Below are 72,089 nucleotides of genomic sequence, written 5' to 3'. Positions count from 1 at the left end.
AGGGGGGTTGTTAAATATATATATAGTTTATATTAACAGCTGTTAGTAGTAATGCAGCAAAGTCAATTATATAGCTCAGCAGTAAAGTAGTTGGGCAGTTAACAGGTTTTCATTTATGCTTTTAACAAACCAATACACGGTTTTAGTACTATACAGGAGCTATTCTTGTAACACAAACTCAAGTTGAACATCCAGTAATACAAGTGCTCTGCAAGGCTTCTCTTATATTACTTTTCTTCTTCACTGCTTATGCAATATATATAACACAAGCATCAGTTGTATATATAAGTATTCAAGCAGCTTTCTTTTCAATAATCATATTATTTTGTGTAAAATTTTATATATATAACACTACTCTTTTTATTGTATTGTTCAAATGTTTTGGTGATACGAATCATGTTCGAGAGTTTGCTTTCTCATATTATAATAACAACTTAAGTTTGAGATTTTCGATCTCAAAAGGAGATGGACTCCATCAACTCAAAAACTTTAACCATTGCGTATATACAAAGATAAGCTCAAATGATAGGTTCATCATCTATTGTCTCATATACATATGGGTTCGACAAAATATTTTGAGTTGTAAGCAAATTAATATTGTCATATCAGAAAAAAACTTATAAACATAAATCTTTGATGCAGACCATCCTAGACTCATTATTTGATCATCAACTTGCTATGCTTAAATTATATAAAAAATACAGGAACTTCCATACAAAACAAGTAATATAATTCCGTTTATGAGAACTGATTGTTCTAAATTTTTTCCCATGATTGAATAACTGAAAAATAATACAAGTTATCCAAAAACATTAATATGATATGATGCGCAAAGAATAATGAAAAAGCGACTAAAGCTACTACTGAAAACAGAGTGGCTGCAAATTACACACTGTGGACATTGAAGCCACTAGTGGAATCAGACGAATTATCAGCATTACTGTAATCCATCATCATCATCCACTTCTTGAACTCATCATCCGCCATTACTTCCCAGAACTCCTTTTCTTTGTTCACCCCCATTTCCATTTCCGTCTCGAATTTTCTAGAATCTTCTTCTTGTAATTGTCGTGGCGGCGGAGACACAGTTTTTTGCTGCTGCTGATTGGGAATGGGATTATTTGTGTAATCAGCGAAAGAGAAATTGAGCTTTGCTCTTGGCCCTCTAAATTCAATGGCGGCTTTGTCGTAAGCCCGAGCTGCATCCTCTGCTGTTTCGAATGTTCCGAGCCACACACGTGCTGCCTTTCGTGGATCACGAATCTCGGCTGCCCATTTTCCCCACGGCCTCTGTCTCACTCCTCTGTAATTCTTCTTCTTTTTCTTCTGTACCACGCCAATGTTGCTGCTAGAACTCGCCTCGTTATTTTTTTTTACGGAAACAGGACTCCTGCTGGAAACAGGACTCCTGCTTTTCGGAGCCGGAGTCACGTCTGCGTACATGTTACTCTCCTCAGACTGCATTTGCGTCTGAAATATTTGATTTTGTTGCGTCACCTCGGTTGGCGGGACAAAAAAATCACACCCCAAACATCCGCTAATTCTGCAGTACTGACACGTGTTCGGTTCCAATTGGGCCACGAAAGTGCTGGAATAACCCGAAGAGGACGAGGAGGAAGAAAAAGAAGAAGGAGAATTGTCGAAAGCAAATTGCGGTGGCATTTCCGTTGCAGAGCCGCCAAAGATCACTTTCCTCAATGCATTAACCATGAACGAAACTTCTTGATCGTCGGCGAGTCGTAGCGGTGGAAGGTGGTTGTTGGGCACGGTGGCGATCAGGTCTTGGTGGTAGATATTTTGCATGCTTTGGGAGGACTTGTAGATTGTAGTTTGAATGAGAAACTATGGTCAAAGCAAGTCTTATTTATATAAGTGTGATTCTACAGAGGAAGGAAAAATGATCTACGTGGATGCCAACTGGGACACACATTATGTACACGGAATATATTAATTTAAACATATGCGACATTTTAAGACGATTTGGATCACGTGGGAAAATAGTGGGGTGAGTGTAGAGATGTTCAAAAAATCCGAAATCTGAAATCCGATCTGACCCGATCTGGAAAAAAATCTGAAAAATCCGATCCGAAAAAAACCCGGTCTGGCCCGGCCCGGCCCGAGGGCCTAAAACAGGCCTAATATTTTCAAAAAAACCCGGATAAAATCCGGATTTTTGAAAAATCCGGGCTTTTTATAACTAAACCGGGCCTAGTATTTTTGGAAAAGCCCGGCCCGGCCCGGCCTGATTTTTAAAAAAGCCCGGCCCGATCTGGTTTGAAAAAAATCCGGATTTTTTTGGCCCGGTCTGGATCTGGCCCGAACAGATCTTTTGTGCATCTCTAGGTGAGTGACAGTTACTCCCTCCGTCCCAATGAATAATATACATTGGGATTGGAAACGGAGACCAAGAAAAAGTGTAAGAAATGAGTAAAGTTAGATGAAAAGTCGGTAAAGTGGTGGGACCCATTTATTTTTAATAATATATTTGAGATAGTGGAGGAAAGTAGTGGGTGTAATAGTGTTTTGATTATTATAGAATGGAGACAGTGGGAGAAAGTAGTGGGTGTAATAGTGTTTTATATTATTAAAAGTTGCTATTTTGGGAATGTATAAAAATGATGGGACATCCCAAAAAGGAAACTGTATAGAAATGACCGGGACGGAGGGAGTAAGTTAGGTACACGTGTCAGAGATTGCGGGGATAAGGACGAGGATTGATAAGTATGTGAATCCAAATTGTGTTTCAAAATATTAATTCCAAATGACGCTCTAATTTTAGTTTGATTAGTTTAATTCTATATAAAAAAATTTATTATTGTTATTATTATTTTGATTAAAACCAGTTATAAATTCCAAATAGACTTGATTAAAGAATTTGGATGTTTTTTAATTTGTTATCCTAAATCACAATTTTGAGAAATTTGTTAAAAAATTAATTTGAAGAGGGTCATAATCATTTCATAGAAAATTAGGAGCATCCTTTTATTATTAATTTACTAGATAATGACTAACAAATTTTAAATTTATTTCTAAAAATAAATACTCCTTCTGTCCCCCTCATTTCTTTACCTTATTTTTTGGCACGTTTTTCCACACTCATTTAAAGTATAATTCTATAATATATTTTTTTAATTATTTTCTCTGAATAAAAGTTTGATGTTTAAATTTTTATTAAAAAAGAAAATATTAAATAAAAATTATGAAATTATACTTTATAAGAGTCTCAAAATGCGTGTATGTAAACTACCACCGGGACGGAGGAAGTATTCGCTTCTCATTATTTTTATACTGTTTACAACTTTCTTTACTTTTATCTTCTTATTAATAGATTTTAAATTATTATAATAATAATAACAAATAACATGAGTAATAACTATAGAGGTTGCCATCATCGAAAATTAATTATATATAATATATTTACACTTATTCAAATACTGCCTGAAATGCTATTAAAGATTACTGGTGACGGTAGTAGTTGTAGTACTAATATTTAGGCACGTGAGTAAAATGAAGGGGTAAAAAATAAGGTGGGCTATGGTGACGTCTTGTCTTACATAAAAAGGGAATAACCACAACTCCTCAAGTCTACAGCCACAGAGACGAAGTGACATGTCGGTCGATAAAGACTTTGAAAGCACAGAGATTTATCGAGAGTATTTGTGGTTTAAATTTTATAGGGTTAAATTCCTGTACATCAATATTTATTTAAATATTATACCTTTTGCTTCTTTTCATTTGTCAATTTGACTTTTTACACGTAATTTAAAATGATTAAAAACATACTTCCGCTCATTATTTTTAAAATTTTCTTTTTGTGATTAAAAATATAAAATATAAATTTTAATTCAGAAAAAAAAATTAAAAATAATATGCGAAATTATGTTTCTTAATCAACTTAAATTACGTGTAAAAAGTCAAACTGACAAATAAAAAGGGTATGTCAATCAAATATTATGAGTGATAATTATATCATGAGTGAGTTCTGCGCAATAAATTACTAATTTGTTATGGAATTTTAAGATGATACTCCCTCCGTTTCAAACTAGATGTCCACTTTCAAAAAATCACACAGTTTAAAAAAAATGATTGTTCACAAATTAATTGCATTAAATGAACATAATATGTGGTGTGAGATTGATCTAGGAAATATAAATAAGAGATATGTGGAGGAGAATTGACTTTAGAAAATTTGATTTTGAATTGAAAGTTGAAGTGGACAAGTAATTTGAAAAAAAAAATAATTTGAAAGTGGACATGTAAATTGAAACGGAGGGAGTATATTATTACAAAAATAATATGGATCTTTATTAGTTATAAATTCATAAATTGAAAATATACATCAGCATAAAATATCAGTGCTAACATCGGATCTATAACTTTTTTTTTGAAAGGCAAAAAGGGAATATATTACTCCCTCCGTCCCTATTTATCTGTCCACTTTGGAAGTAAAAATTTGTCCCTATTTATCTGTCCATTTATACTTTCAAAACTAATTTAATGATAGTTTTTCAAATATATCTCCATAATTTCAATTTTCAAGGCTTGACTTATTTAAAACTTGATTGAATTCATGTTTTGAAGACATAAAGTAGGGGTATTCCACCATTTTCAAGATATTAATTAGAGGTATTTAATGAAAAAGTTTATACAATCAAGTATTCCTTGGTATGTGTTTTTTTTCCAAAATGGACAGATAAAAAGGGACGGAGGGAGTAATAATAATGGACCAGTACATCAGAGTAGATCAGCAAAACATGTCCAAACGAGACCCTAGCAATCATTACATTTAATTCCAGCAGACAAAATACCCTTCCAAAAGCTGCAATAAACTAAACACCACTGCTACTAATAATCTACTACTACTAATGATAATAGATAAGATATAACTAAAGACCCTTTCCATGTTGTTCCAGAACAAACCCTTAAACTTCCATAGTTACTCCAGCTCAATGATCTCAACTCCATTCACATTTGCGACAGCATCCATAGCATTTTGAGCACCATCATCAACGGCCGGTGCTTGCCCCTCAGCATCGTCCACCACAGCTGGCTCTAGATCAACCTCATGAACAGCAACAAAGTGAGGACCAGCTTGACCTAAACCCATGTCCAAGTGCCAGAGCTCAAACACCCTACCAAAGGGATGTGCCATAATCACCATAACTTTGAAATGATGCGCTCCATATTCTGCCAAGTACTCAGCCAAAGCGTTAGCTTCAAGATCACAGAGAGAGATATCCATATCAAAGTTTGCATCAGCCTTGCGTTGGTTGAGTTGTTGTATAATAAACTGATGATCCGGGTGGACGCCTTCAAGATGGGAGTTTCGCCATTCCCAGAATGACTCAAAGTGATTTGATTCCAGGATAAAGCTTTCCCAGCCTTCCATGAAAGCACATTTACAACCTTCCAACATGGCCTGAAACTCATTCAACCTGCGAGACTGGATACCAAGAGAGCCTGAAATCATACGCAAGATTTTCCCACGGCTGTTGCGAACAACCACACCAATACCAGAGACGTTGCCATTAGGTAGAGCATTGACAAAGAAACAGCCATGCACATTGATTTTGACCTTACCCTGACGAGGCATAATCCACCGAGGAAGGGCATCAACCAACTCAGGCTCAACCATTAGGGGAAAATGTTAACAGAGGAGAGGGTTTGCTGAGAAGAGAAGGGAGAAGTGAACAGTGAGTGAATAGTGCTAGAAAGATGATTGCAAGGGGTCGAATATATAGCACCAGGGGGGAACAAACTGCAGTCTAAAACACATTGTTCAATAAGCTAGGAGAGATTGGCCAATACTGAGCGATGACCATGCATCTCCCTATGCCCTCTGAACAAAAGCACTCAAGTAATACACATTTACATATGAGATATCTGAAAAGTTACTGCCCCCTTTTATGTACCCGAAAAAGCTTTAACTCTTTGGATTTGGCTCCTCTTTTGGCTAAAAGATCCGCTCTAAAGTTGAGCTCACTCGATATGTATTTTACTCTGATGTTTTGGCAGCTCAAGAAAGCGTGCTCCTTACTATTTCCCAAATGATGAGCCTTAATTGATAGTTCCAGAAATTTGCAATAAACCTGACGAGAGTCTGTGAAAATTGTTAACTGAAGAGAGCTCCATTCAGAATCAACAAACGTTTTTCCTAGTAAAGTTAGAGCCTCCCATTCTGAATCAAAAGAATTAGCCGCTTGGGAAGGACCATAGAAACTCAAAATTGCTTCACCTGTTTCTTTAAAAATTAATCCTCCTAACCCTGCCTCAATACCAGATGATTTTTCCTTCCATGAACCATCACAGAATCCTATTAATTTTGATCCACATGAAAATAGCTCCTTGAATTTAATCCCTTCAGCTTCTGAGATGGCACTTACAGGATTAGAATTCCATCGGTGAATTGATTTCTTGTGCAAAATATTTTGAATTTGGCACCACTCTAAAGCGTGAAATTTGGCTAGACACAATAAGTTTTTTGAATCCACATTTTTAGAATCAAAAACACACTGGTTTCGAGCTAGCCATAATATCCACATCGTTGCACTAACCATTATACGCCATGCAGATTTCAGACTCTTGGAAGAAAAATTATTTGATAGTTTCCACAGATCTGACAAGTGAAGCATGCCATGTTGAACTGGGTACACTTTCCACCATGCAAAGATGTCTGACCATAGTATTCTTGAGAAATGGCAGTGGAAGAAAAGATGTTCTATGGACTCCAAATCCCTTCTGCAAAACGCACAAATCCCCTCACTATCAGTAATAATTCCTCTTGCAAGTAAAAATAAACTGGTAGGAAGGATACTAAGGTGAACTTTCCAAAGAAAGAGCTTGATTTTATGTGGAATTTTTAGTTTCCAAATAAAATGCCAAGAAACTTCTCCCCCAGAACCTGAAAAGATTTCCATCGCTTTGTTAACTGCATAAGGTTTCTTGGAAATTAACCAAACCAAAGAGTCCTCCTCCTGAGAAAATTTAACTTGCTTAATCAGAACCTCTAGATTTTTAGCTTCCTCCATCTCCCAAGATCTCAAAGGACGATTCCAAAAAGATGGTAACTTGAGAGATTTACCTTGCAAAGTCCTAAAGAATTCCTGAACAGTAAGTTCCTTGAATTTGGAAATAGAATACAAGCGCTTGAATTTGGATTTGAGGGGAATGTCTATTATCCAAACATCTTCCCAGAAGAAGATAACTTCACCGTTACTCAGACACCAACTGAATTTATCTTTAGAGATCTTATTCTGAAGCTGTCTGACATGTTATTTGACAACTTTACCTCACTTAAACCACAATGTCCTGAAATGTCATACTTGCTTCTAATCCATTTATTCCAGCATCTACTCCGATCTCTTTCCCATTTGAAATACCACTTCCCTAACAAAGCGAGATTTCTGTGTGTGATTGGATATAAGCCCAATCCGCCCAACTTCTTTGGTTTGCAAATTTTGTTCCAAGCAATAAGATGAATCTTCTTAGCTTGATTGTTGAAACCTAAACCATGCCCCCATAGGAAATCCATCCTAATTCTATCAATTTGCATAGCCACCATAGCCGGAATTCTGTGAAGATTTAACCAATAAACAGGTGTGCTATCAATCACTGACTTTACCAAAATAAGCCTCCCTGCTTGATTCAATGAATCAGCCTTCCACTTGGCTAACTTGTTCCTGATTTTAATGATCAAAGGCTCCCAGAATAGTCTTTTTCTAGCAGAAATACCTATGGGCATTCCCAGGTAACTAAGAGGCCATTTACCTATCCCACATTTGAGAACTGCAGCCATATCTTCCATGTTGATGCCACTGGATTTAGAAGAATATATACTACTCTTTGAAAAGTTAATTTTAAGGCCTGATAAGATTTGAAAACTCTGAAGTACCTGTTTAATGCCTCTTGCAGATTCAATAGTGCCATCCAAGAAAACCACTGTATCATCCGCAAATTGGAGATGAGTGATTTGGTCTGATGATTTCCCTAACATAATTCCTTTGAAAACACCTTTTTCAGCAGCAGCTGAGATCATGGAACTAAGAACTTGTCCAGCAAGATTAAAGAGCAGAGGAGAGATCAGATCTCCTTGCCTAAGACCTCTATTAGGAGCAAATTCTTTGGTGGGGGTGCCATTGATAAGTATAGAAATTCTAGTAGAATTAAGCAATGCCTGAATCCATCTACACCACTTCTGATCAAAATTCATTGACTCCATAGTTTCCAGCATAAATTCCCAATTAACTGTATCAAATGCTTTTTCAAAATCTAGCTTTAGGATTGCTCCCTTACATCTCCTCTTTTGTATTGAATGTGCTACCTCACTAACCAACATAATACTTTCTGAAGATTGCCTTCCTTTGACAAAGCCGGATTGTGTAACACTGACTAAAAACTGCAACTGTCTGGCTAGTCTAGTAGCTAGGACTTTTGTGAGAATCTTGATGGGAGAGTTGATTAGACTAATTGGCCTGAAGTCCTTAACTAAAGAGGGTTTAAGAACTTTAGGAACAAGAGAGATAAAAGAAGAATTCAGCCCAACTGGAACTAATCCTGAGTTGCAGAATTCCTCAATGAAATTGATTACCTTGCTTCCTATAAAAGGCCAGAGAAATTTCATACTTCTAATATTCATCCCATCTGGACCCGGAGCCTTATTATCCCCCAGGGAATGTAAGGCAGCTTCAATCTCTAATGGGGATACTTTACACACAAGCTGATCCTTTGCATCATCTTGTAATCTAGGCAAACTGAGAACTCCTATACTGAATAGTTTTGAATGAGAATCCTGAAAAAATCTTGAATAATGATCAAAGAAGGCTTCACTGATTTGAGAATGATCCACCAACCACTTGTCCTTCCAGAAAAGCTTATTGATGCTGTTTGAAGATAATCTTTTTTGGATGGCTTGATGAAAAAATTTGTTATTACCATCCCCCTTAAGAAGCCAATGAACTCTAGACTTTTGCTTGAGCATAGAGTCTCTCTGAGTATAGAGGGTCTGCAATTTATCTCTTAGTACTTGAGGGTCCACATTTGGGGAACTAAGAGAATCAGTGCGATCCATTTCCTTCTCCAAGGACAAAATGTCCTTGTCTAGTTGGCTGAAAGAATTGGAGGAGCACTTGACTAAGTTCTTGATCTCTTTCAGAATACCATGGAGATTTTTCCCTTCCCAACCTCTACTCAGTAGGGAAGATTCCTTCACCCTTTCCATCAGAGATTCAGTCAGATAACAATTGAAGATTTTGAAAGGTTTTGGAGAATGATGAAGAGGACCATTAACCAACAAAATGGGCTTGTGATCTGAATGCTTCTTGCAAAGAGCATTGAGAGACCAATTTCCTAACCTGGACCATGCATTGTTAATTAGAGCCCTGTCCAGTTTGCTCTTCTTATTACTCGGACCAAACCAAGTATATTCTGAATTGAGCAGAGGAGGATCAGAAAGATTGAGATCTTCTATTAACTCATTGAATCCCTCAGAATCCGATGTGCTATAGACACAATTCAGTCTTTCATTAGCTGTCCTGACACAATTAAAATCTCCTATGAAGCACATGGCTTCACCATAAGAACAATCGATGATATCCCTAAGGTGATTCCATAACTCTCTTTTCTTGTCCAGGAGCAAAGGGCTGTATATGTTAACCACATGAAATCTACTCCCAACCCTTAAATCCTGGAAAACAGTTCCATATCCATGATGATTCCTGAGCTATGGCCACACATTTAAACAGTTTCAAATCCCAACCAGTAATTAGACCTCCAGAGAGCCCTGAAGAAACTTGATAAGAAAAACCAAATTTCCTTAAGCAAATAAGATCTTCTAGTTTCTTTGAAGAAAAGCGCTCAATCTTTGTTTCTTGTATACAGAAAATGCTTGCCTTGCTAACATTAATCTGATCCTTGAGGTTCTTGAGTGCAACACTATTGTTAAGCCCTCTAATGTTCTATAAGAGAATATTTATTGAACTAGACATGATAACAAATACCTAATATCAACAACAATTCTTTCACCACCAGCATCACAACTCATTTTTTTCCAGCTGCCTAGCAATCTCTTTCACCACCACTTCTCTATCCCCTCTCACCGCTAAACCCATATTCTCTGCCGTTTCTAGAATTTCTAAAGCTTGTTTAACTGAACTACCTACCACAGTAGAAGGGACTATTTGAAGATATTGAGTGGTCAAGCTGCTCCTTCGATATTTTTGCGATATTTTACCCTTCACGCGACTCTTGTACCTTCTCTTGAAACCTCCTCCAATTTCAAAAGGATTTCTATGCTTTGAAGTAACTTTCCTAGGCCTTCCCCTATTGCTTTTTACCTTCAATTTGCGAGTAATTCCAGAACACAGAGTTGATTGAGAACTTAAATTTGTTGATTGCTTACCTGCATCAGATTTGTTTTCTTCAACAAAGTTAGAGGTTCCATCTGAGCACACATCCGAGCTGCCAGACCTGCACCTAATATTAACAAACTTTTTCCTTTCGCCTTGTGATACAGAATTAACAACATCAGAAACCACCTCCTCTAAAGGTGAAAAATTTCGACTGTCCTCCGACTTGTCCTGCAAGGACTCCAAGAACTCCTCTCCTATCTTAACCAATGCCTTGTTTTGTTCTGAAGCTACCTTTGTCCCGGAATACCTTTTCCTTGAAGATTTCTTTACCCTTTTTGATTGACTCAGGTCGTCCTCTGCAAAATCCATTGGAAGCACCCTACCTTGTAAATATTTCAAATCTGTGATTTCTTGAAAAGAGATCTGAATCTGTTTGCCTTTGTATAAAATTATCATATCTTCTGTAACTCTCTCATGATCTGGGATATCTAGACAAACTAAGGGATTAAAGAACTCTCCTAGGTTATCTGTTAGGTCCCGATACGATTGTAGAAGGGGGGGTTGAATACAATCGTCACAAAATTCGCGCGGAATAAATCTGATTTGGATAAAACAGGATAATCAGATTTTAATTAATTAAATAAACAAGGTTCAAGTAAAAAGTTATTTAAACTTGAAAGTCGTTATTAAATTAATATGGTTCAGTTTTAATGTCCACTAATGTTTGTAGAATAAATTCGACAGGATGTATTCTAGATTAGTGGTTAAAACAACCGAGTGATCAAAGCACAGAAAACTGTGGATATAACAAGCAAGTTACGAACAACTTGAAAGCTTAACAATGCTTTGAAATCAAAGAGAATGAACACTTGAAATGAAGAATACTAAGCCATATATATAGGCAAAGCATTGTACTAGTAAGACAATGCAAAGACAAGACAAATACAAGTAGAAAAGACAATCTAGCAAGGGCAAGACAATTGTATGGCAAGGGAAGACAATTCCAGATTGCCTTCCAAGCACAAAACAAGGCAGAAAGACAATTCTGGATTGCCTAACAAGCTTAAAACCTTCCAGAAAGACAATTCTAAAGGGGCAAGACAATTCTGACACAAGGGAAGACAATTCATACCTTCGGTAGGACAATTGAATTGTCTTGACAAGATGCAACCTTCGGCCAGACAATCTGATTGTCTTGTAGGAGGGAAGGTAGGACAATTCTGATTGTCTTGCAGGAGGGAAGGTAGGACAATTCTGATTGTCTTGCAAGAGGGAAGGTAGGACAATTCTGATTGTCTTGCAAGAGGGAAGGTAGGACAATTCTGATTGTCTTGCAAGAGGGAAGGTAGGACAATCTGATTGTCTACCAAGCCATAGCACATGGCAGAAAGACAAAGTGTGTTTGTCTTGGCCACACATGAAGCAAACGCCAAGACAATCTAGATTGTCTTGCTGCCACCAACCCATTTCGCCAAGACAATTCAATTGAATTGTCTTGCACTTCTCCTCCTTCCTTGAAGCAAGCTCGGTAAGACAATCTTGGATTGTCTTGCTGGGCTTGTTTTGGATGATTTAAAAGTAATTTTGTAGTTTATATTTAATAGAAAATTATTCACTTAATTAAGTTAATCATATAAATTCATAAATTAAATTAATTCGAGAGTGAATTAATTTAATAAATAAATTACACAATTAATATAATTATTTGAGAAGTGAAATAATAGTCTATAAAATATTTAATCACCCAATCTTCAGTAGAACTGCTTCCTGTCTTCTATCAATATATTAATTAATTTATTTATTTTCTACTTGATTAATTTAATTGAATAATTCAAGAATTAAATTAATTCAAGGTGAATTAATTTAATAAATAAATTAAGCAACTAAATTAATATGAGGGTAGAGAATAAATAAATAATTAATTCTTTTCTTCAGATCCTTTTGTCTTCTTGTCTTGAAATCTTCGTCTTTGATTATCTTTCGCTTGAACGATCACCTTCCTTTGATGTTAAATATTCAATATAAACAGCTGGCACACAAATGTACTGTCTGGTTCATCTGTGCCTAACCAAATTGAATATTCTCCATCAATTAAACATTTGAGCTGTGGTCGGGTCTTCGAATCTTTGTCTTCTAGTTCAACTTCATTTCAGTACATATACGGAATCTCTGATGAAATAAATACTTGAATCTTCGTACCTTCTGAACTCGTTGAACTGCTACACAATTTATTTGACACTGAGGCTTGATCATTTGAAATGAACTTCTTCCAGTGGCTTGTAGCTGATATCTTGGAATTCTTCTGACATTATGATTCTTGTATATACTTGACATTCTTGATCTGATTCCAACTAAACTATCTACTATCTACTGACATAACTTTTCAGAGACGATTCCAGGTTGAGTTACAAGTTGAGTGGTTATCAGACACTGGTTGAGTTATCACGGTTGTACAAAATAGGATTAGACATATACCTTTGAATAAGGCCTTTCAATCTCCCCCTATTTGTTTGTTGAACATTAACACACAAATTCTGATGAGGATAACTCAACTAAAAACAACTAACAACTTTCTATGACTCAATAAACATTAATACCAACTCAACCTATTAGGAAACAACCCCAGTTGATAAGAGAAACATAAAACATTAAAATGTACATAGTAGATGGTTTCTAGTAATACATATAACATTGTACCAGTTTCCATTTTTCTTCAGATAGCTACTTCTTCTGGAATGCCTTTCAATCACTTAAGACCTTTCAAACTCCCCAGAGGCCTTGCAATCTCCTTCCAAGATATAACATGAAATTCTCCCTTAATCTTCTCCCTCATAGGTTCATAATATTCTCCCCCTTAGATGATATATTAGAACATTGATATTCTCCTTCCATGGGTTCTGGCAATATTATTCTTCCCCTATGTGACTCTGCACTCCCCCTAAGTGAGGCATAGAACATTCTTCCCCTTAGAGCATGGATCATAGAATATTCTCTCAAAACATTCTCCCCTTTAACATCATTGAACATTCTCCCCCTTAGTTGAGGAATCCTCAATTGTTATCAATAATGATACCAACTGATTAGATAAAACATTGAATGACAGAATCCAGTATGAAGAAGATAGGGCTTCGTAGAAGGTGCATCCAGTAGAAAAGTAACCATAGTAAGCATCCACTTTGATAAAACATTATAGATACCAATTTTGAACAATAAGGTTTAAATTTGGTAAACAGTGGGTGTCTCACAGAAACATTCTGCAGGTGTATCACTCGACACTCAAAATATCTCTCAGTTTATGGGTAAGGGTGTCACTCACAAGTTCTGTAAGTGTTTCACTCCACACAAATCCTGAGCTTCCATAGATGGTGTGATGTACCTGCAATTAAGATCACCTTAGCCTCCTCATGGAAGGTCATTGGTGGTGCAATGGGAGTTCGTAATTCCCGGTCCTCGTAGACTCGTCGGATAAATCCAAGTCATAGTCCACAAGTTGCCTACTACTTTCAGAGAGTAGTAAATCCTTTAAAGGATCCAGAGTTTGATTCTGGGAGGGTAGACAATAGGCCTTTAAATGGCATGAAACCTATGTTTCCCTCAGATACCTGTTAAGGCACTTGATCCTTAGAAGAATCCTCTACCAGAGTAGATTGCCTTTCACCTACAAGGGTGAAAGATCCCGTTGGGGATCCGGAAATGTTCCTTCCGGGAGGGTAGACAAGGACGTTTTAGATGGCAACGTGTCCAAGTTTCCCTCGGATGCCTATGAAGGCACTTGGTTCAATAAAGAACCAGCAATTCCAATGTCTATCCCTGATATGGACGACAAAGTTATTGCAACCGTCAATTACTTAAATATTTACCAACACAGAAATATTCACAATATTAGTATTCACAACATAGATACCAATAAGAAATACTTTACAAGCATGCAACAAAATTAAAATGGAATTAAACATAAAAACTATTTACAAGAGCTCATGTCATGTTTAACATGCCAAGTTCACAAACCAATCTTGAGAAAGTGGATTTATCAAGTGGTTTAGTGAAGATGTCAGCAATCTGATCAGCTGATGGTACAAAGTGTAACACCATAGTTCTATTCATGACATGTTCTCTAATAAAATGATACCTTATGTCAATGTGCTTGGTTCTCGAATAATGTACAAGATTGTTGGAAATGGCTATCGCACTTGTATCATCACAAAATATAGGAAATTTTGTTTAATACAAGTCCATAGTCATTAAGCTGATTCCTAATCCATAAGATCTGAGCACAACAGCTACCTGCCGCAATATATTCTGCTTCCACTGTCGAGGTAGATATTGAGTGTTGTTTCTTGCTGTACCAGGAAACCAACCGTCGTCCTAGAAACTAACAGCTTCTAGAAGTTCTTTTCCTGTCTATCCTGCATCCTGCATAATCAGATCTGTATAGCCTGTTAGGTCAAAACCAGTATTCTTAGGGTACCAGATACCTAAAATAGGTATGCCCTTAAGATATCTAAAAATCTTTTAACAGTTATAAGATGTGACTCTTTAGCATCACTGTGGAACCTTGCACATAAACATGTTGCAAACATTATATCAGGTCTACTAGCAGTGAGATAGAGTAATGAGCCAATCATACCTCTAATGCTTGAAATATCAACTTTCTTACCAGATTTGTCATATTCAAGCTTAGTGGCAGTGGTCATGGGTGTCTTTGCCGGTGAAGAGTCTTCTAGATATTATTTCTTCAGAAGATCTCTGACATATTTTTATTGGCAAATGAAGATCCCATCATCTTTATGACTTACTTGAAGACCAAGAAAGAATGACAGTTCACCCATCATACTCATCTCATAGTTACTCTGCATTAACTTAGCTAATCTCTTGCACGAGTTATCGTTAGTAGAACAAAATATAATATCATCAACATATACTTGAAAAAATATCATATTATTATCATGCAATTTGTGAAAGAGAGTTTTGTCTATGACACCACTAATGAAATTGTTTCCAATTAAAAACTCAGAGAGTGTGTCATACCAGGTTCTTGGCGACTGCTTGAGGCCATAAACAGCTTTAAACAAGAAGTACGCAAAATCAACAAATTCTAGATTTTAAAAGCCAGGGGATGTTCTAGATATACTTCTTCTTCAAGCTTTCCATTCAGAAATGCACTTTCCACATTGTTAGGTCCAGATACGATTGTAGAAGGGGGGGGTTGAATACAATCGTCACAAAATAATCGCGGCGGAATAAATCTGATTGGAATGTAACTTGTTAATCAGATTAAGATTAATTAATATAACAATGTTTTAAGTCGTTATATAATTAATATGGTTCGTTTTAATGTCCACTAGTTCGTAGAATAAATTTGACAGAAAGTATTCTAACTCAGCGGAACAAAACAACCGAATGATCAAAGCACAGTAAACTGTGGATTTAACGAATAGCAAGTTTAGCACAACTTGAAAGCTTTACAATACTTTGAACAAGAATAAATGAAGGGGGGAGAGCCATATTTATAGGCAAAACCCTTGAACTAGTAAGACAATGGTGGCAAAGACAATCCCTAGCTTGCTAAGACAATTTGGCACTTTGTCTTGCTATTTTAGAGCTTGTAAGACAATTAAATTAATTGTCTACAACTAGTAAGACAATGAAATCCGTGGGCAAGACAATCTAGGGGTCGGTAAGACAATTGAGAAGTGCGGTAAGACAATCTGGGAGATTGTCTTACTGTTCTACAATCGGCAAGACAATCACAAGGATTGTCTTGCAAGCTACCAAGGCAAGACAATGCAACAATCGGTAAGACAATCTCAGAGATTGTCTTCCCGTGTCAAGGAGGGGGAGAAATGCGGTAAGACAATCTAGGAGATTGTCTTGCCGTGTTGTGTGAAGGCAACAGTCGGTAAGACAATCCTTTGGATTGTCTTACCTTGCTTAAAACAGCAAGACAATCCATTGGATTGTCTTACCTTGCTTGTTTTAGCAAGACAATGCCTTGGATTGTCTTTCCTTTTGATTAAACACTTAGACAATCAACTAGATTGTCTTTCCTTCTTGTTTTTCAACTAGACAATCAAATAGATTGTCTTTCCTTGTGTATTTCAAGTAGACAATCCATTTTCCCTTTAATTAATTAACCAATTAATATTCACTTAATTATTTTAAATGCATAAATTCATAAATTAAATTAATTCGAGATAGAATTAATTTAATAAATAAATTACACATCCAATATAATTATTTTGAGAAGTGAAATAATTAATTAGATAATTAATTATCCTTTTCCTTCTTCAGCAGAGTCTTCAGTCTTCTTTAAATAATTATGATCTTCGACTTGATTGAACGACCACCTTCTCTTGACTCAGAATATTTAACCGGATGAGCTGATACACAAATGTACTGTCTGGTTCATCTGTAACTAGCTGAATTAAATATTCCTTGTCAATTAAACAATTAGGCAGTGGCTTGTTCGTCGATTCTTCGTCTTCTTAGTTCATCTTCATTTGTTGACACAATGTGGAATCTTCTGAATAAATAAAGTATTTAAACTTTATACCTTCTGATCTTCTGGACGTGCTACAAAAGATTATTTGTACACTGAGGCTTGATCATATTAATGAACTTCTTCCAGTGGTTTGCAGCAGCATCCTGAAATTCTTCTGACATAAAATCTTCAATAAATCATTTGACGTTCTTCGTACGGATTCCGGATAACAGTACTTGCTATTTACTTGCTTTCTTATCGGAGTTGAGTTGATTCCTCTTAAATACAAATAGGCTTAACATATGCCTTTCAATCTCCCCCTATTTGTTTGTTAACATAACATGCAAATTATCGAGAGGATAACTCAACTAACTGATAAGACAAAGGATTAAACATGGAAAGATAAATAGCAAAAGTTTCTGGTATTCATTAGACATTCACCAGATTCAAACATATAAGTAGATTACAAAAGGGGTGTTCTTTTAGAACATATATTACAATACCCTATATAAATCTACAGATCAACTTCTCCTTCTTCAGTATCAGAACTGTGAAGAATAGGAGTTGAAGGTTCTTCTCTGGATGGCTTTTCTGCAGTAGTGGCTTCACCACGTTTCTTCCTTTCGTTAGCCAGAGCCAGTTGGTGCATTACTTCCAGATCCACCGGGTCCTCCTGAAAGTCAGCAGGCTGAGTCTTCTTGACTTGCTTCATCTTCCTTGTGTATTTAGAAATACCATTCCGAAGACAGTAGTCAGAGATAACACTATCAGCATCAGCCTTTTCTTTAGAAGCAAATCCCTTGGTTCGTAGGAGAGTAGATGCACGAATCAGTTGGTTCACAGGATATTTGGGGAAGGCTTCATTATTTAGATACACAGTGCATATGATGTTGTCATTGATGAACTTCAGACAATAAGGTTTCTTGACAATCTGAGGACTATTGAATTCAGCATGTTCCATCAGCTTGTATCGAAGGAGTTCATTCAAATTAGAGCTTCTTTTGACTTTGTTACGAAGCACCCAGAGCTCAGACACAGTAAATGACTTTAGGAATTCAACTGAGAGTCTGAATGTTCCGTTCCTCCTGGTATAAATGATAAGCTCCCATTCATCTAGCAAGTTCCTGACAGCAACTGTAATGTACCACAGTTCAAGAGATAGGGCATGCATAAATAAATCCTCATCAGGGTTTACCTCCCTTAGATCATAGATCAAAGACATGAACTTCTTGTCGTCGAAGGGTTCCCTTTGAGGTCCATTGATGATTCTCCGTGCAATATCCCAACTCTTACCAACTTTGTGCTTAATATCAAGATTCTTCTGCACACAGGCAGCATCATAGATTTTCTGCTTTTCCTTCTTGATTTCTTCTTCAGTAATCAGCTTGTCTTCTAGGAGCTTCTGAAAGTCCCTGAGCTTTCGCTTCCTAGCTTCATTTTCCATCTTGAACTTTTTCACCAACTCTTCATGTTCAAGATCTACAGCCTCCTCTTCTGTCTGGAACAGATAAGCTTCATCAAATACACCATCTTCTTGATTCTGGCAGTAAGTGGCATCAAACACATCATCATCATCCATTTCCTTAGGAAAGGCATCATAATTGTCTTCCTGTTGATGCATGGGTTGCTTGCCTTTAGACTTTTCAGTTTCTCTGCCAGGTGCAGAATCAGAAGTATTGGTGTTAGTGTTCCCTTTGTTACTTTGATTGGAGCTGTTTCCTTTGTCTTCTCCTCCCTTGTCTCTATTCTCCCCCTTAGTTGAGGGATCCTCTCTGGAGGTTGGATCATCAGACTTGGAGTTACTGAGAAGTTGATCCAGTTTGCTGTCGATTTCATCAAATTTAGACATATAGAGCTCATGGTTGGATCTCATCTCGACAGCTAAACCCTGGATATCAGCTCTAAGCTCATCCCTGTAAGTACTGGATGGCTCCTCCTCTACTTTCTTCTCTAAGGTGACCAGTTGTGCACCTTTCAACCTTTCATTCTCAGCAATTATTCTTGCAAGTTCAGCTTGTAACCTTGCAATCTGTTCCTCAAAAAGAGCTGTGTTAGTGTGTGCACTCACCTCACGTACACTCAAAGCTGTTTCACTAGCCTCTCGTGCATGTGTATCGCTCGGTGTTTGCCTTTCATCACTCGATTCACTCATAGCTCCAGATGTACCTGTGTATACTACCAATGTTCCCTGAGATGGGTTCAAAGGTAGTGGAGGAACAAATTGTCCTCCGGATGCCATTGACGGCAGATGTACTTGCACATTGCCAAGCAGCTCCTGATCATTAAAGAAAGAATGATCAGCAAATTTTTCATACATAGTATATTGGTTTTGAAAAACTGTGCTCTCAGAAAGTGTAGTAACCTGTGTATTGGCTTGATTTTGCACTAGAGTGAGTGCTAGATCAGTGCTTGACTCTGTACAGATTACCGTGGCTGGACGGTCAACTTCAATGGGTTCACTCTGTTGAGAGAATGACTCCAGAGACTGTATTGCCATATCAGTGTCCAAGCCCTTTTGGGAAGGCGAGGATGAGGCTGCAGTTGTCTTAGAGGTTTCCACCCTTTGCTTCTTTAGAGAAGACATAGCTGCGGGTTCAGACACAAAAGCACTCCCACTCCTTTTCCGGGCTACTTTACGAACAGGTTTCGTAGTAGTGATGTTTGTTGTGTTTGGAGAAGGGAGAGTTTGTTGAAATGAAACATCAGCGGGGATATGAACCTGTGTGTTGTCAGGTTCATTGCTGGCAGGCTGACAAAACAAATCAAAGTTACAACCATAATCAGATATATCAACATTAAAGTTAGATGAGAAGTCAGTAAGTACCTGAGCTACCTGTAAGTTATCTCTGAATTCCTGAAGTCCAGGGTTGACAGCAGATTCTGATGGTAGTGGTTGTGAGGTTGATTGTGTTTGTGGAGAGTATTGTGTTTGAGTGAGGGGTATTATAGGTTCAGATGAAGATGGATGATTTTCAAAGAAGTTGTATTGTAGAGGCTCATCTTCAACTGAAGGGAATTCTTGTTGATGGTGGATAGGTGATTGAGTAGGTGATTGTTGAGGTGATTGTTGAGGTGATGGTTGAGGAGAGTGTTGTTGTTGTGGTTGAAGTAGCTGTTGCAGGGGTTGCTGTTGATGCTGGTGAGGTTGTTGTTGTTGCAGGGGTTCAGGTTGAGCCACATTAAACTGAAGAGGTGCCAACGGAGCGTTGAACATCTCTGACATGAATGGAGTGACTACAAGTGGAACAGAAAGGTGCTTCTTAGATTTAGCGAGCTTATTCACCAACTTAGTACTGGCCTTCTTGACCAAAGCTCGTTCACTGTTGAAGTAGAAGTTCTTATCAGCTTCCGTCATCTTGTCATTCAGAAGCAGCATAAGAAACCGAGGGTAGAAGCATTCAACTTTATCATTGTTATCCACTGATCGACTCATCAGTGGTCCCATTTTCCTTAGAATCTCCTTCAGGATTATCTTGACAAAATCAATTGGACGATTATAAGCAATGCAAAGTCCAAAAACCTGAAGGATGTTGGAGATGTTGTGGAAGTTTCTGCGATCTGTAGGAGAGAACACCTTAGCCAAGGTGTCAAAGAAAATCTCCCACTCAGGCTTCAAATGACCCTTAGACATCTTGGGCAGATTGATATCTCCTTGGTACTGTATGGTCTGAAAGAACTGTACCAACTCTGGTTCCTCAGGAACTTCAGCAAAGTTGCCCCTAGAAAAACCCAAAACACGATTAACATCATCAGATGTAATCAAAATACTCCTTCGGCCGTTCACATCACCAAGCCTTATATCTCCGATCATCCTGTACTCTTCTAGCAGTGTAGAATTCAGCGCGGTTGAGTAGAAGTCGTAGAGAGGCTGTATCTGTAACTCAGCAGATGCGGTGAGAGCAGTACTGGCGATGCATTGTTCATTCAGAAATCTCACCCAGTGCTTGAACCGGCTCGGGCAAACCTCAGGATCCAGATAAGCATTGTAATTGGTCTCTTGGATTACAAATTTTCCAGCCATTTGTATAATTAAGAAATGAATTAAGCGAGAATTTATCAAATTAAACTATACTTCTCAAATTTCTCGCAAATTTCACTTAATAATTAATTAACAATTAATTAATTAATTAATAATTCGAAATATGAATTAATCTCGAATTAAAATTTAATTAATTTAAGTTGTGAAAATTTAATCCACCAAAGTCCCAATCAGTACAAATATCTCCAAAAATTCCCCAAAAATCGAAAATCCCCAAATTAGACAACTAGGAACCCTAATTTCGAAAACCCCAATAATCAAAATCGAGGGCTTTACTCCTTAATTCGAACTCCACACAACAAATAAGTCAAACAACTCTACTGTAAACACACGAAATCCAGTGCAAACTCGATCCCTAAATCCCAGAATACTCCGATCAATTCTCGTGAAATACAGTAAGATTCCGGCGAAAATCCGGCAGCGTAACGGTAGGAATCACGCAACTTAATCACACCAGCAAGTTATACGTTACTTGAAAACGAAGAACAGCAAGTTTTTATGGATTAAAACTTGAAAAACTCGAGAAAATATGTATGTATATGCGTGTATTGATGAAGAAGATGAAAGAAATGGGGAGTAAGACAATTTATATGATTGTCTTAAGGGTTTTGAAGTCGGTAAGACAATCTGATGGATTGTCTTATGAGTTCAAAACTCGGTAAGACAATCCGTTAGATTGTCTTGCCGACCCAAGGAAGAGTGCGTGAGAAGATTATACAAAATTCGGTAAGACAATTGAAGTAATTGTCTTGCCGAGTTTTTCTGAATAAAACAAAACAAAAAAATGCTTGAAAATTGCGGTAAGACAATTACAGGAATTGTCTTGCCGAGTTTTCAATAAGACAATAAAAGAAAAACCTGAGAAATTCGGTAAGACAATTAACACAATTGTCTTGCCGAGTTTTTCTTAATAAAAACAAACGAAAAATATATATAAAAGGTGATTTTTGATTTATATTTGAAATAAAATGTTTTGCACATTAAATCAAAAATCTAAAATAAAAACAGTATTAAATATTACACATATATTTTGTAAAATTCAACTTTAATTAAATATAAATACTTATGAACTTAACTTTAATTCATAAAAATGAATTAACTTAAATTCAAATATTTATGCTTAATTAATTTTGAAAAATACAAAATAAATACAAATAATTATCTAAATGCATAGAGAATAATACAGGGGAGTAATCAGGCATTTAGAAAATTACAGATAAACATATGGACATGCATAATTACACAGATAATTATCAAATAATATACAGACTATCATATAAAATCTAATAAAATACCTATAATTACACAGAAAATTCATAAAATTATATAAAAATATATAAAGCGTATTAAAAATATATACAATGAGAATCATGTCATATTTAACATCCCTAGCTCACAAACCAACTTAGAGAAAGTGGATTCATCAAGTGGTTTAGTGAAGATGTCAGCGATTTGATCAGTCGTGGGCACAAAATGTAATACCACTGTACCATTCATGACATGTTCTCGAATAAAATGATACCTGATATCTATATGCTTGGTTCTGGAATGTTGAACCGGATTGTTGGAAATGGCTATGGCACTTGTGTTGTCACAAAATATTGGAATTTTGTCGACAGAAATCCCATAATCATTCAATTGGTTTCTGATCCACAGTATCTGAGCACAGCAGCTTCCAGCAGCTATATACTCAGCTTCAGCAGTAGAAGTAGACACTGAATGCTGCTTCTTGCTATACCAGGAAACCAACCGACGTCCTAGAAATTGACAGCTTCCAGACGTACTTTTCCTATCAATCCTGCATCCTGCATAATCAGAATCTGTATAGCCGGTTAAGTCAAAACCAGTATTCTTAGGGTACCAAATACCTAAACCAGGTGTACCCTTAAGATATCTAAAGATTCTTTTGACGGCAATAAGATGTGATTCTTTAGGATCAGCTTGGAACCTAGCACACAAACATGTTGCAAACATAATATCTGGTCTACTAGCAGTGAGATAGAGTAAAGAGCCAATCATACCTCGATAGCTTGAGATATCAACCTTCTTACCAGATTTATCCTGGTCAAGCTTTGTGGCAGTGGCCATGGGTGTCTTTGCCGGAGAAGAGTCTTCTAGATTGTACTTTCGCAGAAGATCTCTGACATACTTTGACTGGCAAATGAAGATGCCATCTTCCTTTTGGCTTACTTGAAGACCAAGAAAGTAGGACAGCTCACCCATCATACTCATTTCATAATTGCTCTGCATCAACTTAGCAAACCTCTTGCCCAAGTTATCGTTAGTAGAACCAAATATAATATCATCAACATATATTTGAACAAATATCATATTATTATCATGCAATTTGTAAAAGAGAGTTTTGTCTATGACACCTCTAGTGAAATTGTTTTCAATTAAAAACTCAGAGAGAGTGTCATACCATGTCCTTGGTGACTGCTTGAGCCCATAGACAGCTTTGAATAAGAAGTAAACAAAATCAGCAAATTCTGGATTTTCAAAGCCAGGGGGCTGTTCCAGATATACTTCTTCTTCCAGCTTTCCATTCAGAAATGCACTTTTCACATCCATCTGATAAACTTTGAAGTTGGAGTGTGCAGCAAATGCAAGGAATATTCTGATGGCTTCAAGACGAGCAACTGGAGCATAGGTTTCATCGTAATCAATTCCTTCTTCTTGAGAATAACCTTTTGCGACCAGTCTGGCTTTGTTTCTTACAACAATGCCATCACTATCTAACTTGTTACGGAAGACCCATCTAGCTCCAATTGTAGACTTTCCTTTTGGCCTTGGAACCAGGGCCCAGACTTCTTGTCTCTCAAATTGATTGAGTTCTTCTTGCATGGCAAGAACCCAATCAGGATCAGCAAGTGCTTCATCTATTTTCTTTGGTTCTAATTGTGATAGAAAACCAGAGAATAGACATTCATTTGTCGTAGCACTTCTAGTCCTTACACCAACATCAGGATCACCAATTATAAGATCAAAGGGATGATCTCTGCTCCAAATCCTTTCCCTTGGAAGTTGTGTCCTAGATGATTCAGCTGTATTGTCAGTAAGCTGATGTGTATGACTAGTTGATCCACCAGCTCCCCCTGAGTTGTTGCCAGGATGACTTGATGATCCACCACTAGCATCAGTGGATTCTCCAGCATTATTGCCATTTCCTCCACCATTGCCTGGATCATTATCATTGTTGTCATCACCTGTTGCAACCTCAGGTGGCACATCATCATCTGAATCAGAATCTGGATAGTTGTCAAACTTCAGAGATTCAGATGGATCAGCAGATTGTAAACTTGGTAGTTTAGTGTCATCAAATGTTACATTGACACTAACTTTCACTGACATAGTATCAATTACAAAAACTCTATAAGCATTATTTGTATAACCAACAAAAATTGCTTCAGATGCCTTTGGCTCAAACTTGTTCAAGTTCTCTTCACCATCCTTGAGAACATAACACTTGGCTCCAAAGACATGAAGATGTTTGATAAAAGGTTTCTTGTTGTTATACAGATGAAATGGAGTTTTCATATGATCCTTGTTGATCAAAGTTCTATTCTGGGTATAGCAGGCAGTAGACACAGCTTCAGCCCAAAAATACAGAGGAAGCTTTGCTTCAGCAATCATAGTCCTTGCAGCTTCAATCAATGTACGATTCTTTCTTTCGACGACTCCATTCTGCTGAGGAGTCCTTGGTGCTGAATACTGCCTTCTAATTCCCTTTTCAGAGTAAAAGTTAATTAGAGTTTGATTCTTGAACTCTGTGCCATTGTCTGACCTTACAGCTTTGACTGGCACACCTTTATCCAATTCAACTAACTTTATATGATCAATCACTGTCAACGGGGTTTCATCCTTAGAAGCAAGGAAGTAAACCCAAGTAAATTTCGAGAAGTCATCCACAATAACCAAGGCATATCTTCCTCCATCAATGGATGCAACATTCACAGGGCCAAACAAATCCATATGCAATAAATGAAGTGGATCTGTAATGGTATTGATGGTCTTGCCTTTGTGAGATGCTCTCTTCGCTTTTCCTTTCTGACAAGCTTCACACAGATCATCAGATGAGAATTCCAGGGAAGGCAAACCTCTCACTAGATCTCTCTTGACTAGAGAGTTCATGGTTTTGAAGTTGAGATGTGAGAGCTTCTTATGCCATAACCAACTATCTTCAGCAGACGCTTTGGCGTAGAAACAGTGAACTTCGTTTCCTGGTCCAGAAGATAAATCAGCTACGAATATATTGCCTTTCCTTATGCCACATAGTGAAGGACGCTTATCCTTGATATGTTTAATGATACATATCTCCTTTTCAAAATGAACATAATATCCTTTGTCACAGAATTGACTGACACTCAGGAGATTATGTTGAAGTCCTTCAACTATTGCAATATCTTCTATGATGATCCTTCCAATTTTGTACTTGCCATATCCCACAGTACGACCTTTGCTATTATCAGCAAAACTGACTGTAGGGCCAGCTCCTTCTCTTATGTCTTCCAGCAGGGATTTATTGCCAGTCATGTGCATTGACGCTCCACTGTCAAGCACCCAGGTAACACGAACAATTCCACTGGCACCCTGCAAAAGACAAATTGATTAAACATTCTTTGGGACCCACACTTGATTGGGTCCAGCAGATTTAAAGAATTGATTTCTATCAGGTAATACAACAGAGCCTCTTGGACTGATACTTGGTTCCGATTTGACTGAACTTACTTCCTTAACAACAGCCTTATAAACCTTGGTTTTAGGCTTCGGAACATAAGTCTCCTTCCTAACACGAGTAGGACTAGCAGTCTTTGATCTAGCATGCTTGTTGTTTGTGTGTTGTCTAGGTGATGTGTTTTCATTTTTAGCATGCAAATTTTTAAAATAAGCAGACATCAAATTGAAAGCACAAGTCATACAATTATCAACACTACAAGATTTATGACATGCATCAAAAGCAGAAACAACAGGAGTATCAGTCATAGTAGTAGGAACATCAATAGATTCTACTCTAATCTTGTTATCAGATTTAAAGTTTTCGGTAGAATGACATCTATTGTTCTTGTTCTTACTATTCACAAAATTATTAGGCTTGTTGAATTTAGTTCTCTCAGAGTTGACACCTAAACCAGCTTTAGGCAACCTAACATTGCCTTTCACTTTGATTGGTTTCAGTGATGTCAGGATCTCATCTCTCTTCTCATTACTCTCTTTCAATTTAAGGTCTTCCTGTTTGAGTTCATATCTAATGACAACAGGAGTCTCTAAAAGAGGTTCAGCTTCTGAGGTTTTAAATAAAGGTTTAGGGGAATCTTTCAAAACAAAAGGAATCCCTCTCTCCTCAGCACTCTTCTTAAAAGGAGTAATGTTACTAGCCTTACCTACAGATTTGTTATAGTCAAAACCTATTCCAACAGTTCTCTTGATCTCTTGTTTATCATTAAGTTCTTTGACTATCATGGAGGCATCCTTAAAGGCTTTACATTTCACTTTCTCTTCGTCTAGCTGAAGTCTTAAAGCAATCTCACCTTTCTCTAGAACTTTGACTTTAGCACATTGTAATCCTAAATCCATAGTCAATTGTTCTATTTTAGGTTTTAATACTTTCATCTCATTCATCTTATAAGCATGAATTTCTAAGACTAAAGTATCAACTTTAAGATTGGCAGCTTTCATCTTTTTAATAGCATCATCTCTTTCAAGTCCTAATTGCATAAAAAGTTTAGGGCATGTAGGATCTACCTGAAAGCTTCCAGCAGGAGGAGGTGAAGATGATCCAGCATTAGCCATGAGAGCAACATTCCCTATCTGCTCTTCTTCATCACTGTCTGTATCATCCCAGCTTTTCCCTTCTGCCAGATAAGACTTGCTCTTGAAACTTTGACTTCCAGAAGTACCCTGATGCTTTCTCACTAGTGCATCATACTTCTGCTTCAGCTCGTCGTACGAATCCTTTCTCTTTCCTTGAACCTTGGGTTGTTTGCATTCAGTTGCAAAGTGTCCCGGTTCACCACAGTTGAAGCATTTGAATTTGCTTCTATCGACCATCCCAGTCTTGTATCCTCCTTTGCTCGTAGAAGATGAATAACCTCCTTTCTGAAACCTGTTCACAGTAGGTTTGTACTTGTAGGAGGGGTTCTTCTTGAATCTCATGTTTCCAAATTTCTTGGCAAACAGTGATAGAGATTGATCTTCTAACTGTTCTAGCTCTTCCATTGTATAGAACTCTTCGTCACCACTGGAAGAGGCAGTCTGACCCATCTCAGGTACAACAAATTCCTGAGTGGTTTTAGAAGGAACAACAACATCCTTCTTTTCTTCCGGTGCAGGTGACTCAACAACTAGAGCTCTCGAATGGTTCTGTGTTTTACCCCAGCCATATCTCTGTTTACTCTGAACTTGCTCCAGTTCATAAGTTTTCAAAACTCCGTAGAGTCTTTCCAGAGAAATCTCATTCAGATCTCTGCTTTCCCTGATGGCAGTGATTCTGTGTTCCAGATGTTCGGGAAGGGTTAAGAGAAACTTCATGTTGACCTCTTTCTTGTCGTAGAATTTCCCATTCAGATTCAAGTTATTAATCAGATTATTGAGTCTGATAAATACTTCTGAAATCCCTTCACCGGGATGGGAACCAAACTGTTCATACTGAGCCATCAGTATCTCTTTCTTGTTTTCCCTAACTTCCTCTGAGCCTTCATTGATAATCTCTAATGTATCCCAGATTTGCTTGGCGTTCGTACAATTTACAACAGCATTGTACATCACTGGATTTAGAGATTCAACCAATATTAGTTGAAGAGCGTCATCTAAGTTCATCTGTTCACTCTCTTCATCTGTGTACTCAGAAAGTTCTTTCGGAATGACCTGATGAGGTATTAACACACCATCCTCTTCGTGTGCTAATATAACATTCATCGGAGTAGTAACACCTTTGTCCAAAATCCCGATGTATTTTCTGTTCGCTGTTCGGAGGAATAGGAACATGTGCCTTTTCCATAGGCCAAAGTGTTCTTGGCTGAACGGTGGGATTTTAATGCTACTAATCTTTTGGGTACTCATTTTTAAGGATTTAAAGTGAATAGTGTTTGGATGAGAAATGGATTTTTGAATGAAAAATATTTTAAATCAAAATTAATTTTAAAAAAAATTAATTCGAATTAAAATATTTGGATTTGAAGTGAATAGTGTTTGGATGAGATTTGGATTTTTGAAAGAAAAATATTTTTAATCAAAATTAATTTTTGGAATAAAATTAATTCGAATAAAAAATATTTGGACGTTACAGAGTGTGTATAGGATCTGATACGGTAAAATGGTATCAACCGCTCTGATGCCAATTGTTAGGTCCAGATACGATTGTAGAAGGGGGGGTTGAATACAATCGTCACAAAATAATCGCGGCGGAATAAATCTGATTGGAATGTAACTTGTTAATCAGATTAAGATTAATTAATATAACAATGTTTTAAGTCGTTATATAATTAATATGGTTCGTTTTAATGTCCACTAGTTCGTAGAATAAATTTGACAGAAAGTATTCTAACTCAGCGGAACAAAACAACCGAATGATCAAAGCACAGTAAACTGTGGATTTAACGAATAGCAAGTTTAGCACAACTTGAAAGCTTTACAATACTTTGAACAAGAATAAATGAAGGGGGGAGAGCCATATTTATAGGCAAAACCCTTGAACTAGTAAGACAATGGTGGCAAAGACAATCCCTAGCTTGCTAAGACAATTTGGCACTTTGTCTTGCTATTTTAGAGCTTGTAAGACAATTAAATTAATTGTCTACAACTAGTAAGACAATGAAATCCGTGGGCAAGACAATCTAGGGGTCGGTAAGACAATTGAGAAGTGCGGTAAGACAATCTGGGAGATTGTCTTACTGTTCTACAATCGGCAAGACAATCACAAGGATTGTCTTGCAAGCTACCAAGGCAAGACAATGCAACAATCGGTAAGACAATCTCAGAGATTGTCTTCCCGTATCAAGGAGGGGGAGAAATGCGGTAAGACAATCTAGGAGATTGTCTTGCCGTGTTGTGTGAAGGCAACAGTCGGTAAGACAATCCTTTGGATTGTCTTACCTTGCTTAAAACAGCAAGACAATCCATTGGATTGTCTTACCTTGCTTGTTTTAGCAAGACAATGCCTTGGATTGTCTTTCCTTTTGATTAAACACTTAGACAATCAACTAGATTGTCTTTCCTTCTTGTTTTTCAACTAGACAATCAAATAGATTGTCTTTCCTTGTGTATTTCAAGTAGACAATCCATTTTCCCTTTAATTAATTAACCAATTAATATTCACTTAATTATTTTAAATGCATAAATTCATAAATTAAATTAATTCGAGATAGAATTAATTTAATAAATAAATTACACATCCAATATAATTATTTTGAGAAGTGAAATAATTAATTAGATAATTAATTATCCTTTTCCTTCTTCAGCAGAGTCTTCAGTCTTCTTTAAATAATTATGATCTTCGACTTGATTGAACGACCACCTTCTCTTGACTCAGAATATTTAACCGGATGAGCTGATACACAAATGTACTGTCTGGTTCATCTGTAACTAGCTGAATTAAATATTCCTTGTCAATTAAACAATTAGGCAGTGGCTTGTTCGTCGATTCTTCGTCTTCTTAGTTCATCTTCATTTGTTGACACAATGTGGAATCTTCTGAATAAATAAAGTATTTAAACTTTATACCTTCTGATCTTCTGGACGTGCTACAAAAGATTATTTGTACACTGAGGCTTGATCATATTAATGAACTTCTTCCAGTGGTTTGCAGCAGCATCCTGAAATTCTTCTGACATAAAATCTTCAATAAATCATTTGACGTTCTTCGTACGGATTCCGGATAACAGTACTTGCTATTTACTTGCTTTCTTATCGGAGTTGAGTTGATTCCTCTTAAATACAAATAGGCTTAACATATGCCTTTCACACATCCATCTGATAGAATTTAAAGTTGGAATGTGCAACAAATGCAAGAAAAATTCTGATCGCCTCAAGACGTGCAACTGGAGCGTAGGTTTCATCATAATCAATTCCCTCTTCTTGGGAGTAACCTTTAGCAACCAGTCTGGCTTTGTTCCGTACAACAATGCCATCACCATCAAGCTTATTCTGGTAGACCCATCTAATTCCAATAACAGACTTTATCTTTGGTCTTGGAACATGGCCCAGACTTCTTGTCTCTCGAAATGATTGAGCTCTTCTTGCATGGAAAGAACCCATTCCGGATCAGCTAGTGCATCTTCAATTTTCTTCGGTTTTTCCTAATATAGAAAACCCAAATATAGACATTCATTCTGAGTTGCACTCCTAGTCTAAACACCAACATCTGGATCACCAATGATTAGTTCAAAGGGATGATCTCTACTCCAGATCATCTCCCTTGGAAGATATAATCTTGATGATTCGCCAGAATTATCATTGTGATGTTGTGTTTGACCAGTTGATCCACCATCTCCCCCTGAGTTGCTGCCAGGTTGACTAGATGATCCACCACTAGCATTAGTAGAGTCCACAGTGTTTCCATTGTTTTCTCCACCAATACCTGGATCAATATCAGCATTGTTAGTCTCATTACTAGTTGCAGCATCAGGTTATTCATCGTCATCATCCGAGTCTGAGTCGGGATAATTATCAAACTTTAGTGACTCAGATGGATCTTCAAATTGGATACTTGGGAGTTTAGTGTCATCAAAAGTAACGTTGACACTTTCCTTGACTTGTAATTGATCAATGATAAACACCTTATATGCTTGATGAGAATAACCAACAAATAATTGCTTAAAGTGCTTTGGGTTCAAACTTGCCACGATGTACATTTCCATCCTTAAGCACAAAGCATTTAGCTCAAATACATGAAAGTACTTGACCGTTGGTTTCTATCCGTTCACAAGTTCATAAGGAGTTTTTATGTATTCTTTGTTGATCAGAGTTCGATTCTGAGTATAACAAGAAGTATTCACAGCTTCAGCCCAAAAGTAGATGGGCAACCTTAATTTGCTTAACATAGTTCTTGCAACTTCAATCAAGGTACGATTCTTCCTTTCTACTACTCCATTCTGTTAAAGAGTCTCTGGCGCTGAATATTGTCTTGTTATCCCTTGTCGGAGCAAAATCTGTTGAGAGTTTTATTCTTAAACTCGGTTCCATTATTGCACCTTATTGCTCTGACACGAAGTTTATCATTCGAATCCAACTCGATCTCCTTGATAAGATCAATTACCAATTGCGGAGTTTCATCCTTAGAATGTAGGAATAACACCCATGTGAACTTAGAGAAGTCATAAGCAATCACCAAGGCATATCTCTTTCTTGATAAAGACATCACATTGACTGGACCAAATAAATCTATTTTTAATAGTTGCAGTGGTTCAGTAATGTTACTGGTGTCTGTGCCTTTGTATGATGCTAACTTAGCCTTCCCATTCTGACATGCCTCACAAAGTCCTTGTAGAGTGAATTCCAAAGGAGGCAGTCCTCTCACCAAATCCCTCTTGACCAAAGAGTTTACAATTTTAAAATTAAGGTGAGACAGCTTCTTATGCCATAGCCAACTATATTCAGGTGAAGCCTTTGAATAGAAACAATTATCTTCATCATTGGCACCTGAATTGAGATCAGCTAAGTATAAGTTAGCTTTTCTTACTCCACAGAGAGCAAGACGATCATCTTTAGTGTGAGATATCAAATACTTCTCCTTGACAAAGTTTACTTGGAATCCCTTGTCACAGAAGATTATGCTTGAGTCCTTCAACCAAAGAAACATTTTCAATGATAACATATCCAGCAAATAAATTGCCATATCCCGTAGTACAACCTTTGCTGTTATCTCCAAAGGTGACAATCGGGCCAGCTCTCTCAATCACATTTGATAGCAGGGCTCTATCACCGGTCACATGTCTAGAAGATCCACTATCGAGGATCCATACAACCTTTTCAACCTTGTTTGGCTCCCTGCACATATCAAACGAATTAAACCTTCTTCGGAACCCAAACTTGGTTGGGCCCGGCATACTTAAAGAATTGACCTTTGTCAGCTTTGACAATAGATCTTGTTCGAATAACATCAGCATCCACCTTGACTGTACTTACTTTCCTACAAACAGCCTTGAACACTTTAGGTTTAGGCTTGGGAACATAAGTATCCTTCTTGATAGGAGAAGGACCGGCAGTCTTGGTTTTTGCAAACTTACTATTCATGTGCTTTCTAGGTGTTGTGTTTTCTTTGTTAGCATGCATACTTTTAAAATAAGCAGACATTACATTAAACGCACACAACATGCAATTATCAACACCACAAGGTTTATGGCACATATCAACTAAAGGAACAGTAGGCATGTTATTCAGAACAACAGGGGGTTTAATAATTTCTACATTAACATTTTCAGAAGTTCTAATGTTATTAGTAGAAGAGCATGTATTGTTATCATTCCTGCATTTAACAAACTTATTAGGCTTGTTAAAATTATTCTTTAAGCCATTGGCACCTATGCCAGCTTTGGGCGAACTGAATGTGCCCTCAACTTGCATTGGCTCTACAGATGCCAAAATCTCCCTCTCATTCTCAATATCCTCTAAATTCATTTCATATTGAATAATCACGGGCATATCAAGTAATGGTTCTGCGACAGGGGTTTTGAATAAAGGTTTGGGAGCATCCTTTAAAACATGTGGGATACCCCTGTCTTCAGCACTCTTAACAAAAGGAGTTATATTACTAGCCTTACCTACCGACTTGTTGTAATCAAAACCTATACCAACTTTCCTTTTAATCACTTGTTGGTCCACTAGGTTCTTAACAATATTAGTCGACTCCTTATAAGCAAGGCACCTTACCTTCTCTTCAGCTAGTTGCTCATTCAACTTTTTCTCCCTAAATTCTAACACTTCGACTTTATTAGTCTGAGTCAATAACTGACTAGTTAGTTGTTCAATTTTAGGGGTGAGCACTAGTTTTTCTTTTAACTTTAACTCATGAACCTCCAGCTTTAAAGCTTTGTGTTCTAGAGTTAAAGCTTTCAGCTTATTAAGAGCATCATCACGTTCAAGTCCTAATTGCATAAAAAGTTTAGGGCAAGTAGGATCTACCGGAAATCCGCCAGTGCGATGTGGAGGTGTAGAAGGTCTCATGAAAGCCATTAGAGCAACATTCCCCCGCTCTTCCTCCTCATCACTATCTGTGTCATCCCAGCTTTTTCCTTTTGCCACATAGGACTTCCCTTGGCTGCTTTGGCCTTGATGCTTCTTTAGCAGAGCCTCATACTTCTGCTTTAGCTCGTCATAAGATTCTTTCTTCTTTGCCAGCTGATTGGGCTTCTTGCACTCCGATGCAAAGTGACCAGGCTCATCACAGTTGAAACATTTAAACTTGCTTCGATCAACCATCCCAGTCTTGTAAGCCCCTTTTGATGTTGTGGACGAAGATCCCCCTTTCTGAAATTTACTACCAGAAGATTTAAACTTGTAGGAGGGATTCTTCTTAAATCTCATGTTACCAAACTTCCTGGCAAACATAGCAAAAGATTCGTCCTCCAGCTGATCTAACTCTTCCATCGAGTAAAATTCATCATCTCCCGTACTTACTGAAGTATGTCCCATTTCCGGCACAACATACTCCTGGGAGCTTCTTGAAGGTACAACAACCTTCCTTTCTTTCACAAGAGGTGATTGTATTATGAGGGCAGTAGAATTGCTAACAGACGTAGACGTGTTGAGTGTCTTTCCCCATCCGTATCTCTGTTTAGTTTGAGCCTGTTCCAATTCATAGGTTTTCAGAACCCCATACAGCTGTTCCAATGAGATCTCTGTCAAATCTCTGCTTTCTCTGATGGCGGTTATCCTATGCTCTAGATGCTCAGGGAGTGTCAGCAAAAACTTCAGGTTCATCTCTTTGTTGTCGTAGTATTTCCCGTTCAGATTCAGATTGTTTATCAAATTGTTGAATCTGATGAATACTTCAGAAATTCCTTCTCCGAGATTAGAACCAAATTGCTCATATTGAGCCACAAGAATTTCCTTCTTGTTTTCCCGTACTTCCTCAGATCCTTCATTGATAATTTGCAGAGTGTCCCATATCTGCTTAGCACTTGTACAATTGACAACATTATTGTACATTACTGGATCCAATGATTCGATCAGAATGAGCTGTAGAGTTACATCCAGATTTATCAGCTCATTATCCTCATCCGAGAACTCAGTAGGTGTTTTCAGATAGGTTCTGTGAGGAATAGTAACTCCATCTTCAGTATGTTCCAGGATAATATTCATTGGGGACGAAAGACCCTTCGTAAAAATATTTATGTATTTTTTATTCGCCGCCCGGAGGAACAAAAGCATGTGTCTCGTCCAAAGACCAAAATTAGCCTTGTCAAAAGGTGGAATTTTAATGCTGCTAATTTTTGCGGTAGACATGGTTGAAGATTAGGTGTTTGAGTGTTTGGGAAAAGATTTGGATTTTGAAAGAAAAATATTTTTCAATCAAAAATAATTTTTGGAATAAAATTATTTCGAATTAAAAAATATTTAGAAAAAGATTTGAAAGAAAAATAATTTTTGATCAGAAATAATTTTTGGAATAAAATTATTTCGAATTAAAAATTATTTGGAAAAAGATTTGAAATAAAAATAATTTTCGATCAGAAATAATTTTTGAAATAAAATTATTTCGAATAAAAAATTATTTGGGAAAAGATTGGATTTTTGAAGGAAAAATAATTTTCGGTCAGAAATAATTTTTGGAATAAAATTATTTCGAATAAAAAATTATTTGGAATTTTTAGAAATTTTCAGAGTGAGTGTAGGATCTGATAAGGTAGATTATATCAACCGCTCTGATACCAATTGTTAGGTCCCGATACGATTGTAGAAGGGGGGGTTGAATACAATCGTCACAAAATTCGCGCGGAATAAATCTGATTTGGATAAAACAGGATAATCAGATTTTAATTAATTAAATAAACAAGGTTCAAGTAAAAAGTTATTTAAACTTGAAAGTCGTTATTAAATTAATATGGTTCAGTTTTAATGTCCACTAATGTTTGTAGAATAAATTCGACAGGATGTATTCTAGATTAGTGGTTAAAACAACCGAGTGATCAAAGCACAGAAAACTGTGGATATAACAAGCAAGTTACGAACAACTTGAAAGCTTAACAATGCTTTGAAATCAAAGAGAATGAACACTTGAAATGAAGAATACTAAGCCATATATATAGGCAAAGCATTGTACTAGTAAGACAATGCAAAGACAAGACAAATACAAGTAGAAAAGACAATCTAGCAAGGGCAAGACAATTGTATGGCAAGGGAAGACAATTCCAGATTGCCTTCCAAGCACAAAACAAGGCAGAAAGACAATTCTGGATTGCCTAACAAGCTTAAAACCTTCCAGAAAGACAATTCTAAAGGGGCAAGACAATTCTGACACAAGGGAAGACAATTCATACCTTCGGTAGGACAATTGAATTGTCTTGACAAGATGCAACCTTCGGCCAGACAATCTGATTGTCTTGTAGGAGGGAAGGTAGGACAATTCTGATTGTCTTGCAGGAGGGAAGGTAGGACAATTCTGATTGTCTTGCAAGAGGGAAGGTAGGACAATTCTGATTGTCTTGCAAGAGGGAAGGTAGGACAATTCTGATTGTCTTGCAAGAGGGAAGGTAGGACAATCTGATTGTCTACCAAGCCATAGCACATGGCAGAAAGACAAAGTGTGTTTGTCTTGGCCACACATGAAGCAAACGCCAAGACAATCTAGATTGTCTTGCTGCCACCAACCCATTTCGCCAAGACAATTCAATTGAATTGTCTTGCACTTCTCCTCCTTCCTTGAAGCAAGCTCGGTAAGACAATCTTGGATTGTCTTGCTGGGCTTGTTTTGGATGATTTAAAAGTAATTTTGTAGTTTATATTTAATAGAAAATTATTCACTTAATTAAGTTAATCATATAAATTCATAAATTAAATTAATTCGAGAGTGAATTAATTTAATAAATAAATTACACAATTAATATAATTATTTGAGAAGTGAAATAATAGTCTATAAAATATTTAATCACCCAATCTTCAGTAGAACTGCTTCCTGTCTTCTATCAATATATTAATTAATTTATTTATTTTCTACTTGATTAATTTAATTGAATAATTCAAGAATTAAATTAATTCAAGGTGAATTAATTTAATAAATAAATTAAGCAACTAAATTAATATGAGGGTAGAGAATAAATAAATAATTAATTCTTTTCTTCAGATCCTTTTGTCTTCTTGTCTTGAAATCTTCGTCTTTGATTATCTTTCGCTTGAACGATCACCTTCCTTTGATGTTAAATATTCAATATAAACAGCTGGCACACAAATGTACTGTCTGGTTCATCTGTGCCTAACCAAATTGAATATTCTCCATCAATTAAACATTTGAGCTGTGGTCGGGTCTTCGAATCTTTGTCTTCTAGTTCAACTTCATTTCAGTACATATACGGAATCTCTGATGAAATAAATACTTGAATCTTCGTACCTTCTGAACTCGTTGAACTGCTACACAATTTATTTGACACTGAGGCTTGATCATTTGAAATGAACTTCTTCCAGTGGCTTGTAGCTGATATCTTGGAATTCTTCTGACATTATGATTCTTGTATATACTTGACATTCTTGATCTGATTCCAACTAAACTATCTACTATCTACTGACATAACTTTTCAGAGACGATTCCAGGTTGAGTTACAAGTTGAGTGGTTATCAGACACTGGTTGAGTTATCACGGTTGTACAAAATAGGATTAGACATATACCTTTGAATAAGGCCTTTCATTATCACTTTGATAAGACCAGCTAATCCATTTTCCCAATCTGTTAGTGAAAGCTCTTAAGTTTTCTTCTCTCCAAGCAGGCATCGGCAATCCTCTACATTCCAACCATGAAACTCTTGACAAAATGTGATCCTCTTCCTTATAGTCTCTGATAAGACTGAACCAGACTGATAAGTCTGTATTATTTAAGTCTTCCCAACTATCCTGTTTATCCTTGCTGATCAAAAACTTCCTCTTCGATAAAGAAATCACTTTCAAATACCCTAAATCCATGTCCTTAAAACGATCCTGTATTACTTTGACATCTTCCTCAAACCATGTATATCCAATTTTACTATCCAGCAGAGCTTTTTCCACCTCTTCATCCACTTCGACTTCCGTGAATTTAAAAAGTTTTTTACTAAAATCCACCTCTACTTCTTCCCGAAACTTATTTCCTTTCTTAGGAGTTTTGTTAACTTTAGGGATATCCTTGCGATTTTCCTGAGTTTTTAGATGGGGATCCCTGGAAGATTCCTCAGTCTTCTTAAAAGGAACCGATTTTGAGTTGTGTCTGAGCTTTCCCCCTCCAGCTGAGGATTGTCGCTGATTGACTGAGTTTATGTTTATTTTGATTTTCACTCCCAGTCTCCTGTCCAATTTGGCGTTATTAATGATCGCTCCAGCTTCCCTTTCATCCGTAGTTTTAACAAACCCATATCTCTTTCCTCTTATATCTCTCTTTTTAGGAAGAATTATATCCAAGATTATCCCACACCCCTTAAAAAGGCTCCAGATATCTTTCCCTGTTGCATCCTCTGGGATTCCATGAAGGAATATAGACATTCCTTGGTTTACTACTTTAGGGCTGTTAAGCTTCTTCTTCTTATAAGATACTTGAGTCCAACCACCATTTGAATCCATCAGGCTTGGATCCGTCACGCTCGGAAACCTTGTATCCCCATGGTTACTGAGGGCCTCCCTGAATGACCTCGGCTGTTCCGACTTCCAAGACTGTTGTGTACCCCCAAAGTTCTGGGAAGCTTCAAGACTCCTAAAATGTATCTGCTCAAGGGCAATCGCTACCGCTTTTTCATCCCCAAAATTCAATCTCTCCAATATTCCAGTATCAACCAAATGATTATGAGACCATATGAAACTATTCAACTGTTTATCCACAGCTCCCCTTCTTGCATCATATCCCTGTAGTAAACTCCGATCTTCATATTCCCGGTTCCGGCTGCCGTTGAAGTTCAAATTTTGAAATTGAAAGGTCCGCCCACTTTTCGCCATTGGAGAGAGAGAATTCCCTTATTCACTTATTTAACATCGGATCTATAACTGGTCTATGAATTTTATATGATCTTTGAATTCTGAAAAATTGTATTTGATTTTGATTTTATGCAAATTTTAGATAAAATGCACGGAGTTGATAAGAGTCTTGAAGATTTAAGCACAATACTTCAAAGTCTCATGAATTTTGAAGTGATCTTGAATATCTTAAAATACATCGAACAATTTCATAAAATCCATTATTTTATTCTGAAAAAAATTATCAGCATTTTAATATCAACAGATTTTAATAAATTTAAAATAACCTCAATTAAATACTATCGGATTAAAAAAAATATTAAAATCTAGATTAAATACCACCAAATTTTGTACATAATATTAATTCCTAATTGAATACCTAAGATTCTGATAATTTTATTAAAATCCGAGCTGAATACCCTCAAATATCATAAATGACTTTTTTTTAAACAAAGGTGTTAATCTAATAAAAAAAAAGTCATACGGCATCTACACCAATGATCGGGTCGAACAAATTATAAATTGCAATCGTCTGTTCTCATAAAGACACAATATTTAAACAATATTTTGAAGATGATATATATACAAATACAAGTATCTACTTCTTGCATTCTCGTTAAATTACTTGCACGCTTTTCACCATGCCCTGATAGAGCTACCGACCAGAATTGTGATTTCATATAAATTTTTATCATCAAATCAAGATTACCCCTTACAATTAAGAAGCGAAAATCAAAACTCTCACTAGGGAGAGAAAACAACCAAACTCTTACCAAGGAGAAAAAACAACCTAAAAATACAAATTAAAAATCGAAATAAAAGCAAACTGAAACAAATGAAAATAAAAAAAAAACTAAGATCTCATAGTACTACAAAATGGATGATTAACTCTCGTATTTGATAAACTCGCTTGAATCGAATAGAAAAAATATATCGGAAGCTCCGATGATATAGATCTAGAAACACAAATTAAGAGAGAAATTTCACCCCGAAAAGGAAAATTATTGAACGAAACAAATCAGATTAAACAAATAAAAGTCTTTGTGGCTTTTCACTGTTGAAAATTGATGGAAACCCCTTTAGATAATGAAGATAGTTATTTCAAGAACCGAGAGAATTTTATAATTTCTTTGTACATGCATTTTCAAAGTTATTTCAAAATTTCAATTGAATACACCATTTAAAATACGTCTAATCTTTCATTATATTACTCACGATGCAAATAAAGGACATCAAATTAAGTAAGAATAAAGCATTCCAAACTGTACAATTTGTTATAGTTTATTAAAATGATATAAATTATTAATTAAATAAAATATTTAAAAATGTATAAAATATTATGTTTCGGTGCAATGAGTTGTATTATTTGACAAAATTTATAAAAGCAATATATTATCACTCCTTCGGATTCCAAATTTGTATATGTTTGGGACAAAAAGTTTAGCTAATCTTAATAGGATTGTATTTTATAGAATCTTAAAATACGCGCAAAGCAATATAAAAAAAACTGTATATAAATGGGTCGGACTCAAATAGTATGGAAAAAAAGTCTATATTAAAATTAGTATAAAATTAATAAATTTCTGAAAATTAAAGAGATAATGGATGATATTAACTTTTATGATATGACATTTTAATATTTTTTAAATTTTAAGGGACACAATAAATGAAAAAGATAGAAAAAACAATACAGTGGAGATGTACTCCAAGAAATCAAAAATAACAAATAATTCTTAAAAAAGGTTAAAATTAATTAAAATTGAAAACTATGCCGACGTGAAAGTGGATAGATTTGTTTGCATCCAGTAACAGTCGCAATCAAAAGTGTCCTTTTATAACCACAACAAAGTGCTCTCGGATAGATATACTACCACAAAAGGAGACCCTTTAATAATAAAACCAAGAAAAAGACGCTTTGAAAAGTCGTTCATTCCTTAAAAAGATGTTGCAGATTTTAAACGACCTTTTGGTTTAAATTAAGGGCACGTTGTGAAATACTCCCTCCGCCCCATTTTATTTGTCACATTTGGTATTGTGCCGGTCAAATTGATCAAAATTTGACTGAAATTTACTAATATTTTATCAATTGAAAAATAAGAAAAATATGTCACGGGAAATAATTTTTAATCTACTTTAAGATATAATTTTCAGTTTTTTAAAATAATGAAAGAGTGACTTATAATCTTTGGTCAAAAGTTAGTCAATTTGACCAACAAAAATGGAAATGTGACAACTAAAATGGGACGGAGGGAGTAGTCTACTTACAGATTTTTAGCAACAATGTTGATTATTTGCACTTAAACGTTATGGATTTGTTTATTTCATACTTGCTAATTCTGTGTTGCATTTATCGAGGGTGTTTTGTTTATAATACGAACCTTGAAGTTAAATTGTATGAGAATGCAATTTCCATACAATATTCAGTATCTTTCTTTTATTTTTTTTCATGTTATATTAATTGAGAAAATTTATTGAGACTCGTACAAGCAAAATTACAGGAGTATAGTCACATAACAAAAATTTTAATATCTAATAAAATCACATTTTTATTTTTTTTAAACAAAGATCACATCTTTCTCGAAACAATTTTCAAAACATGAAACAGAGAAAAAACATGCAAATTTAAAATTTAAAGGGAAATTCTCGATGGTACACTCGTGTAATTGTCTTTTTCCGTTGGTACAACTATATTTTTGACTTTCACGCGTGGTGTCCTCGTAGTAATATTTCATTCTCAGATACACACTTTTGTTACTAAAACGTTAATTTTAATAATATTCTTCAAAATTTTTATAATATTGTAATAAAGTTTTTAAAAGAAATCAGTTTTTGGAATTGTTAAACTACTACTTTACCCCTTCTTTTCTATTACATACCCCCACCCCTATTTTCTTCTCCGTTCTGCTCTTATCCTCCTCTTTCCTCACCTCGTGTTTTTAATTTCTTTACGGTGAAACGCCGTTGCGTCTATGTGCTCCGTTTGAGCTCTGTTATGACTTATGAAACTATGCATATTCCTTAGCTATCATATTCTCACAATGTACTATAAATGTGACAATTTGGTCTATGTAGTCAAGGTGTTCGACAAAATACCTCAACAAACTTGGTTTCCTAGATAGCTTTTATATCTGGGTTTTCTCAGAATTTGACATATATGGACGCAATTATCACTTTTAGAGAAATGATGGGGAATGAGTTTGCGTTTTCGAGTGTCGTATATGCTTGTTGTGTTGTTAGGAATGGGGGAGCAAATCTTGTTGTGTTGTTGAGTTGGTAGGAATGAGGGAACAAGTACATTTTATTGCACCGAAAAGTGGGTTTAGTGATGAATTATTTGTGAGTAGGTTTAGTGGTTTGAATTATTTGTGAATAGGTTTAGTGGTGATGAATGATCGATGGGAATAGTAAAAATGGTGATTTTGAGAAAGCGTCGTTAGTTTTTGTTAAAATGAGAAGGGAAGATATTGTTGTTGATCAACATATTTACTGAGTTTGGCGTTGTCACACTAAAAAGTAGCATGATCTCGCGATATTTATCATAAATAACGGATGATCTGAAAATTAACACAGCTGACTAACATTTAGCCTAACAGAAGTGCATTGCTGGAAAAAATTTTATACCTGGAAGGTACCATGCGTGAAATGTAGTTTGTACCAACGAGAAAAGCTAATTACACGAGTGTACCATACAGAATCTCCCAAACTTAAATATAAACTCTTCTAATAAAAAACTTAAATATATACATCTCTGGAAAAAAGATATTAACATATATATATATACTGGTAATTTAGTATACGATATAAGGAAAGAAAAAGAAATAGTAACAGCGTATCGGGTAAATAATAATATTTTAACGAAAGGATGTTCTTTCGTTTATAATATACTGGCCTTAAAAGTCTTAAACTTCGCATGTGTATAATTCAAAAAATTTATTTATAACTAAAATTTGAGTGGCTAAACATGCAAGATAATTAAATTTATTTAAACCGATTTCACTGGGATGTGACTAAACTTTACACTGATTTACTTACTTACAAAAATTTATTTATAAAAGAGAATATATAATATCATTAAAATTTATTTTTAGCCGATATCGCTGGAGAGACTAAAATTAGGAAAAACAAAGAGTAGGAAATAAGAGGGGTGGAGGGAGTCCACCTCGTCGTGAATATTGTGGCGAGAATAGGATAAATATTCCTAGACTCCTAGTTAAAAGTCAGAGTCAAACTCCTTTTGTTCGATTGAGTATTTACAAGATTAAAATACTAATCTCGCTACTTAGGTGTCTGTCGATTGCATGCAACGGAAGGACACAATGACGTATTATTCCTGCCTTAACCAGATGCTGCATATCCAACACAATAACCCTATTGAATTAATTATTTGTACATACTACTTACTGTACTTAATAAACAAATGCCTTGATTGTAAACGTTTATGACATGCTAATGATTATTATATATTCTTAATATGACCAAATCAAACATATTTATCAACATATTTTCAATATGTTATATGAAAGTATTAGAGGGTGATGGAATTCTGTTAAATTCGAAAGTTCATAATTTGACTTCATTAACAAAAATATGTTATAATATACAGATTTTTTTTTATGTTATAGTGAATCCGAATTTAGAATATATATACGTGCAGACAACTAATGAAGCTAGACAACTAATGAAGCTAGACAACTAATGTATATATATGTCCCCAGATTACTACTTAATGAGGACCGCATGCAGTCATTCACTGCTTCCTGCAGAATAGTAACGTAGATGGAAATAATAGTGGTTGTAGTTATTCTTATAATATAAAATAAAATGTCACTATTTTTATAAAATTAATTTATAATCAATACAGTATTAATTTATTATAAAAATATTTGGGAACATCTTTGCATACCTTCTTAATTGAATGAAAGATCGAGTATTGCATTTCGATACAATTGATTGATCCACGTGAATGTGAATATGACAAAAAAAGTTCATTATTAATTTTAAAACTATGAAAATACATATTTACTAATACAATAATGTAAAATATAATTCCTTTTGCTATACTTTGCTATACGCAGAGACATAAATTATTCCTGGACTTTAGGATAAACCTTTTCAGGAATCTGCTGAATGTTTCGAGTGGATTGGTCCTCACATATAAACTCTATCATGAGAGTTGGGGTCCGATTTGACAAATCTTATTAACCATTTGTTTTTATCAAATCATGTCCAATCAATAGATGGCCTCCTGGGCTTCTATTTTCATATTTGGCTTGAAACTGGGCTTCTCTTTACCAAGTGTCCACAATTAAGCATGAAAGTAAAATGTAAAGAAAATTATTTCGTGAACACTTGCAATTTATCTTAATTTAGAAACTCATTATTTATTAATTTCTGTTACATTTTTACTTGATAATATCCTTATGAATTATGATTACAATCTCATACAGTCATACGGAAACAGTTTTTGCAGCAAGCATCCTCAACAAAATTAACTTTAAAACTACGGACACCAACCAAGTGTGGGAAAATCTATAAAACCATGCTGAAATAATAAAGTCAAGTTGACTTCTGTAAATAGTTTGTTAGACAAATTGTTACAGTTAGTTACTGCAGTAGTGGCTAATAGTGCTGTATAAATACTCTAGAACAGCTGTAGATTCATTTTCACTTTCTCTTCCACAAACTATCACTTTTCTCTGCAATAGTTAATACATTAAAGCTATGGCTTCTTAGTTGTTCTTCTCCGCAGTATCTACTTTTCTTTCTTGCTTCTTCACTGTTATAGATCGATATCAACAAACTTAATATGGTATCAGAGCTTTTCTAGCTAGTTCTTGATGAATCGCAATCCACATCCTAATCGCAACTCGTATGTTAATGTTGTAACAGGTACTCCTTCTCAATCTATGGCGAATCCTCATAACACTGCCACAGATAATACTTCTGATGTTAATAGTATTAGTCACAATACGCATCCTCTGTATTTGCATAATAATGATCAGCCTGGCATGATTCTCATTTATAAAAAGCTTACTGGATCTGAGAATTTTGCTAGTTGGAAACGAACTATCCTGACTGCTTTATCTGCTAAAAATAAGCTTGTAATTCTTAATGGACAATATAAGGCTCCTGATGATGATTCTCCTCTGTTTCCTCACTGGAAGCGTGTTAATGACATGGTTATCACTTGGATTCTGAATACTGTTTCCGATGAAATAAGCAATAATATGAATTTTCTAGACAGTGCTTTTGATGTTTGGCATGAATTGAATGAGAGGTTTTCAGCAGTGAGTGGTCACAAGATATATGAACTTCAGAAAGATTTGTTTAAACTGGAACAAGGCACTGAATCTGTTGAAATTTATTTTCACCAACTAAAAGGTGCTTGGGAGGAGTTGAATACTTTAGAACCTCCTATAAAATGTACTTGTGGTGCTGCAAAAGATTATGCATCTCGGCTTGAAAAGAAACATTTGATTCAGTTCTTGCAAGGCCTTCATAGTAGCTATACTGCAGCTAGAGGTCATCTTCTTATGATGAACCCTTGGCCAACAGTCAGTCAAGCATACATGCTTATCAAGCAAGAAGAGAAACAACGGCAGACAGCTGGTACTAGTACTCCCATTGTTATGATGGTCAATGTTCCCAATTCTAAGTCTGCTGCTTCTTTCTCAAATAATCAGAGAGCTTTTGACAAGTCTTCTGGTTCTGGTAATTCTGGCACTGGAAATTCTGCAGTTCATCTTGAATGCTCTTATTGTCATGGCAAAAATCATACCAAGGACAAGTGCTACAAATTAATTGGGTATCCCAATGATCATCCTTATCATCCACAGAACAGGGGAAGAAAGAAGCCTTTTGTCAAAAATTCCAACTCTGGCCAAGCTTTGCAAGCCAGTACTGAAGTTGTTCCTCCAAGTCCTGCAACTCCTCCTGATTGGAACAGTCAAATGGAGGCTCTGCAGAGTCAAATGAATTCTCTGAAACAAAGTTTCTCTCAGGGCAATTTCTCTGGTTTTCCAGCTTCTTCTAGCTCTCTGGCTTATGGCAGTAATGTGGTTACAGTTCCAAACACCAGGCCATCCTCTTTTCTCACACAGAATAATATAGCAGGTACAACCTATTCTCTAATGTCTGTATCAGCACTGAATACAGATGTTTGGATTCTAGATACTGGAGCTACAAATCATATGTGTTGTAACTCTGCTGATTTGCAAGATCTGACACTTCTTTCAGAACCAATTACAGTTAAATTTCCTAATGGTGACACATCTATAGTTACACACACTGGTTCTGTTTTCTTAAAGCACATTGCTGTTACCATTCCTAAGGTTTTGCTTGTGCCTTCATTCAAATTTAATTTGCTGTCCATCAACAAGTTGGCTTCTCAAACTAAGTCACTAATTTGTTTCAATGGCACTGAGTGTTTGATGCAGGGCCAACACCAGACCAATTCTCAGATTCTTGGTAAACTGGTTGCTGGTCTTTATCAATTTGTCAATTCTACTTCTTCTGTTTTCACCAGTATAAAGGATGCTTCTCTCACTCTCTGGCATAAAAGGTTAGGCCATGCTCCACATAGAATTATTTCCAAGATTTCTATGTTTGACTCAAAGATTTCTTCATGTGGTGATGATTCTTTGTGTGATATCTGTCATTTAGCTAAACAATGCAAGTTACCTTTTAATGCTTCTACAACTGTATCTGCATGTCCTTTCACACTTATTCATTGTGATTTGTGGGGGCCATATCAGATTCCTACTTCTAATGGTTGCAAATATTTTTTTACCATTGTTGATGACCATTCTAGAGCTATATGGACCATTCTTCTTCCTACTAAGCAGCATGTTTCTCAAACTTTGAAAGATTTCTGTTCTTATGTTAGTAATCAGTTTAATTGTACAGTTAAGAACATCAGAACTGATACGGGGGGGGGGGGGGGGGGGAGGAGTTTGTTAATACTGATCTTGCTTCATTTTTTGCTAGTTCTGGTTTTGTTCACCAGACTACTTGTCCATATACTCCTCAACAGAATGGGAGAGTAGAAAGAAAGCATAGGAACCTCTTAGAAATGACTAGAGCTTTGAGGTTTCAAAGCAAGCTACCTAAGACCTTTTGGGGTGAGTGCTTGCTGACATCCACATATTTGATCAATAGACTACCTAATTCTGTTTTAGGTTTCATAAGTCCTTATGAAAAACTATTCAAAAAGCCACCTTCTTATCAGCATTTAAGGGCTTTTGGATGTTTAGCTTACATGTCTCAACATTTGCCTGACAAATTGGAAGCCAGAGCTGTTTCAACTGTTTTCATTGATTATTCTCCAACACAGAAAGGCTATAAATTGTATGATCCTGTTAATCATGCTTTTTATATCTCTAGACATGTCATTTTTGATGAGTCTACTTTTCCTTACTAGACTGCTGTCTCTTCTGATGTTCCTTTTCCTATGCATGGTTCTATTTCTGGTCTTCATAGTCCTTTTGATGATGAACCTGAGTCTATACTCACTTTTCCCCAGACGCAAACAACTGATACAAATGATAATTCCTTTGTTTCTGGCCAGTCAGAAAATCTATCTACTCAGCAAGATTTTTCACAAGATCTTTCACCTTCATCCACTGATTCTGATCAACTTGTTGTTACACCTCCACCTTCTAGAATTTCTCTAAGGAGGAAAATTCAGCCTTCTTGGATGAAGGATTACCAAGTGTCAAATGTTTTTGTCCCTTCAGAGCCATATGTTCAAGCAAATGCTGTGTTGCTTCATTGTCCTAAAAACAGTGACAGGTATAATTTCCAACATTATGCTCCTCCTTCACCCAGTATTTTTGCCTGTAGTGTTAACCCCACAAGTGTCATTCCTGAACCTACCAGCTACAGTCAAGCTGTTAAAGATTCTAGGTGGGTAGATGCTATGAACAAAGAGCTTCAAGCTCTAGAATCAAACAATACCTGGACTGTTGTGTCTTTGCCACCAGGTAAAAAGGTTGTTGGTTGCAGGTGGGTGTATAAAGTAAAATACCTTCCAGATGGCTCTGTAGACAAATTTAAAGCTAGGCTTGTAGCCAAAGGTTTTACTCAAACTGCAGGAGAGGATTATCATAATACTTTTGCTCCTGTAGCAAAATTGCAAACTGTTAGAACTCTTTTAGCTATTGCTGCAACCAAGGGTTGGGATATTCATCAATTAGATGTTAATAATGCCTTTTTACATGGAGATTTGCATGAGGAAGTGTATATGGACCTTCCTCCAGGCCACCCTTTACATGGTAAATTTGTCTGCAAATTAATCAAGAGCATTTATGGTCTCCGGCAAGCTGCCAGAGAATGGTTTGACAAACTAGCTACACTGTTTTCTCTTGGCTTTGAGCAGACAAAAGCAGATTCCTCTTTATTTGTCTACAATTCTAAGGGCATTTTCATTTCTGCCTTAGTTTATGTAGATGATATTCTTTTGACTGGAACTGATTCTTCTTTTATAGCTCTTGTCAAGTCTGTTCTTCATCAGCAATTTACTATTAAGGATCTTGGTTTGGTCAAATATTATCTTGGTCTGGAAGTGACCAGAACATCTGATGGCATTTATATTCATCAACACAATCTTGAGAACTGCAAACCTTTGTCATTGCTTGTTGATAACACAGTCAAATAATCTCTAAATGAAGGTTCTCTTATTGATAATCCATCTGTCTACAGAAAGTTCATTGGCAAATTGTTATATTTGACTGCAACTAGGCCTGGCATAGCTTATATTGTTCATCATTTAAGTCAGTTTTTGCAAGCTCCTAAGGCTCCACATTTACTTGCTGTTCAAAGGATTTTGAGGTACCTTAAAGGCACACCATATCAAGGGCTTTTCTTTTCTGCTACTTCCTCACTTAAGCTTACTGCTTTCTGTGATAGTGATTGGGGTTCCTGTTTTGATACTGGTCGTAGTATCAGTGGATTTTGTTTGCTTCTTGGTAATTCCCTAGTCAGTTGGCAGTCTAAGAAACAACCTGTAGTTTCCAGGTCTACTGCAGAATCCGAGCTTAGAGCCATTGCAGATGCTTCTTGTGATTTAGCTTGGATGTATTTGTTGCTGTCTGAGTTATTTGTGCCTCAGACTTTTCCAATTAACATTTACAGTGATAGTCAGGCTGCTCTTGATATAGCTACTGATCCAGTTTTTCATCCAAAAACTAAGCATTTTGCCATTGACTGTCATTTTGTCAGGGAACAAGTTCAGTTGAAGCTTCTTCAGCCAATCTATGTTCCCAGTTCTCTTCAGCTAGCAGACATTCTTACTAAAGGACTGTGCAGGAAATCTCATTGGAATATACTCTCCAGATTGAATGTGCTTTCACCCAAGTTTCAATCTGAGGGGGGAATATTAAACCATGCTGAAATAATAAAGTCAAGTTGACTTCTGTAAATAGTTTGTTAGACAAGTTGTTACAGTTAGTTACTGCAGTAGTGGCTAATAGTGCTGTATAAATACTCTAGAACATCTGTAGATTCATTTTCACTTTCTCTTCCACAAACTATCACTTTTCTCTGCAATAGTTAATACAGTAAAGCTATGGCTTCTTAGTTGTTCTTCTCCGCAGTATCTACTTTTCTTTCTTGCTTCTTCACTGTTATAGATCGATATCAACAAACTTAATAAAATCACAAGAAACGTTTAGAAGAATATTTCGGAGGAATTATGGTTAGGCCTTTCAAAATGGAACGAAATTAAGAAAAATAAATGAAGAAAAAGTAAATGTATGAGCTAGGGGTGATCGCGGTGCGGGCGGTGCGGTTTTTGGCTAAAACCGCAAACCAAACCGCACATGCGGTTTTGCCAAATTCTCAAACCGCAACCGCACCACGAAGTGTTAAAACCACATAAACCACACCACGAAAAGGCGGTGCGGTTGCGGTGCGGTTTATGCGGTTTACATATATTCAAATAATTTGTTAAAATTAAATTATAAAATTTGTCCATAATCAATTATTTTTTGGAGGAATATCATATGATAAAGATGGAAATTAAATCACGAATATATGTGCTCCTATCTGACATACATTGAACTGTGCAACATTCTGGCAAATTTGCAAACACATAGATTACAAGAACAGACTAGACTACTATGCTTGCTTCCTTCCTGCATATATATATATATGACATGCTGCTCTTCTGTTTTTGTAAAACTGCTTAGATTCGATAGGCTTGATATAACAAATAAAACTGTCCAGATTGATACATAATAAAGTTATAAAATAGTATATTAATGCATATAATGTAATATATAAAATATATTTTTTATATAATATATTAAATGCGGTGCGGTTTTAACCGCATTTTGTAAAATTAAAACCGCAACCCGCACCGCGCCTTGCGGTTTGACAAAATTTGAAACCACAACCGCACCACAAAAATTAAAAACCACGTATCGCGGTGCGGTTTGGTGCGGTGCGGGCGGTTTTTGCGGTTTATGCGGTTTGATGATCACCCCTAGTATGAGCATAAATTGTGATTAATTTTGCATTTTCTTATTATACTATAATTTAAAAGCGTGAAATTAAAGATCTTAAGAAAAGACCTTTCTTTTACCATACGATTTTTAGTCAAAATCACGTCAAATTATACCACTCTCATGCATAATACTATATATGAATACGAGCTAAGTTCTTTAGATCCTGATCTTGCAACTTAGTAAAATTTTCATGCACGTCAAGTCCTTCATTTTCAGCGGATCGTCAAGTCTTTTATTTTCACTGCAATCAACAATATCATCTATAATTGACAAATCAGAGTAATCTTAAGTCATTATGTTTTCTAATGATCTAATCACTACTCACACAATGTGATCACTGACTTCTGAGAGTGATCTGAGCACGATTGAATAGTCTAAGAGCATCTCCAATCATTGGAATCCATTGGCTAAAAGATGAGTTGACATACTTAAAATAAAAAAATTTAGCCAACAGCTTAAAAAACTCAACTCCAACCATGCTCAGCTGTTGTCTATAAATTTAGCCAACCTCCTGTGGATGACTAAATTTGTCGAACCTTTACAGGTCTGTAAGGAGATCTGTAGGAAGATTGCACATCATTTATTACTATATTGAACTGATATATTCTATTTTAACAATCGAAAATACTAATAACATGCTATTTTTAAATTATAGCCAACCAATATAGCGAATACCATTGAAGCAAAATGTGTTACAGGTTCAGCAAATTTTACATAATGTCTTACAGGTCCCATTTAGCCAACGCCGTTGGAGATGCTCTAAGTGATTAAAATTTATTCTCTATCATCTAGATCCTGGGTTCGGCTCTAATTTTCTTAGAACATATATTCAATTACAAAATTATAAGTCATACCAGTAAAATAAAGATGAAATCTTCTCCTGATATCATGTACGATGTCGATCAAAATCACTTTTCTGCTCATATTAATGTCATCGGGATTTCTTATTAGATATACATGTAAATAACTTAAGGAACCGATTTAAGTCCGTTTTGAGCTTGATAATAACCGATTTAAGATCATTTTGAATTTGATAATAAACTCGATATGTCGAGTCCGATTACTCGCTTGATTATTAACCCGTTTTAAAACTACTCGTGAGCTTTGTTTTAAAATTCGGTGATTAATTCATGTTTCGTAGCTCACCGAACTGATTAAATATCCGATTAATCACCAATCAACCCGATTAATCTCTGATCAGTTCAATTAATCTTTAATTCATCAATTAAGTCCGATTCCCACTTCTTACAACACTGCTTGCGAGTCCCGATATAGCAATAGGACATATTTTACTCCCTCCGTCCCATTTTAACTGCTTTTGACTTTTTTACACGTATTTTAAGATGTCGAAAAAATCACATCTAAACATAATAATTTTTCATAAAATTTATATCAAATAAAAATTTAGAATCTAAACTTTTATTTGATATAAGAATTGAATTTTTTTATTGAGTGTAAATATTATTTTTTTACACCTCAATATACGTGTCAAAAAGTCAAACATCAGTTAAAATGGGACAGAGGGAGTAAGATTTTCCGCGTCTACAACCAGGGCGCTAACTTCGGAGCAAAGCAAACAAAAATACGTGTCTGCGTTATATTGACGCCAACACCAAACCGACAGTAAGCGGTCACCGCACCACACACCTATATATAAACTCCTCCACTCACACATTCCTATTTTACACACACTGCGATCACAATTCACAACAATTGTGCATTTCATTTCAGTTTCCCTTTTACTCTGCATTTCACTTTTATCCAAACACGCCCTTATTTTTTCGTCACTATGGGCGGCTCGCACAGTCGCGAAGGCCTCGATCTCTCCGACTCCGAGTATGACTCCGAGTCGGACTCTCAAAACGACGTCGCAGAGGATTACTACGACGCCGCTGATGACGGTAATTCAAAACCCTCGTCATCGAGCAAAACCCTAGAAAACATCGACGCGAAGCTTCAGAAGTTGAAAATTAAGCCGGCGCAAAACCTAGAAAAGAGGTCCGAGAATTCGGTGAAGCTTTATTTACATGTTGGAGGGAATACGGCGCAGGCGAAATGGATTGTGGCGGAGAAACACACGTATTATACGATATCGAAAACTAATCGAAACGAGCTAGAGGAATTGGGGGAAGATGAGGTAGATGAGATATGCGGGGGGATGGATGAGTTTTGGATGTTGAGAGTGGGGAGTAAAGTTAGGGCTAGGGTTTCAACTGATTTGCAATTGAAGATGTTTGGTGATCAGAGGAGAGTTGATTTTGTCGAGAGAGGCGTGTGGGCGTTGAGGTTTTTTAGTGATGAGAGCTATAGGAGGTTTGTTGGGTTGTTTCAGGATTGTTTGTTTGAGAATGTGTATGGAATGAGGGCTAGTGAGGAGAGTAAGGTGAAGGTTTATGGGAAGGATTTTATGGGGTGGGTTAAGCCTGAGGTTGCGGATGATACGATGTGGGAGGATGCAGATGATGGGGTGTGGAAGAGTGGGGAGAAGACGAGTTTGAGGGACGATAGTGAGAGTCAGAATTTGTTGGAGGAGTTTGAGGAGGCTGCGACTGCCGGTGGGGGAGGGATTCAGAGTTTGGCGTTGGGTGCGTTGGATAATAGTTTTTTGGTTAGTGGTTCTGGGGTTCAGGTTGTGAAGAATTTCAGTCATGGGATTCATGGGAAGGGGGTTTATGTGAAGTTTGATAATGGGGGGAAGAGGGGGATTGGGGGGAGTGGGAGTAATTCGACGCCAAAGAAGGCGTTGTTGATGAGGGGGGAGACCAATATGTTGTTGATGAGCCCGTTGAAAGATGGGAAGCCACATGCCATGGGGTTGAATCAGTTGGATATTGAGACAGGGAGGGTTGTTACGGAGTGGAAGTTTGAGAAGGATGGGTGTGATATTTCGATGAGGGATATTACGAATGATAGCAAGGGATCACAGTTGGATCATTCAGAGAGTACGTTTTTGGGGTTGGATGATAATAGGCTGTGTCAGTGGGATATGCGTGATAGGGCGGGAATGGTTCAGACTATTGCAAATTCTAATTCTCCGGTGTTGCATTGGAATCAGGGCCATCAGTTTTCTAGAGGGACGAATTTCCAGTGTTTTGCGTCTACTGGTGATGGTTCGATTGTGGTGGGGTCTCTTGATGGAAAAATTAGGCTGTACTCAAATAAATCCATGAGGCAGGCCAAGACTGCTTTCCCCGGGCTTGGATCGCCGATCACCCATGTTGATGTAACATATGATGGTAAATGGGTGTTGGGTACCACAGATACGTATCTAATCCTTATATGCACCCTATTTACCGACAAAGATGGAAAGACTAAAACAGGATTTGGTGGTAGAATGGGGAACAAGATTCCAGCTCCAAGGTTGTTGAAGCTGACCCCTGTGGATTCTCATATGGCTGGAAAGAACAACAAATTCCATGGAGGTCAATTCTCATGGGTAAGCTACAGCCAACCTGCACAGTCTCTAATTTGCATTGCTTATTTTGATTTAATGTTCTATTGCTCTAGTTTCTAATTTATAAAATCCTGGTGTTTAGTTGGTGCCTCTCCTCTTCCTATGCGTCCAGTGTATAAGAAACATTAAGTGACCTGTATTCATTTTTCTTATAATCTAGATCGTATACACTAACAAATATATATGTTGATACACTAACAAATATATATGTTTGTGTGTGCGCCGAGTAAAACCTCCAACAAGTTATATAATGTTCATGTTCATATATATACTCTCGGTAACATCTTTTAAGAATGAAATGAAGTATCATCTGTGATGGTCCGATACTTATTGAAATTATTATAATTACCTGTCAGAAACATCGGGAAGCATGCATAACATTTGATCCTGTAACAAATAGGCGGATCTTTGATATTATCACCAGTTCTCTTTGTTACCCATGTAGGGAAGATTGACTTTAAGGTGATTGTTTTTCATGTTAATACTTCTAATCATAGAAGCATGATAGTCTATATCCAACTGACCAGTTTTTCGATTTACCACACTTAATTTTTACAATAGTTGATTACTTCCTATATATGAAAAAACACAAATTGGTAGTCTGGTAGTTTAAATGGTTATTTCCAATGACTTGGTAGTATTTTACTTTTTTATATGTGTTTGTTTCATGTCTGTACTTGGTATTTGGGTGTAAAATGATTCACTTCAGTTTAGCACTTGATCCTTGTTTGAGACTTGAAGTGTTTGTCTTTTAAAAAGTCGCAGGCAATTATTTAAGTCAGGACAGTAGCATTTAATATTTCTTGAGTAACACAGTATCCTTTATTTGGCTTTGGACGTAACTAGTGGAGGAAGGCTAAATGGTACTTTTTTGGCAACTAGCTCTGACTTAGTATGTCAGAAACAAAGGGAAGCCAAATAGCCTCTTAAGGATTAGCCGATTAGCTTAATGGCTGCTTTGATTTAATAGAGCTAGTATATATCTATAGGGCTTGTACTGCCCCAATTGGGGAGCTGTATCTTGTAATTTTTTTATTAGGATGCCTTCTCTGTAAAATACTTGAAAGTAGTAGATTTGTGTTCTGGTGTAAAAATCTTTGGCTGATGGATGACTTCTTTGTGATGATTATTGCTGAGCACAGTACTCTAGTTATTATGACGTGTTCCCGAGTTATAAAATTTAATAATTTTACGGGGCCATCGTAGATTAGAATCAGCAGATCTCACATCTGTGTATGGTATCATAACTTGTTAGTTATAAGTTGCAGTAAACGTGGTAATAATTGTTTTTATTTTTTTCAGTTACTCTTGTTATATTTTGTCACTAATCAGCTGATTTTTATCTGTTTTTTTTAAAAATATTCAGGTCACTGAAGGCGGGAAACAAGAACGTCACCTGGTGGCAACAGTAGGAAAGTTTAGTGTGGTTTGGAATTTCCAGCAAGTGAAGAATAGTGCCCACCATTGCTACCATAATCAACAAGGGCTGAAGAGCTGCTATTGTTATAAGATTGTGCCAAAGGACGAGTCGATCATTGAAAGTCGCTTCATGCACGACAAGTTTGCTCTTACAAACTCTCCTGAAGCTCCACTTGTAGTGGCGACACCAATGAAAGTTTCTTCTTTCAGCATGTCTGGAAAGCGATAGTGCTGCTTTAAGTGGTGTGCTTTTCATGTTAAAAAAGAACTTTTAGATGTGTTTGTGAACAGGGTCGTTAGATTTTTTTAAGGGGTATTAGTCTGTTTCTAGTTGTAGGTCTTTTATTTTTGTTTCTTTTTTCAAGTAATTACTTTGTCTTGGGAAAAGTGATCATTGTCAGCAATGTCTAGTGTAGTAGTGTTTCTAATTTGTGTGCTGCTTTTAGTTTTTGTGTATTTGGAGGGCTGTGGACAATTGTGTACAGAGTTTTTGTTTTGGAGGGCTGTGGACATTTGTGTGCAATGCATTTGGTTTGATGTTGTGTGGATAATAGCTTTGCATCTGGTTTGATGCTGTGCGAACGTTTTTTTTTTTAAGAGTAAAATTATGCTGAAGGTTTTTTTTGTTAAGAGTAAAATTATGCTGAACGTTACGTTTTTTTTCAAGAGGGTTGAATGTACTCTAAAATGAATAACTAAAATCGGAACAGCCGCGCCAGGAAGGGGTCGAACCTTCGACTTTCTGCTTAGGAAACAGACGCTCTATCCACTGAGCTACAGGCGCTTTTGATAAGGTTGGTGACAAATCCATATTGACCGATAACAGGTTGGACCGGAGAAAATTTCAAGAAACTGTTTCATGGCTGGGCCGAAATACTACATTACTGTAAAATACTTGATGAAGAAGATTTCTATCACAATCCTAAATTCTTGATAGAGACAAAGATCTTAGAAAATATCAATATTTTAAAACCTATTCAGTTGATGATGCGAAACTGGAATGTTGTCATCGTGGAGTCAAGCAGGAATGACGGTGATTTAAATTTATCAGATGAGGCGGAAAATCAAGAGATGCATAATTCTGATTATTGTGAAGATACTGAGAAAGGAGACAAATCTGCGTATAATGGGACAAAGCTTGATGATCAGGCTTGTCCATCTGATCAAGGTAGCGATAAGTATAGTGAAATTCATCATGAGGATGTACCAGTGATGGAAGAAGGCCCGGTTAAGGAGGACACAGGCCGTAGGGAAGAACCACTTGAAGTACAGAGTGACAGCAACATCCAGGATGATGTCACTACATCTCTGATCAATCCTCCCACCCCCAGAGATACCTCTTATCCAGAAACTGATAATCAACAATTGCTCTCAAGCTGCATTCAGGAAGGCATAATTCAAAACAGTATGCTGAGTAACTGGATACCGAGGGATAAAGATACATCCACATCCCTTTTAAGGAGTCGCAGTGAAGAAGAGGAGTCAATCGTGGAAGATTCATTGGAATATGACAGGGAAATCATGAGTGCTGATCATTTAAAGGTGCTCCATGATATGGAAAAACTCAAAGTTAAAAGTAGAAGGGGACGGCCCAGAAGTTGTAAGCGTAACACCCTGAACAAACATTTCAAATTGCCAAAAAGGAGAAAGAAGAAGGGAGAAGGACTTAAACAAATTTCGCATTTTTGTTTGAACAACAGCCTATCTGAGGTGGAGTCCATTTATGAAACTGGGGTCCTCATGGGTCTGCTTCCCTTAAATGATAAGGAAAAATCTATGGAGTTGATCTTGCGCAATCTTAAGGATTGATTACAATAAGTGTTTTTAGTTTCGGCTTTGAGTATTTTTATGAATACACACACCTACATAAGCTGGAATGTCAGAGGTGCTAACAGCAAGACAAAAAAATTTTTGATCAGAGAGTTAGTTAAGTCCGAGAATCCCGCACTGTGCTGTATCCAAGAAACAAAATGCATAAATTGGAGCGATAGCTCGGTTAAGGCTTTAGGTTTTGGCAAAGAGGTTGGATGGGTGCAGGCTCCGGCAAAAGGTCTATCGGGGGGATTGTTTACCATGTGGAATACTGACTTTATTGAAGTATCGTCATACAATTCTGCAGACAACTACATCTTCATACAGGGCTTCTCAAAGATGGATGGTACCGAGTTCTCATGTATTAATATATATGCACCACAGAAGCTGAGCGAAAAACAACGACTTTGGGCTGAAATCTTGAATCTGCTCAAAATGAATAGTCAGGCATTTGTAATTCTAATGGGGGATTTTAATGCCGTTTGTAAAGCCCAGGAAAAATTGAGTTGTGATTTTAACAAGACAGAGAGCAGTCTTTTCAACAATTTTATTTCAGCTTCAATGCTGATAGACGTTCCCCTAACAAACGAGTTGTTCACCTGGTTTGGCCCAGCCGGAAAAAGAAGTCGACTCGATAGAATGTTACTCTCTACAGACTGGTATAATAGTGGAGAATGGTCTCTAATGGCTCTTAGAAGACGTATCTCCGACCATAAGCCAATTTGCTTAAAAAATTTGGTACAAAACTGGGGGCCGAGGCCAATCAGAATTTTCAATTGCTGGTTAGAAAATGAAGACCTCATACACGGACTGAAGTTTTCTTGGGAGAACTGCAAATCAAAAAATCTGCTAGTCAAGTTCAGAATGATCAGGAACCATACCAGAGAATGGAACAAGACCAGAAATGGTAACATTGATGTTAAAATTAATGAGGCTGAAGCTTTGCAGGATAAAATAGACAAAGGGTTATTGGGGACAGTCAATACATGTTCTAATACCTCATATCTGGAATCTCTGTATGGTATAAAAAGCAGTATGTTATGCCAGAAAGCTCGCCTTAATTGGCAGTTAAGCGGGGAGCGTAATACTAGATTTTTTCATAGGGCTATTGCTAAAAGAAGGGCGGTAAATGCAATTAAAAGGCTATATCTGGGGAACCACCTAATTGAAGATCCTCCCTCGATCAAGCAAGTTTTCTTTCAGCATTTTAAAAGTTTCTTGGCCCCTGAGCAGCTTCCGAAAATTTTTGGCATTGGCACTTTGGTTTTCTCAAAATTAAACTCCTCCATGAACTCCGCTTTAACAGAAATTTTCACTATGAGAGAAATTGAGTCTGCCTTGGCATCCACAGATGCTTCGAAGGCTCCAGGGCCAGATGGGATGAATGCCGGTGTTTTAAACAAATTATGGCCTTCCATCAAATCGGAGGTTTTTGAATTTTTTAAGAATTTCCATGATTCTAGTATTATTCCCAATGGCTACAACTCATCGTTCATAACTCTGATTCCCAAGTTTGCTAATGCCTCCTCTCCGGAAGATTTTCGTCCCATCAGTCTGATGAATGCTATAATGAAACTACTCTCTAAAGTATTGGCAGGGCGACTTAAAAAGGTAATGCCTCTCCTAGTGTCCCCAAACCAATCAGCCTTCATCAAAGGTCGTTTAATTACTGATAGCATCCTTCTGGCAAATGAAATTGTTGATGCCATTCAGAAAAAGAAGACGGATGGAGTGGTCCTGAAAATTGATTTCGCAAAGGCGTTTGACAGAGTACAATGGCATTTTGTTTATGAGATCCTGGAGCATATGAATTTTGATCATACTTGGATAAACTGGATCAAGGCAATATTTGAATCTTCCAAACTGTCAGTTTTAATAAATGGATCGGCAACAGGTGAATTTTCTCCGTCTAGGGGGCTGCGTCAGGGTGATCCACTATCACCTCTGATTTTTAATTTAGTTGCAGAGGCTTTATCTGTCATGATTCAAGCAGCTACAAATATTGGGCTTTTTCAAGGAATCCTTGTTCCTAACAGCAATCACAGACTTTCCCATCTTCAATATGCGGATGATGTACTACTTTTTATATCGGGTCAGAACTCAGATATAGTTGGTGCTAAGCGAGTTCTTCAATGTTTCCAATTGATCTCTGGAATGAAGATAAATTTTCTAAAGAGTGAGCTTCATGGATATAATACGCAGCAAGAAACTCTTTCCACATGGGCTTCTCTTTTGGGTTGCAAGGTAGGTAAGCGTAGTTTTAAATATCTAGGTGCAATTATTGGATCCTCACCTAGATTAACCAAATTCTGGCTGCCATTGGTAGAAAAATTAAAATCAAGAGTGCAATCACTCGAGGCTGAAAATATATCTATGGCAGGCAGAATAATTCTCTTGAAATCGGTTATGGACTCCCTTCCAGTCTACTGGTTCAATCTTTATAGAATTCCGTCGGCAGTTGCTGAGCAAATTGAAAAAATACGCAGACAATTCTTTTGGGGGTATAGTGAAGGCAAGCCCAAGAAAATGCATATGTTAGCCTGGGAAAATATTTGTCGAGAGAGGAGTTTAGGAGGGCAAGGTTTGTCGTCGATTAGAAACAGAAATCTCATACTGCTTGCCAAATGGTGGTGGCGGATAACTAATGAAAGGTCTGCGTTTTGGAATCAAATTTTAGCACTAAAATATGGTCCTAATTGGACAGTGAACCTGGAGCATTTAGATAGAAAGAAATGTTCGCCGATTGTCCAGAGCATATTATCCGTAACAGGGGTTCAGGAGTGTAATCACATAACCAAGAAAGAAAATTATAAATGGCACGTCAGAAATGGTCTAACCACTTTGTTCTGGGAGGATTTCTGGCACAAGGATACTGCTCTGGCCTCTACATTTCCGGACCTTTATGCCCTATCAACAAGGAAATTCTATTCGGTAAAAAAATTCTGGGACGTATGGATGAGCTTGTCACCTGTGGACAGGTTGGTTGATGCACGGTTATGGCATATACCTCCCCAACAGGATTACCATCATTTGATTCTGGCTCTCAACATAATTCTCGAGAATCTGGTATTTTCGGACTTAAGGGATGACCTCATTTGGAAGCCAGTTAATGGTATTTTCAACACTGGTAAAGCGTACAGACATTTGTTTGCTAGTGACAATTATCCTCCAAATCCATTCAGTTGGAGGGTGCTCTGGAACATCAAAGCACCTCCGAAGTTGAAACTATTTCTTTGGAAAATTCAGTGGAAAATTCTCCCCACCAGTGTCCTCCTAAGCGAGCGTATCCGATCCGTCTCTCCAATTTGCAGGTGGTGTAATGGACATGCTGAGACCCTTCATCATTTGTTCGTGCAATGTGACCTTGCAACCTGGGCTTGGAAGCATGTAGGCGCCTGGTGGAGTTTAAAATTAAATTGTCATGGGAATGGTCAGTTCTCACTTCTCAGTTTGTTGATACTAAAAATGCCTAGATATATTAAAGATGTATGGCATTTAGTGGTTGCGGTAACAGTCTGGTCAATATGGCTGGCTAGAAACAATTGTATTTTTAACAATGTCAAGATCACGGAGAAGTCACTGATAAAACTGATGCATTTTAGAATAGCGGAATGGGGTTTGGCTGCAAATATTCTCAAGTGTGGCTGGACGCCACTTTGGAAGGTGAATCCAATTGGGGCGTTATCTTTACAGCATTATCAGGAAACTCGAAATTTTCACTCTCTCCTAAGACAATCTTACGCGATCATCTGTATGGTGGACGGTTCATGGCAACCCTCTTGTACAGGGCGAATGTGTGGAGGAATTGGAGGCTCCATTGAGAGGGATACAGCAGAGACTCTGTTGGTTTTCTCAGGACCAGTGCAGGCCCAAAGTGCCCTCGAGGCGGAAATTAAAGCAATTCTACATGTAATGAGGGAAATCATTCGGCTAAATTTATATATGAGTAAAGCTGTCATCTGCTCAGATTCCATTCTTGCTATTAATTCTATATATAAGGGCTTAAAGTGTGATTTCCCTTTACTGGTCCCAGATTTTGACATCTCTACTCTTCTTAATGGGCCTGTAACTTTGAAACACATTGTGGGTTCCTTAAATTCAAATGCAGATCAGCTTGCTAAGAAAGGATCTTTCAGGCCTGTTATGCATACTTTTAGGCCTCATTTGCCAATTTAGGGTTTGTATTTTCACTTCTGGCTGGGTTCTCTTTTTCAACGGTTGGGTTCTAGGTTAGAGTAGGTTTGTAGTTTTAGTTCAGTCTCAGTAAGCAGTGCCAGACAACGGTTTAGTTCTAGGCTAGAGTAGGTTTATAGATTCAGTTCAGTCTCAGTAAGCAGTGCTCTGGACTATCTGTCGTATCGACATGGTGCCGCCTAAATATATATTGTCCTGCAGTCCGTCTTCTATTCTCTCAGTCTCCCATGCACAGCATTAGCACTGTGCCCTAAGATCTGCTGCAACAGGCCAGAGATTTTCTGCAAGACTTCTATCAGTCCTTCTATCAGCATGCATGGCTATTCTAGACTTAATGAGCTGTTACCCACTAGTGGTTTCTATATAATTCCCCCTGAGATGCAGATTTTTACAAACGCACTATTTCTCCCCCTCAAATTTTATTTGAAAAGTTTCCTCTCTTTGTTTTCATCCTTCTCTCAACTATGGAACATATCTGGGAACTCCCAGATGAAAAGTTCTACAAGATCAATGTCCATTGTGTTGTCTCTCCGGTGCCTTTGCCTAATGGTAACACTAACAGCGTTGGGGTTGTTGTCCGTAACGACACTGGGGAAGATGTCTGGAAAGGTATGGGGCCGATGCCTGGGCTCAATGAGGAGCAGGCTATTATGGCCGGAATTCAGGCGGCGTCCATTGAGGGCCGAAAGAGAAAGTGGGATCTCATTCATATCGAGACTACTAATAGGAATGTTTTTGAAACAATTCTTATGCAACAACACATGGTGTTGCAGGAAAATCAGAGGGAGGCCTACGGGTTATTTAACACTATCTATGCTAATCATCACAAGGACGGGAAGACTGATCGATGTATATCATGTGTTCCCCCACACATGAACTCCACTGCTGATTACATGGCTAACTACGGCCTAAATAATCTCTCTGTATTTTCGGAGCTCGAAGAGGATCTTGGCGATATGCGCTACTGGCTGAATAGAGACATGGGGATGGTACTCCCGGCTCCGTTGAGAGAAACTCCACTGCTGTTGGGAGGGGGTGAGGTTGTGGATGGGCCCCCACCACCAAAAATTCTCAAGCGAAAGCGCAATCCTTTCGCAATGGAGGAATCGGCTCTTCTTCCATTTTTCAAGCCTGATACTATATCATGGAACCTCAACCCTGCAAATTATGACCCTTCTGGAAAATACAAAAAGAAATTGTATGAGGGCTCCTCTTTCAACAAGAATGGCGCTTTTTCTGATGTTGCTATCAACATCCTCAATGATGGTACGCTACATGGTCTGCCAGATATTTTCTCTAGCCAGGTAGTTGATCTTGATGCTCCAGTGGATTATGGGATGTATGGCAGAGACCTGCTTCATCATGCGGTGAATGGCACTCTGCAAGAATTCATGCGTGGGAGCAGAATGATGGGGGAGATGGTTAAGAAGCGGTACATTCTCATGGATGTTGATGAGGTGCTGGAGGCTATGGGTATGGCATCTCGAGATGTGAAGATGAAGAATGCTGCCTCTTCCTCTGCATGACCAGGGTCTGCTAGCTTTTAGGCTCTCTTTTGGTATATTATGTCTGTTTTAGTCTCGGGTTTCCTTTCGATATCTTTTGAGAAGTTAGGGTTAACTTCTAGGTCTGGTGGGTGTATGTTTTTTCTTTTGCTTTGACTGCAGATGCTTATGTCGTCTGCTATGTTATGTTTTGTAAGATTTCCCGAGATTTATAACATTTGCGATTATCAAAAAAAAGACATTTAGCAATTGTTTGGTTGGTGCTTTTTTGATCTGTATGATATATAGAGATGTTAAAAAAAATCTGAAATCCGATCTAGGATTTTTTTTTTGAAAAACCAGATCCGGAAAAAGAACCCGTTCGAGGGCCTCAAACAAGCTTAGTATTTTCAAAAATCCGGATTTATCCGGATTTTTAAAAAACCCGGACCTTTTATAAATAAGTCCGGCCCGTTTTGTTTTGAAAAAATCCGGATTATTTTGTCCGCCTGGATCGGCCCGAACTGATATTTTGTGCATCTCTAATGATATATGGTGTTTAGTTGAATTCCCTTTTTGTAAATTTATATCTCAAATTCATAATATATGAGATTCTCATTTTCAAATCTTATTCTTTTATTTTCATTAATATTTATACCATTACATGCAAACTATTCGTATAAAATGAAAAATGACTCATAAATATATAAAAATATTAATTAAATTTTAAATTAATTATAATTAATCATAAATAAAAGTTTTAAATCAATAATTTTTATTTCATTACTCAACCAATGCGCATGATATTACAATTAATACTTGAATTAATATTATTTTAATCTGATTTCTGATTCCAACCATATACAGGTCCTCCAACTAAACCGACTCTTATATAAATTTATGTTAGTATTATATATAACAGTCCATATCAAATATCTATTATGTTGGAAAATTTTACGGATATGATGACTTAAAGCGATAGAATAGAATGTCAAACCATAAATTATATCGATATTCGATTATTATTTTGTTCTAACGAATATCAAACTATAAAATGTATCATTATCCCGTTATTATTGTTTAGACCCTCAACTTTCTAAATTCTAATGTTCTGAAAAATTATGTAGGCTAAGATTAATCTCTTCTTGTGTTTTACTTTTCGAGAAGTTGCTGATCTATTGATAAAAACTTTAGGCATACACGAGCATAAAGTAACCCAAAGGTCTGGTCAAGAGACATCAATTCTTTTTCTAATTTGTTGCACAACCCTTTACGTGTCAAACCTCTGTAAATCAATCTTTCAACCCTTCTTTTTCGTTCCTCTCTCAAGCATCATGTAATTATCCATGTTTCCATCACAATGTGGATATGTCTCCCCTTCTTCCTTGAATGGCTAATCATCATTCCTCTTTCTGTCAATGCTTTACCAGAACCTAAAGGTAATACTTCATTTCTATATGACCTTTCATGTTTATGTGCATGTGCATGCAGCCAGGTGATTCTCCAACCGAAATGAGTGACTTTTTAATGGTCTCGAAAACAAGGTGGTGTTAACATTGTTGGGAATGTTGATGCAGGTTTCTTGATAAACTGCGGCTCAACAACCGAAGTCGTCGAAGAAAATGGCCTCAAATATGTTCCTGACCATGACTATGTTTCTGTTGGGAACATTACAACCATAAAAGAACCTGGGGTGTCGCCTAGATTGACCTCTCTAAGGTATTTCCCGGATACTGTTGTTAGAAAGTTTTGCTACACTTTTCCTGCAAACAAGGGAGAGAAATTTCTAGTGAGGGCCACATACTACTATGGAGGATTTGATGGAGGAAAGGAGCCCCCTGTTTTTGATCAGATCATTGATGGAACTTTGTGGGGTATTGTTAACACAACAGAGGATTATGCTAATCGTCTTAGCTCGTACTATGAGATCGTTGTCATGGCTCAGTCGCGGTCAATAAGTGTGTGCTTAGCAAGAAATGGACATACTGTTTCAAGCCCTTTTATCTCAGCTCTTGAGGTCCTGGTTCTTGATAACTCCCTTTACAATGCCACTGATTTTAATAAATATGCATTATCAACGATTGCTCGGACTTCCTTTGGATATGGTCCAGATATGATTAGGTATGTAAAATTGCTTATGGTTTCTCCATATTGGTGTACTGATAGAAAAACTTATTGCTTCTTTGATCCTGATGATTAAAATTGAAAATGGACTAGTTATCCAGACGATCCATTTAATCGCTATTGGCAACCTTTTTTGGATAAAAATGTTGTTGAGAATAGTCACTCAAATGTGACTCCTTCAACATTTTGGAATAGTCCACCTGCAAAGGCATTTCAATCAGCACTCACGTCAAGCCGTGGGAATAATCTCACAGTCAGATGGACAGAGTATGACTTGCCTAGCAGTCATTACTATGTTGCACTTTACTTCCAAGATACCAGAACCGTGGATCCAGATCACTGGAGAATTTTCAATGTCAGTTTAAACAATGAAACATTTTATAATGACCTCAATGTCAGTACTAGAGGTGTAACTGTTTATGGCACAGAAAGGCCTCTCCATGGGAAGATAGAGATCTCCATGACTCCAAGAAGCGACATGTTTGTTGGCCCTGTGATCAATGCTGGGGAAATCTTACGATTTTTGCCTATAAACAGAAGGACTCTTGCTAGAGATGGTACCTCCATATAATTGTGAATTTACCTTGTCTATGCATACTCAAATTGATCCTACTTTATAAGTTCATTTAAATTTCGGTTGTGTACAGCAATGGTGATGGAAGAGCTAGTGAAAAGCCTGAAGAACTTACCTCGGGATTGGATTGGAGATCCTTGCCTGCCTAAGGCACAATCGTGGACTGGAGTTACTTGCACAGGAGGAGACCAAGTTCAAATTGTAACCTTGTAAGTTCTCTTTGAATACCCTTTCACAGAAACAATAATAAGACTCATCTATTTTGGAAATAGAGTACAAATGATTTTGGTTCACAGTAATAATAATTATACATCTTATATGTTTGTACAGTTGCACTAGCATGCTAAGTAAAATTAGTATGTTATATTAGAAATGTAAGATCATAGTATCTTTGATATTTCTCATATCATAACTTATATTTTGTGAGAAGAAATTTAACAGGCTTAGGGGTCTCCGGGTCACTGCCCAACGATATAGCCAAATTATCTGCCGTTTCCAGCATGTGAGTTATTCTCTAGCACAGCTGATGATGCTAGAAATTGAACTTTTTGACATGACAGTATCAAAAAAATTGTTCTTATCCAGGGAGATTGTATTTCAGGTGGTTTCCAGATAATCAAATTTCAGGTCCAATTCCAGAAATGACCACAATGAATTCCCTGGAATCGCTGTAAGTTGCTAGTTGCACAAATTCTTTTATCATGCAAGTTTATCACTAACTTGATACTTCTTGCTCTGAAGGCATTTGGAGAACAACCAATTGGAAGGATCAATTCCTCAATCCCTGGGCCAACTTCCTAAACTAACTGAACTGTAAGTTTTTGCAATCTCTGGAGAATATAAAATTTATCTGTATACATGTAAATCCATTTTAACCATTTTAAGAGGTCTGTTTAGTGCAGTAGCTTATGGTATTTTAATTCTTCCGCATTATGACAGATTTCTCCAGAACAATCAACTCACAGGAGGCATTCCAAGTAGCCTAACAAAGCGAAATAATCTAAATATGCAGTAAGAATCATTCGTCATCAAAATATTTATACTTTTTGGTGATGAAATTAGAGTAGTGTATACTAATAATGAATGTTCTGTACAGGGTCTCTGGGAATAGACTGTCACCTGAGGCTATGTAATGCCTTTGAATGTGGAGATGAAAATTACTTAACAAGATGCAAGTACAAGGAGAGCAAGAGGGCTAGACACTATTTACTCGATTCCTATTTTCATCTAGACTTGTAACAGTTGAAAGGTGTAAAAGAGTGCATAATCATGTTGTAACTTGTAAATTAGTCGTCGTTATATGTTCATTAATTTGTTGTTATAATTTAATCTATTTAACAATTATTGTGTTTCTTCCCTTCACTAATTTAATCCATTTTACTTATTTTTCAATTTAATAAACTACATTATTACCATAATTTTGTATCGATACTAAAATAATATCAGTGATAAAATCAGCTGATTAACTGATTGATCGGTTGATTAATCACTAATTAAAAGGAGTTTGATATAATTTATAAAAATCGATTAATATTAATCGATCAAATTGATACTTAATTGATGATTAATCGGTCAAATTCAGATTAATCGATCAGAATGTTATAATTTGCAAAAATTATGTGAAGTAATTTAAAATTTTAAAAACAATTTATATATAATATATCAATCAATAATCCAATTAATTACCAATTCGATCAATAATCGATACCTCCCGTGCTTTTAACAACGGTGTTAGGCTTAGCGAACATTTCAATTTGTCTTGAAGAGAAAAAAAAAGGGACACAAACGTCATTGCTGTCTGCTTTCACTTCAGTCATATGTACGCACTGTACATCCAAATATACTTGCACATTTATATGGTTGACGTGGTCGAATCGGATGTTGCCATTAAACCCTAACCTCATCTTCACTCCGTCGTCGTTCCTCCCTCTCTGCCCGCCGTCCTTTTCCGTTAGGTGCCGCGCCGCCGACGTCCCGGCCGGCCCTTCATTTCCCCGGCGGTGGTTCAATTTGGCGGCGGTGAGCGACGTTTCGAGTAGCGGAAGAATTAGTTATGAAGGCGACGTCGTTTCGGATGCGGAGAAGAAGAAGAGAATAAATGGAAAGGAAACGAAGGTGAATGCAAAGGAGAGGTGGTCGAGAGATAGGGAGAGTTATTTGACTGATGATGATGATGCTCTTCCTCTTCCCATGGCGTATCCGAATACAACTCCGGTGGGGCCCGATGTGATTGATAAACGCCTTCGTTGTGATCCTGTCATTGAGGTTAGGGATGTGTAATTTGGTGTTCGTCTAATTTCTCTGATTTACGCTACTGCTGGATGAATGGTGTCTGTAGTCTAGGTTTGTGTCCCGTAAACGTGTCAATTTCGTGTCGTTCTAAAGCTTCTGGAAAATTAGTAGTAAAATCAAATTATAAAATCTTACTGTAACAAACAAGTTAGTCGAGCATGGTTGGATAGCTCAGTGGTTAAGAGCTTATCCTCTGTCGTCCCAGGTCGAGGTCCTGGGTTCGACCCTGGCTCACCCCGAGAGTTTCGTAGAACAGATACTCATTTGTAAGGCTATAAGCCATATTTGTCAAAAAAAAGTTATTTTGGGGTCATATGCGGTTATTAGAGTCGTGTCGGGTTTATTTCGAATTTAATGCCTGAAAAGTCGAATGCAGTAGTGTTAAGCAATTCAACCAGGATAAGTTAAGTCGCTTTTGTATGGAGGGCCAGTCTCCCAGTGCTGAGATTTCTAGCTGCCTGTACAGATTTATGGAAGTATATGTTCTTGGAGCCTGTTTATGAAAAACATTATAAAGTAATTGGCTTATACAGCTTTAGTTTGGAAGGATATATCTGTTGGCGTATTTGTTACTGTTGTCTTCGGACTTTCAGTTGTCTACTATGCCTTTCATTTGAAGATTGAGGTTTCTGCTTTGTAAGGGTTTTGATGTCGGGAAAGGATAGCAGAGGGGATAAAAACCTATCTCTGCAGAGAATCCAGAGTCACAAATAACTTACAAGATTTACTCAATGAAATCAATTCATATTCCTCATCTCTGCCAATAAAAATGATTGCAATCACTTAAGCAGATCCCCTGACTTGGAGAACTATTAAATTTGGAGCTCAAGTCAAATCCTACCTAAAACGTAACAAATTTTTTATTATTAGCTACCTATGATCTTGAATGTACTAATATACTTATAACTAAAGATAACTAGACCAACTAATCAACCTAGTAATTCTATTTTTAACTAATGTATATAATATATGCAAATTTATTTACTGATTCCTTGTTTCATATCATTGTCCATAATCCTCGACCGGGACTCCATATGAATTGGACATGAATTTGTGGAACCCATTGGTATATACCATCATGTTTGGCTTCACAACACCATTCTGGAATAACAAAATCTATATATGTTAAGTTGTTAACCAAATCTTCTTTATCTTGAATTTCTTTTCCACAAGCAATCTTAGTTTATCATGCTGCATTTGTGGCCCGGCTTTAACTTTCTTTACGACTTCAATAGGCTCTGATTTTGACACTGAATTGTGCTTTTCCGTAATGCCTTAGAATCACAAGTTTAATGCATTATTCCCAATCTAACACTGAGGTCCTTGGATAACTCCATTAGTTTTTCTAGTAACAATCTTTCATGCTCAATTGCTCATGTTTCAACTGTAACTAAATTATCATAATATTGCCCCTTCTCGTAAAATATTGTACAAGATCTGTATGGATCTAGTATGCTTCGGGGGTTCTCATCATTGCTTCTTCAAGAAATTCAGGAACTGTGGCTTGTTGTGTAAATTCTAAAAACTTATGGGACTAGGGACAGGACTAGATGATGGCTGTAGGCTGCTGTTGGTGACTGTTAGTTGTTGAGATGTTTTTTATTTTTGATGTAGGCAAGGTGTTTGACAAAAATTTTAGGTAAAGAGATGTGAGAGCGAGTATGAAGGCAATGAGAAGGTTGTTCTATGTGTTTTAAGAGGGAGGAATGGTGGCTCTGATAGCACTTGCTGCAAAAGGGGGTTGGGTTTGGGGCAATGGGTTAAAAAGAGGGGAAAGTACCTATCCCCGCAGAGAATCGGTGGAGTTACAAATTAAGATTTATCAATGAAATTAATTCATATTATTCATTTATGCCAATAACAATGATTAAAATCGCTCAAGTAATACTCCTGGAGAACAAGTAAACTTGGAGCTCATACATATTACTCATCTATGCCCATAACAATGATTAAAATCGCTTAAGTAAATCTCCTGGAAACAAGTAAACTTGGACCTGAAGTCAAATCCTAGATAAAAGGAAACAAATCCTTTTATTATCAGCTAATTCCCTTAATCTTAAATATACTGCTGTACTTGTAACTTCTTAGGATCAACTAATCAATTATATTTAATTTTATTCCTAAGTAATGATATATAATAAATACAAAATAATTTACTAATTCCCTGTTCATGCATCATTTTTATAGATGTACATTGTGCTTCGTTTTGGTCTAGCTTTATTTATTTTGACATATAAAAATGCAGGACTGTAAAGAAGTAGTTTATCAATGAAATTATTTCATGTTATTCATTTATGCCAATAACAATGATTAAAATCGCTCAAGTAATTCTCCTGTAGAACAAGTAAAGTTGGAGCTTATTCATAATACTCATTTATGCCCATAATAATGATTAAAATCGCTTAAGTAAATCTCCTGGAAACAAGTAAGCTTGGACCTAAGTCAAATCCTAGATAAAAGGAAACAAATCCTTTTATTATTAGCTAATTCTCTTAATCTTAAATATACTACTGTACTTGTAACTTCTTAAGATCAACTAATCAATTATATATAATTTTATTCCTAAGTAACGACATATAATAATTAATAAATACAAAATAATTTACTAATTCCCTGTTCATGCATCATGTTTATAGATGTACATTGTGCTTCGTTTCGGTCTAGCTTTATTTATTTTGACATATAAAAATGCAGGACTGTAAAGAAGTAGTTTATGAATGGACTGGAAAGTGCAGGAGCTGTCAAGGATCAGGCCTTGTTAGTTACTACAATAAAAGAGGAAAAGAAACTATCTGCAAATGCATACCTTGCCTTGGAGTTGGTACTTTTCGCCTTATACTTTGACGTTCTTAATGCTTGAGATTCGTATTATGACTGCAGCATTCATCCTTGTTTTATAGTGAAAATAAATTTAAGGCAATGACTATACCCCCTTGCATGTGTTCTCTAGGACCCTTTAGCACATTCTAGGATAAATTCGTCTCTATTAATGAATACCGTTAGCACATCAAATACTGTAGAAACATATGATAGTCTTGACAGAAGAACATTCTAAAGTTTGTGTCAGGAAAAATGGCGAGCCTTTGAAAAGGAACGACTTAGAATTAGTCATTAAATTTTTACCAGTTGATCTTTTTATTAGCATGATGGTACAAACTATTAAGTATTTTGAAGTTAAATTTACTAAAATCCAATCTATATTTAAAGGAGATAATGTTTGTCACATGGACCTTTTGGGATATAAACAATGTTTTATAGAAGAATTACGACTCCCGGCTCATTATTCTTTGTTATAATACTAAACGTTCTGGTAGATTACTGGCTTTTCCTTTAAGATTGTTGAAGGATTGCTTCCTTCTACTTTATGTGATGTATTTCCTTGATGTTTATCATCGACTTGTCTTTTTAACACACAATGTAAATGAGGAAATGAATTTGGCCCGATCAAGTAGTGTCATGACCGACAAGCCATGATAGACCATCTTTCTGTGTTACTTATTACACAAACTCTGTGCAAGCTTAACTTACCGGATCAACCCTTTTGAAAACGACCTTGATTAATCCCTGTGCGCAAAAATTCCTTGGAGTATCCAAAATATGTTAGCCATCATAATAGTAATGCTGCGTACTATGGGAGCCTCCCCTGAGAACTTGGAACCGTAATATTGGAAAATGAGGACTGCTTGGCTGTTGGCCTTGCTGTCCTCCAGACACTTGCAGATCCGTGTTTGACTCGTTATATTCTCAAGATTGTGATCCATCTGGGCCCAGAATGGATTGCAAGCTTCCTATCCATCTGCTACTCCGAGCCATAATGTTGAAAAATTTGGACAATCTGGCAGTTGACCCTGTTGGCCACTCAGACATATGAGGAGTGTGCTTGACTCGTGATATGCTCAGTATTCTATTCCATCTGGCCCAGAATGGATCCGAAGCTTGTGATCCATCCACCAGATATACCACAAGGTCCTGTGAATACTTTCCCAGATAATTAAACGATAACGATATAAGATTGGCGCTCGTATATATATATATATATATATATATATATTTTTATCATCAGTCCTTGGAGTCTCTGTGCCTTCTGTAAATATGCTTATTACTGTTTGGGCTTCACCAATTGTCTGACAAGTATTTAGGAGCAGACCAGGTGAAGTGCTGCACTGCCTTGCCTAAGTTGCATCTACTTCGATGTACAAGACATCCTTAAAATTGTAGCTCTAATTTTCTGCATTAAGTGAACTTTATATTCGTTGTTACTGAAAATTGCATAATTAGTGTCAAATAAGAATTAAATTTAATGATTTATCCTAAGAGAGTAACTTCGTATATTTATGCCACTAGAAGGCAGTATATTTCTAATCTTCTTGGACTTGTTACACGAGTCTAGAAGACGGCACTTATGTCATGTCACATCTTAGTTTTGCATGTGAGGCAACTCCGGAGATTCTTAGTAAGCCGACTAACAAAAAATATTTGCTCAACGCTAGAAATCAGGATATCAGGCATTCAAGCATGTCAAAAGTTGGTCCCAGAATTTTACTAGTAATGTTGTCGTGCAGGATATGTGCAGAAATTTACAGCTCGCACAGATATTGATGTGATGGAGGATTTGGATAATGGAAAGCCACCTTGATACGTTTCTGTGATCCTGGGAATTTCTGTACCATAATTTTGAGTCTGAGCTGATTCTTAGTCCATGTAACATTATTGCAATTCTCAAGCAACAGTAATTGGTTGCATTTCCTCTTCTGTAGAATGTATAAACCTGCACAGAAAAGTAAAATCTCATAGTAGCACTTTGTAGATGGCGAAGGGAATAACACACGGCCTGTTGGTATACTTTACCTTATACATCTTGATTCATACCAAATTACCTTCGTGTATGCAAGATGATTATAGTAAAAGCTCTTTGCTTCAGCTTATTGACTTGAGCATCGATGTATGACGAGAGAAAAATGTCATTGGAACATTTGGGTACAAAACAGAACATAGATTAATTAGAGTATTTGTAATGGTAAAAACCCTTGGTAAAAAAATAATAATTTTATATCGGTTTTTCTATGGTGTGCCCATGGGCACATTCTAAGCGCGAAAACTTTTGTATTTGGGAGATTTTGATTGGCTCCTATCTCTTGATAATGGTGGATCCCCCTGCAAATACACCAACCACACCAATCAAAATCTCCCAAATACAAAAATTTCCGCGCTTAGCATGTGCCCATGGGCACACACTAGAAA

At 36.7% G+C, this 72,089-nt stretch overlaps 4 protein-coding genes and 1 non-coding gene across 5 annotated transcripts; 3 read left to right on the top strand and 2 right to left on the bottom strand.

Moving 5' to 3' along the window:
- Positions 1 to 708: 708 nt before the first annotated feature.
- Positions 709 to 1,845, bottom strand: LOC108225771 (ethylene-responsive transcription factor ERF109). Its single transcript, XM_017400726.2, has one exon. It carries the CDS (start codon positions 1,801 to 1,803, stop codon positions 886 to 888), a length of 918 nt encoding a protein of 305 aa, XP_017256215.1. The 5' UTR covers positions 1,804 to 1,845; the 3' UTR covers positions 709 to 885.
- Positions 1,846 to 51,166: 49,321 nt separating this feature from the next.
- LOC108225723 (protein CYPRO4) lies at positions 51,167 to 54,919 on the top strand. The gene is made up of 2 exons (XM_017400659.2): positions 51,167 to 52,931; positions 54,316 to 54,919. Exons 1-2 carry the CDS (start codon positions 51,285 to 51,287, stop codon positions 54,595 to 54,597), a joined length of 1,929 nt encoding a protein of 642 aa, XP_017256148.1. The 5' UTR covers positions 51,167 to 51,284; the 3' UTR covers positions 54,598 to 54,919.
- Positions 54,920 to 55,079: 160 nt separating this feature from the next.
- Positions 55,080 to 55,152, bottom strand: TRNAR-CCU (transfer RNA arginine (anticodon CCU)). Its single transcript has one exon. It is a non-coding gene; the product is annotated as a tRNA-Arg (tRNA).
- Positions 55,153 to 63,104: 7,952 nt separating this feature from the next.
- On the top strand, positions 63,105 to 65,892 carry LOC108226063 (probable LRR receptor-like serine/threonine-protein kinase At1g67720). The gene is made up of 9 exons (XM_017401016.2): positions 63,105 to 63,297; positions 63,436 to 63,979; positions 64,076 to 64,539; positions 64,630 to 64,765; positions 64,987 to 65,058; positions 65,158 to 65,226; positions 65,298 to 65,369; positions 65,496 to 65,567; positions 65,653 to 65,892. The coding sequence occupies exons 1-9, from the start codon at positions 63,219 to 63,221 to the stop codon at positions 65,687 to 65,689; spliced, it is 1,545 nt and encodes a 514-aa protein (XP_017256505.1). The 5' UTR covers positions 63,105 to 63,218; the 3' UTR covers positions 65,690 to 65,892.
- A 420-nt stretch (positions 65,893 to 66,312) lies between these two features.
- On the top strand, positions 66,313 to 71,702 carry LOC108225795 (protein disulfide-isomerase SCO2). Its single transcript, XM_017400752.2, has 3 exons — positions 66,313 to 66,821; positions 69,543 to 69,669; positions 71,411 to 71,702. Exons 1-3 carry the CDS (start codon positions 66,435 to 66,437, stop codon positions 71,482 to 71,484), a joined length of 588 nt encoding a protein of 195 aa, XP_017256241.1. The 5' UTR covers positions 66,313 to 66,434; the 3' UTR covers positions 71,485 to 71,702.
- Positions 71,703 to 72,089: the final 387 nt, after the last annotated feature.

This window comes from Daucus carota, chromosome 6 (genome assembly GCF_001625215.2).
Source record: "Daucus carota subsp. sativus chromosome 6, DH1 v3.0, whole genome shotgun sequence".
Classification (NCBI taxonomy): Eukaryota; Viridiplantae; Streptophyta; class Magnoliopsida; order Apiales; family Apiaceae; genus Daucus; species Daucus carota.
The sequence above is the reverse complement of the archived record's forward strand: the minus strand, read 5'-3'. Positions and strand labels throughout refer to the sequence as shown.

What these genes read in the sequence shown, in the direction of transcription:
- LOC108225723 (XM_017400659.2), top strand. Translation starts at nt 51,285, where the DNA reads ATGGGCGGCTCGCACAGTCGCGAAGGCCTCGATCTCTCCGACTCCGAG. An exon ending in ATGGAGGTCAATTCTCATGG is followed by an intron (nt 52,932 to 54,315) that starts GTAAGCTACAGC and finishes AAAAATATTCAG; the next exon opens with GTCACTGAAGGCGGGAAACA.
- LOC108226063 (XM_017401016.2), top strand. Translation starts at nt 63,219, where the DNA reads ATGTGGATATGTCTCCCCTTCTTCCTTGAATGGCTAATCATCATTCCT. An exon ending in TGCTTTACCAGAACCTAAAG is followed by an intron (nt 63,298 to 63,435) that starts GTAATACTTCAT and finishes ATGTTGATGCAG; the next exon opens with GTTTCTTGATAAACTGCGGC. An exon ending in TTATCTGCCGTTTCCAGCAT is followed by an intron (nt 65,059 to 65,157) that starts GTGAGTTATTCT and finishes ATTGTATTTCAG; the next exon opens with GTGGTTTCCAGATAATCAAA.
- LOC108225795 (XM_017400752.2), top strand. Translation starts at nt 66,435, where the DNA reads ATGTTGCCATTAAACCCTAACCTCATCTTCACTCCGTCGTCGTTCCTC. An exon ending in GTTGTGATCCTGTCATTGAG is followed by an intron (nt 66,822 to 69,542) that starts GTTAGGGATGTG and finishes ATAAAAATGCAG; the next exon opens with GACTGTAAAGAAGTAGTTTA. An exon ending in CATACCTTGCCTTGGAGTTG is followed by an intron (nt 69,670 to 71,410) that starts GTACTTTTCGCC and finishes GTTGTCGTGCAG; the next exon opens with GATATGTGCAGAAATTTACA.
- LOC108225771 (XM_017400726.2), bottom strand. Translation starts at nt 1,803, where the DNA reads ATGCAAAATATCTACCACCAAGACCTGATCGCCACCGTGCCCAACAAC.